The following is a 72,089-nucleotide window of genomic DNA, read 5'->3' on the forward strand; positions in this document are numbered from 1 at the left end:
GCTTGGGAATCAGAGTGATACTGGCTTCATAAAATGAGTCTGGAAGTTTTCCTTCAATTTCTGTTTTTTTGGAATAGCTTGAGAAGAATGGGTATTAACTCTGTTTTAAACGTCTGGTAGAATTCCCCAGGGAAGCCATCAGGTCCAGGGCTCTTATTTGCTGGGAAAGTTTTGATAACTGATTTGATTTCTTCACTAGTTATGGATCTGTTCAGATTTTCTATCTCTCCCAGTGTGAATTTTGGTAGTGAGTGTGTGTTTAGGAATTTGTCTATTTCTTCTAAATTGTCCAATATGTTGGCATATAAGTTTTCATAGTATTCCCTGATAATTGCTTGTATTTCTGTGGGGTTGGTTGTAATAAGTCCATTATCATTCATGATTTGGTCTATTTGGGTGCTCTCTCTTTTCTTTTTGAGAAACCTGGCTAGAGGTTTGTGAATTTTGATTATTTTTTCAAAATCCAACTCTCAGTTTCATTGATCTGTTTAATTGTTTCTTTGGTCTCTATGTTGTTTATTTTTGCTCTTATTTTTACTATTTCTCTTCTTCTACTGGGTTTGGGGTGCTCTTGTTACTCTGCCTCTAGTTCCTGTAGGCGAGCTTTTAGATTTTTCACTTGTGCTTTTTCTAATTTCTTGAAATAGGCCTGGAGTGCAATGTACTTTCCTCTTAAGACTGCCTTTGCCATATCCCATAGAGTTTCAATTGTTATATTTTCATTTTCATTTTCATTTGTTTCCATATATTTTTTAATTTCTTCTCTAATTGCCTGATTGGCCCATTCATTCTTTAGTAGGGTGTTCTTTAACCCCCATGTTTTTGGAGGGTTTCCAGACTTCTTCCTGTGATTGATTTCAAGTTTTGTAGCATCGTGATCTGAAAGTGTGCATGGTATGATCTCAATTCTTTTATATTTATTGAGGGCTGCTTTATGTCCCAGTATGTGATCTATCTTGGAGAATATGCCATGCGCACTTGAGAAGAAAGTAAATTCCCTGGCCTCAGGATGTAAAGTTCTAAATATATCCGTCAGGTCCATCTGGTCCAATGTGTCTTTCAAGTCCATTATTTCTTTAGTGATTTTCTGTCTGGTTGACCTATCCATCACTGTAAGCAGAGTATTAAAGTCCCCTGCTATTAGCCCATTCTTATCTATAAGCTTGTTTCTGTTTGTGATTAATTGTTTTAAATATTTAGGTGTTCCCATATTTGGTGTGTAGACATTTATAATTGTTAGGTTTTCCTGATGGATAGACCCTGTAATTATTATATAATGCCCTTCTCCATCTCTTGTTATTGCCTTTGATTTAAAGTCCAGTTTGTCTGATATAAGTATAGCTACTCCAGCTTTCTTTTGATTTCCCGTAACATGATATATATTTCTCCATCCCCTTACTTTTATTTATTTATTTTTTTTTTATGATTCCACTAAAAAAAAATCATTCTTTATGGATCATCTTCATAAAGTTTTCTTTCTTTCTTTTTTTTTTTTTTTACAAATAGTTTATTGTCAAATTAGTTTCCACATAACACCCAGTGCTCATCCCCACAAGTGTCCTCCTCCATGGTGGGGGAAAGGGAGAGAGGCAAACCATGAGAGACTCCTGAATGCTGACAAAAACTGAGGATCCATCCCCTTACTTTTAATCTGAAGGTATCTTCCAGTCTAAAATGCGTTTCTTGTAGACAGCAAATAGATGGATTTTGTTTTCTTTTATCTATTCAGCTACACTATGTCTTTTGATGGGAGCATTCAGCCCATTTATATTCAGTGTTATTGAAATATGTAGGTTTAGAGTTTTTGTGTCCTTGTGGGATTCATGCTTGTGGTGATGTTTCTGGTATCTTCGTTCCTTGCAATACTTCCCTCAGAGCGCCCCCCTCAGGATTTCTTGTAGGGCTGGCTTAGTGGTGACAAATTCTTTCAGTTTTTGTTTATTGGAAAGACTTTTATCTCTCCTTCTATTCTGAATGACAGGCTTGCTGAATAGAGGATTCTTGGCTGCATATTTTTTCTGTTCATCACATTGAAGATCTTCTGCCATTCCTTTCTGTCCTGACAAGTTTCAGTAGATAGGTTTGTCATCACTCTGATAGGTTTCCCTTTGTATGATAGGCCCTTTTCTCCCTAGCTGCTTTCAAAATTCTCTCTTTGTCCTTATATTTTGCAATTTTTACTATGATATGTCATGTGGAAGATCAATTCATATTACTTCTGAGGGGAGTTCTCTGTGCCTCTTGGATTTCAACATTTACTTCCCTCCCCAGGTTGGGGAAGTTCTCTGCTATAATTTGTTCCAGGACTCCTTCAGCACCTTTCCCTCTTTATTCCTCTTCTGGGATTCCTATAATATGGATATTGTTCCGTTTGACTATATCGCTGAGATCTCGAACTCTTCTTTCATGTTACTGGATCAGTTTGTCTCTTTTTTCTCAGTTTCTTCTTTTTCTAAAATAGTGTCTTCTAAATCGCTTATTCTCCTTTCTGCCTCTTCTATCTGTGCATTGTATGCCTCCAGTTTATTATGTACCTCATTTATCACATTTTTAAATTCAACATACTTATTTTTAGGCTCTTTGTTGTTTATAGCTATAGTTTCTTTGATGTCCTCCATGCTTTTTTCAAGCCCAGGGATTAATTTTATGATTATTGTTCTAAAATCTTGTTCAGTTATGTTGCTTATATCTGTTTTGAGCAGTTCTTTAGCTGTCAATTCCTCTTGGAATTTCTTTGGAGGAGAGTTCTTCTGTTTCATCATTTTGGTTAGCTTTGTATCTCTTGTTAGTTTTAAAAACTTGTCATGCTGTCTACACCTGTGAGCGCTGCTGTACCCAAGAAGGCTCTTTGACTGTCTAGGGCCTATCCTTTCAGAAAGTGTTCTTTGAATAGTATCTTTTGGTCTCTCTTGTTGAGGCCTTGGTTATTTTATTTTCCTACTTGTAGTGGTATTTAGGACTCTCCACCATGTGTACTTTGGCTTGTTTCTTGAGGTAGCCCTGGAGAAGGAAACAAACACACAGGGAACAGAGGCACACAAACGCATAGACAAACCGAACAAACACGCAAACCGAAAGGGAAAACGAAAAAGTAACAAGAAAAGAGGGAGGAGGGAAGGCAAATAATAGAAAGTAAAAATACATAAAAAAGTCAAAAAGAAGAAAAGAAAAGGAAAAAAGAAGAAAGCCAATAAACAAAAGTTTAAAGCATATAACCAGATTTCCCAGTTACAATTAAATAGCTGGGTGTATGCAGTGCTGGTTGAAGAGCATAGAGAAAGAGAGAGAAGATAGGGCAGGGATGAGGCAAAATTGGAAATGAAATGAACAGGTAGAAGGGATAAGATGCTTTTTTCAAATAGTGAAAGGGTGGAATATGGTAGAAGAGGTGAGAGAAAGACACTGGTGTTATCCAGAAAAACTATATAGTCTGATTACTCCTGAGAGAAAGAGATGAAAAGGTAGGTACGTATAGAATTTACCTCTAGAGAATGGATTAAATGTGACTGTTTAAGCAAGCCAGTGACCAGAATTAATCAGGTCAGTGCTCTGATTAAAAATAAAGGGGGTGGGGGGGGGAGGAGGGCAGCTCTGTAGCAGTGATGGGCGTGGTTTGATCCAAAGCGTCAGGCGGGGGTTCTGCCTTGGCGGTTGTGGGGAGAAGAGTGGTGGTGCTCCAGTCCCTTCTTGAACCAAGTTTGGCAACTCACTTTTTTGAATGTGTAAACTCCCCGTGCTGGGGGTGCAGCCAAGGTGGGTCGCGCTCTATATCCCAAGCCAGGCCTCGTTTCCAAATCCCAGTCCGCGTGCCCCACTGAAATTGCTGTAGACACAAACTCACAGGCGAGCCCCTCAGGGCAATTCCAAGCCTCTTGCCTACCCCTTGGGGATTGAGCCAGAAGCTGCTGCTCCTGTCTCCTCCAGGTCGGGTTGGCGAGCAAGGACGGAGGTCGCCTAGGATGAGTGTGTCCAGCCCAGGGTCAGCTGGAAAGCAGGAATCCAGGTCCCTCTGTGTCTCGTCGCCCGAAACATGAACTTGCGGGCAATCTTCCAGTTTTAAGCCCTTCACCTCCCCTATAGGGATCCAGCCCAGCCAGAAGCACAAAGGTGCGGTAGCTGCTCAGCCCCTCCAGGTTGAGTTGGTGCACGGGGAGTTAGCGCGCAGGGAGTTGGCGCGCAGGGACTTGTTTTCCAGGAGATTATTTAGGACAAGTGAATCCCACTTAGGGTCAGCTGGAGAGCCGGAGACCGGGTCCCTCTGTGTCCCGAGCGGAGGTTTGTCTGTTCCCCAGCGACAGGGACTGTGTCTTGAGCAGTTTCGGCCTCTCTCTTTCCCCTCACTCCCCACAGAGGGGGATCACGCCAGTCCCTCTGTGTCTCTGGTCCCGGCCCGATTTTATCTTACCCAGTTCACACTCAGGTTAGAAGGTTTTCTCAGTGGACTCTGCCTCTTTTTCTTCCCAAACTCCTGGATTCTGTAAGGGTTCCTATGGCTTCAGGTCTTCTCTGTGCGAGATATGGGGGCGAGTGCAATGTACAGAGTTCCCTACTTCTCGGCCTCCCTAACTGTTTTTAAATGTTTATTTATTTTTGAGAGGGGGGAAGGGGCAGAGAGAGAGGGAGATGCAGAATCTGAAGCAGGCTTCAGGCTCTGAGCTGTCAGCACAGAGCCTGATGCGGAGCTCAAACTCACGAACTGGGAGATCTGACCTGAGTGGAATTGGACACTTAACTGACTGAATCTCCCAGGACTCCCTGCTGCCCCACCTTTTAAAAATTCTATTTCTATCTATTTTCGCTTCTATTCTCCACTCTGGGTATTTTTTACTGCCTTATCTTCCACTTCCCTAATCCTTTGCTCTTATATAATATCAAACCCATCCTTGATTTCTTCAAGTATGTGTTTTTCAGGTTCTAGAGTCTCCGTTCGGGTTTCTTTAAATAGCTTTCAGATTTTGGTGTGATTCTTTATCTTTTCATCAAGTTTGTTTAATCATTTTTAAAAGTTTTTAAATTTATTTTGAAAGAGAGAAAGAGCAGAGCAGAGGTAGAGAGAGAGGGAGAAAGAAAGAATTCGATGCAGGCGCTGCTTGTCAGCATGGAGCCCGAAGTGTGACTTAATACCCATGAACCACAAGATCATTACTTGAGTCTGAAAGCAAGACCCAGATGCTTAACCGGTGGAGCCACTGAGGCATCCCTCAGAATTATTTTAAGTCCCTATCTGATTATTCAATCTGAACCATGCCATTTCTCTTGTGTTTTTTCCTCCTGAATTTTGAGAATTTCTATTATTTTTAACGTATGTTTCATAAATTTTTATTGGATGCCAGATATTATGAAAGAGTGTAGAGGTACAGAATAGTGTTGTTTACCTTCCAAAATTGTTGTTTCCTCTGTCAAGCACATAGTTTACCAGCAAATTCCTGTGGTCCAGTTTAGGTGGGTTAACGCTGTGCTTTATTAGAGCTTGATTGTTATTTTTTTAAGTTTATTAATTTGTTTTGGGGGGGGCAGATTCCAAGCAGGGTCTGAACTGACAACGATGTGCAGCTTAGTCTCACGAACTTAGAGATCATGACCTGAGCCAAAATCAAGAGCTGGATACTTAACCGACTGAGCCTTCCAGGCACCCCTGAGCTGGATTCTTTCAATTTTGAAATGCTTCTTGGGTCATGTTCTTACTTCAAGGGCATTGCTGTAGACTGAGTTGTACATTCACCATGCCAAATTCATATATTGAAGGCTTAACATCTAATCTGATGGTATTTAGCAATGGAGACTTTTGGAAGTAATGAGGTCTAGATAGGTCATGAGGATGGAATCTTCATGGTGTGATGTGTGTCTTTATAAGCTGAGACACCATAGAGCTTGATTTCTTTCCATATGTGCTCAAAGAAGAGGTCATGCAAGCATGCAGTCAAGATGGTGGCCACAACCAATGCAAGAAGAGAGATCTTTACCAGAAACTAACCATGCTGGCATGCTGATCTGACTTCCAACTTCCCGAACAGTGAGAAAATAAATGTGCATTGTTTCAGCTACCTAGTCTATACTATTTTGTTACAGCAGTCTGAGCAGGCTGGCAAGCATAGCCTGACTCCTAGTGACTGTACCTTCTGGGAGATATAAATGGAAAGCCTAGGGTATTTTCTGACGCCCATTCAGTTTGGCAAGACTTGAACTCTAACCTCTATCTCCTTAATAGTTTTAAGCTGCTGAAAATCCTGCTCAGCTCTTCGTCTCTGGTCTTCTCTTGCCTGCTAGGTTTCTTGAAGTCTGTTCCTACATATGTGTGGTTTAGTCATTAGCCAGTCACTGGAGTGTAATATCAATGGATAATGTTGAGGTCAGTTTTTTATAGTTCCCTCCTTTCTGAGACTTTGCTCTCCATGTTCCAAACTCTGATGTCCTCAGTGAGACTGCTACTGTCTGCTTAGGCTCTATTATCCTTTGCACAGAATTAGAAATGCCCTCAGAGAAAAAGGAAGGACAGTAGCTCTCTAATGTCTTAAGTCATTTTATATATTTTGTCCATTTTCAATAATTGTTTTCAAAAGGATTCATTCTGAATGTTCTGTAAAAACCAGAATAGGAAGTTCTGTACTCAAATTTTAAGATTCAACCTAAAATGTGACTTCCTTTGTGAAGTTTTTCCTGATTCTTTTGCTCTAGAATAGAATTATCATCTCAAGTGGAACTTTTTCTGGTTGCCATGGAACCTGGAACACACCTCTATCATTACCCTTACCAGATAATGTTCCCATTTTTATGGAACAATTGTTTCTCTAAGGGACTGCTCTATTAATTTCATTACCTTTTCTGAAAAATTTCTTTAAAGACCTAACTATACTCAGTCTCTCATTTTTCTCATCATCTCCTCTATGCCTTTTCATGGAGCTTTCAAAAAGCCTGATGGCTTTTTTTGTTTGTTTTAGTGCTGAGTAATATTCTATTGTATAGATGGACCAGTGTTTTTGCACATTCACCTACCAAGAAGAACATCTTGGTTGCCTTCAAGATTTGGCAATTAGGAATAAATGTGATATAAATATTCATGTCAGATTTTTGTGTAGATATAAGCATTCAACTTAGCTGGGTAAATACCAAGGCATGGGTTTTCTGGATCATATGGTAAGATTATTTTCAGTTTTCTAATGCTCAACTTTCTTCCTAAGTGGCTGTACCAATTTGTGCTCACAGCAACAATGAACAAGGATTCCTGTTACACGACATCCTCACCAACATGTATTGTCAATGTTTTAGATTTTAGCCATTCCAATAGGTAGGTAGTGATATCTCATTGTTTCAAATTTGCAATTCCCTAATGACCTATAATGTTGATGACCTTTTCATATGTTTATTTGCCATCTGTATGGTGAGGTGTCTGTGCAGATCTTTTGCCCATTTTCTAATGGGATTGCTCCTTTTATTGTTGAGTTTTTAGTACAGTTTGGATAACAATCCTTTATCAGATGTCCTTTGCAAATACTTTCTCCCAATCTGTGGCTTCCCGTTCTCTTTAGGTGTGCATTTGGCCCATGAATGCAGAGATTAGGGGCACCCACCCCTAACCCCACACAGTTGAAAACCACATATAACTCTTGACTCCCCCCAAAACCTTACTAACAACCTACCGTTGACTGGAAGCCTTACTAACAGTTGATTTAACACATAATATATAATATATAATATTTTATGTGTTATATATACTGTATTCTTACAATAAGCTAGGGAAATGGAAATGTTCAAAATATCATGAGGAAGTACATTTACTGTACTCTACTGTATTTATTGAAAAAAATTCCACCTTTAAGTGGTACCCTTACAGTTCAAACCCTTGTTAAACGGTCAACTGGATATCTTTTTACAACATGTAATCACACTATGTATAATTTGCTTTCTAATAGAACACTATAGCACTTCCCATTTTGCGTGGGACGTTAACAATCACCATTCTAAAAGGCTGCAAGATACGTATCACATTTCTTTCACCACAGAGAGGATTTTATTATTTCCACTTCACGCGTGAAGGAAGATAAGAGAACGGTAAATTGCCTAAGGTTGTAGCGCCACCGCCAAAGAACCCGCGGTGCGAGTGAAGTTGGAGGGTTTGGTGTTGTGTTTACCCTTAGGCCAAGCTGCCCCACCCCGGAGGGTTTCTAGGACTAGGTAACATTTCCTCTTTTGGACTCCCACTGACTTTAAAACCCAGTAAAGCCAAGATTCTCAGGGTGACAACTCCAGGATTTAAAATCTGGGTCCAGGGGCAACTGGGTGGCTCAGTTAAGCATCCGAGTTAAGCTCAGGTCACGATCTCAGGGCTTTGAGTTCAAGCCCCAAAACGGGCTCTGGGCTGACAGCTCAGAGCCTGGAGCCTGCTTGGATTCTGTGTCTCCCTCTCTCTGCCTCTCCCCCACTCACGCTCTGTCTCTCTTTCTGCCTCTCAAAAATGAATAAACGTTAAAAAAATAAAAAATAAATAAAATCTGGGTCCAAGGCCCGTTGGCTGCTGGGAGCGCGCTCTCCTCCTACACAGCTCCGGAGCCCGCGGGGGCGGAGCGAGCAGTCCACGCCCTCTCGCTGGTCCCAGGGCACTCACTCGACACGCAGAGGGCGCGGACACCGGACCTAGACTCACGCAGCACGGCGGTCCTGGCGGGCCTCTGTCTCCAGGTGCGCGAGCCCGCTGTCCCGCTGGGGCGAGGGAGCCCGGGCCGCGCGGCACGACACGCGCGGACCAGTGGGGCCTACGGCGCCGGGCGCGACGAGCCACTCCGCGGCCCGGCCTCCCCGAATCTGACGGCTCTGTCTCCGGTAACCTCCCCCCTCGTCAGGCTCGGGCGTCGGCCCCCCGGCCCGCCCCGGCGAGGCTGTCGAGACGTCGAGGTAATTCTGGACTCTCCCACCGTTGCTTCGTCCCTCATCCAGGCCTCGGGAAGTTTGCCGCGGAAACGAAAGTAAACTAAGTCTTGGGTGCGTCTGCGCCGAGGGAGCGACTGCCACATCCAGGTTCGCCCAGGACTGGCTGGCGGGCGGGGGCGGGGCTTCCTGGTTAGGCCTGAGGGCGGTGGGCGGGTTCGGCGTTCACAGGAAGTCGACCTTTGAGTGGGCCTGTCGGGTGGGTGGGCGGAGCTCGCGGCTGTCGAGGAAGTAGAGCTGCTCCAGAGCCTTCCGTATTCCCTGAAATTGGGTGGTGGGCGGGGCCCGCGGAATTTCCTAGGGTCCCGTGCAGAACTGTCATTGGCCGGGCTGCGGACATAAACCTGCCCTCGGGCCAGGATGACGGTGTGGCGATGCTTTGTTTGCTCTCATTCTGTAGCGATAATGGGTTTTCATCGCAGTATCCTTAACATACAGTGGTGCATGCTCTGGTCATAATAGGATCACGTACCTGTCCCGGGGTGGGACTGTTTACCAACCCTTTGAAAGGGCCTTTTACTCTTGCCCTCCGGGCTGCGCTGGTTGCAGAGATAAACAGAAACATTTCCGGATACTCTTAGAAGTGAGAGGTAAATGGAAAAGAAGAGTCAACTGCCATAGCGGCAAAAGGGATGAGTATCCTAACCCTAGGAGACCTCTTAGGTAGTCAGTGGCAAGTTTGCTTTTACGAAGTGCTGCAGAATCTCCTCGGGGTTTTGAAGACGTTAAGCTACAAAACCCCAGGGATAGGAAGAGGGGCGGTTATTTCTTTATTTCTTGCTGATCTTTGGCTCTTCCTTGCCCAGAGCTCCTGTTTGTTTTGGGCAAAGCCTGAGTCTGTTATATTCAACCCACTCTTCTGAAGCCCTTTGGTAAACACCAGATAGGTAACAGAGTAAAGGGGGAAGTTGTGATCAAGCAAAAATGTGTATAGGTGAGCAAGGCTATAAGATTAGGTCTTTGCATGGAATTTTAACAAAGACAGATTATAGTTTACTATCTAGAAGAGTAGCATGTGTTAGTGAATCCATGGTAGAGGTTTGAATGAAGAAACAAAAGTTCAGTTCCAGGGTCTGCCACTTTAGATGACTCTCTTAACTTCAGATTTTAGTTTATTTCTAAATTAGAATGGTAAGAATAAAACAAACTCATAGAGTCATAATGTGCTAATGTACATGATAATACTTGGTTAAACTCTTTCAGTCTTGCCCTTTGCTTTTCATTTGATTTTTCCTTACTGGGGCTCTTGTTTATCTGGGGCAAAGCATTAAGCTGTTGTAATTAAAAGAACCTTAGAGAAGTCCAGGTTGGATACTTGAGTAAAATCAGAGTTCTATTAGCAGGGAATAAAGGGGCAATGATAGGTAGGCAGCTGACATTTTCTGACTCTTTATGTATGGTCATCATTTAAAAATCAAAAAACAATAGTCTACTACTGAAAGATAAATATGAATATGTTTAAGTCTTTTTAAAACTTAAATTTTTTTTAACAGTTTAAATTTATTTTTGAGAGACAGAGCATGAGTGGGAGAGGGACAGAGAGAGAGGGAGATAGAATCCGAAGCAGGCTTCAGACTCTGAGCTGTCAGCACAGATCCCACTGCGGAGCTTGAACTCGTGAATTGCCAGATCATGTCTTGAGCCGAAGTCCTATGCTCAACCAACTGAGCCACCCAAGCGCCCCTTTTTAAAATATTTTTATTGAAGTATAACATCATCAAATGTGAAGTGAACATTTCATAACTGAACAGCTCTGTGAAGTATCACAAAGTGAACATTACCCAGGTTAAGAAATAGAACATTGCCATCATTCTGAAATAAGACATTCATTATCTCCTATGTTCTGTCAGAGTAACCACTATCCTGTGGTTATCCTGTCTGTTAATACTGTAAATTAATTCTGCCTTTGTTTTTGGCATTATTATTTATTTGTTTTCCCCCAGTGAGGTGTAACTGACAAACACAATTAAATATAGATATGAGTATTTTGATATGTATATAGACTTATATTGCTTTAGAAGACATTTTAGAAATTTGTGAAATTCCTTGAAATTTTCAGTTAATTTCAGTGGACAAAATTTGCATTCCTGAGTTCCTGAATTAACATCTGTTTATGAAAAAACAGTAAGAAATTCTATTAAAATGAACATAATTACATTATTAGTTGAAATTAGATATAAGAGGGCAGTGTACTTTCATTAATTGCTCTGTACCATAGTTTTCTACCTGCTTACATTCAGTGTTTTTGTGACTTAGGTATCTAAATTACTCACAAGACCTTCCTAAGATATTCAGTGCTTAGAAAGTTGAATTGTTCCATGGAAAAAAGGGAGAAAAAAACCACAGTAAAAAAAGAAGAAATCACTGGAAACTATGCAAGAGGTGCACAGGATTAAGTAAGATCAGACCAAACTAGCAAACTGCAGGACTGGAAGGAGAACTGACTTGGGTCAAGGGCCAGCCTCACAGAGGGCCATGGAATCACCTGGAGGCCTCCTTCCCTTGAGGTTCATCAGGATTGCAGGAGGCTCTGCAAATCCTAGTTGGTCCTGGTCAATTTGAGGAGACAAGATCTTGCCTGAGGGAGAAAGAGTTAGTAGAATTCCTCAAAAAAAGTTGAAACCTTACACCCAAATGGCATATTTCAGCGTTAATAATTCCTTCCTGTTTCTTTACTCTGTCTGTAAGCCTTTTTTTTTAAGGTTATTAAATATTCATATACAACATTGTTTTTGAAAACTGCTAGATGTATTTCAGAGTATGGATGATATAATTTATTCTCTCTTCGGTGTATGTAAAATTTTTATATGCTTTTGCCGTTCTCTGTAATGTTCCCAGGAATACCCTTGTAAATAATCTATCTCAGCAGCTCTGATTAAATTGAAGAAATACTGAGTGAAGGAATTATTCTCTTTAAGAAATACATTTTATTTGGGTGCCTGGGTGGCTCAGTTGGTTGAGTGTCTGACTTCTGCTCAGGTCATGATTTTATAGCTTGTGAGTTTGAGTCCCAAGTTGGGCTCTGTGCTGACAGCTCAAATCCTGAAGCCTGCTTCAGATCTGTGTGTGTCCCTCTCTCCCTGCTCCTCCCCTGCTCGTGCTCTGTCTCTCTCTCAAAAATAAACATTAAACAAAATGAAAAGAAATACATTTTATTATAAATGTAATTCATGTTTATTGTAGGAAATTTGGAAAATGTAAAAATGTGCAGGAAAAAGTAAAGATCACCCTTCTATCCAAATATAATCCTTGCTAACAAGTTGGTGTCTTTTGTTGTCTTTTTTCCTGTTTGTGTATCTATATGTATATCTAGACATCTACCTGTATATATAAAATTTTTTTATTTTTACCTGTAATTTTGAATGACTATATAACATTCCATCTTATGAATGTCCTGTAAATCATTTAACTGTATGTTTTATTTTTGGACAATTAAATAGTTCTTTTTAAAAAAATAATCATCCATTTAATGATCAACTGCCATATGTCAGGTTTTGTCCTAGACATTGTAGACAGTGTGCAAGATAGTTTCCTGCCTTCTGTGCAATTAATTAGAAATAATTCTCAAAGTAGAGCTATCTTAACTGTTTCAAGGGAGAAGTAAAGGGTGCTGTGAAGATGTCTAATGGGAAGACCTAGGATGGCTTCCTTGAGGAAATGACATTTCATTGAGACCCAAAGAATGAACAGGATGAACTAGGAGAAGAATGCGCCCTAAGATACTTACCTGGCAGGGAAGATACCATGATCAAGAATGAGCCCTAAGAGGGTTATAGGGGAGAGTGGGACAAATTATTCTATCTCCTCCCACTCTACCATTCTTACAAGGATGGATCAGTAGAGGACTGCTGAGCAGAGGATCTCAGCTACACACAAGCATTCTCAAAGCCCAGTGAAATCGGTTAAATGTGGATAAATGTGGGCAGCTGAGCCAATCATAGCCAGAACCATAAAGTAGGCAACAAATGTGTTTTGCTTTCAGAAATGAGGAAATTGAGGCTTATGTAAGTTACCCAAGTCATGGGACTAACGAATTTTAGAGCTAGAGTTATTACTCACAAGAGAAAGGCCTGTGTGTGCTCTTTCCACGGGATTTATGGCTCTGCTACCTCTCCTTCAATGCCTGCCTCAGCACCACCACCACCCTTGGCCCCTGATCTTCATGTCCTTTATTTAAGTAGGCTCCCGTACTCCCTGTCTACCTGGTAGATGTGCTTCTTTCCAGAGGGTGCTTCATCTTTTGGGTGATGTCTCATGTTACAGAAAGATGGTTCATAGTGTTGTCTACTGTGCTGCTATGGGAGCTTTCTTGGGGTGGCATGGTCTACCCACTAGACTGCCATCAGCCTGGGCATTTTCAGAAACACCTCAGGTAATTTTTTTAAATTCTCTGCCTTATAATATTTTATTATAAAAAATTTCAAAGTGTAAAGTTAAAAAGATTTTACACTCACGGCTAATAACATCATACTCAATGGTGAAAAGCCAAAAGCTTTTTCTCTAAGATTAGGAATAGGACAAGGATGCCCACTCTTGCCACTTTTTTTCAACATGATATTGAAAGCACTAGCCACAGCAATTAGACAAGAAAAAGAAATAAAAGGCATCCAAATTGGAAAGGAAAAATCAAAGCTGTCACTATTTGCAGAAGATGTGATATTATCTATAGGAAACCATGAAGACTCCATAAAAAACTTTTAGAACTAATAAATGATTTCAGTAATGTTGTAGGATATAAAATCAATATGCAAAAATCTGTTGCATTTCTATACACTAATGAACTATCAAAGAGAAATTAAGAAAACAGTTCTGTTTACAATTGCATCAGAAAAAATATCTAGGAATAAATTTAACTGAGGAGGTGAAAAATCTGTGTACTGAAAACTGTAAGATATTTTGGAAATAAAATGAAGAAGATACAAATAAGTGGAGAGATGCTCCATGCTTATGGGTTGGAAGAATGAATATCATTAAAATGTCTGTACTACCCAAAGTAATATACAGATTTAATTCAATCTCTATTAAAATTCCAATGGCATTTTTCATAGAAATAGAGCAGACAATCCTAAATGTATATTGAACCACAAAAGACCCTGAATCAGCAAAGCAATCTCAGGAAAGAATAAAGCTGGAGGCATCACACTTCCTGATTTCAGACTCTATTACAAAGCTATAGTAATTAAAATATTGTGGCATTGGCATGAAAAGAGACACATAGATCAATGGAACAGAATAGAGAACTCAGAAATAAACTCGCACATGTGTGGCCAATTAATTTACAACAAATGAGCCAAGAATATAAAATGGAAAAAGGACAATCTCTTCAAGAAATCATGCTGGGAAACTTGTATAGCCACATAAAAAAGAATGAAATTGGACCACTATCTTATACCATACAAAAATATTAACTCAAAATGAATTAAAGATTTGAACATAACGTCTGAAATCATAAAACTTACAGAAGAAACCATAGGCAATAAGCTCCTTGACACAGGTCCTGGCAATGATTTTTTTTAATCTGACACTGAAAGTAAAAGCAACAAAAGCAAAAATAAACAACTGGAACTACATCAAACTAAAAACTTTCTTCACAGCAAAGGAAACCATCAGCAAAATGAAAAGGCAACCTACAGAATGGAAGAAAATATTTGCAGATCATATATCTTAAGAGCTTAATATCCAGAATATATAAAGAATTCATAGCAACTTCATAGCAAAAATAAAAAAAATCAACTAAAACCTGGGCAGAAGAACTGAATAGACATGTTTCCAAAGAAGACATACAGACAGACAACAGGTGAATGAAAAGATACTCAGCATCATTCATTATCCGGGAAATGCAAATTAAAACCACAATGGGATATCACTCATACCTGTTAGAACTGCTGTTACCATACAGACAGGATAACAAGTGTTGACAAGGATGTGGAGAAAAGGGAACCATCGCGCACTGTTGGTAAGAATGTGAATTGTTGTAGCCATTATGGAAAACAATATGGAGCTTCCTCAAAAAATTAAAAATAGAACTACCATTCGATCCAGTAATTCCACTTCTGGGTATTTACTCAAAGAAAACAAAAACAAGGGCACCAGGGTGGCTCAGTTGGTTAAACGTTTGACTTTGGCTCAACTCATGATCTCACGGTTTGTGGGTTTGAGCCCAGTGTTGGGTTCTATGCTGACAGACCCTGGAGCCTGCTTTGGATTCTGTGTCCACCTTTCTGCTCCTTCCCCACTCGTACTTTGTCTCTCTCATTCTCTCTCAAAAATAAACATTAAAATTTTTTTTAAAAATACAAGAAAACAAAAACACTAACTCAAAAAGACATATGTACTCCCATGTTCATAGCAGCATCAATTGCAATAGCCAAGATATGGAAATAGTCTAAAAGTCCATCAATACATGAGTGAATAAATAGGATGTGACATATATAATACATATACTTATTATTATCATTATTGTTATTCTGTCATAAAAAAGGAAATCCTGCCATTTGTGACAAAATGGATGGACCTTGAGGGCATTATGCTAAATGAAATGTCAGCAACACCAATACCATATGATCTCACTTATATGTGGAATCTTAAGGAAAAGATACTCATAGAGAGAGAAAATAGATGGGGATTGCTGGAGACAGGGCATGGGAGAAATGGGTGAAGGGGGTCAAAAGATTTTTAAAAATTAAAAAATCAAGAGCTACAAAAGGCAATGTGGTATTCTGGATTGGATCCTGGTACACAGAAAGGGCATTAGTTAAAAAAAAAAAATTGGGTGAAATCAGAATCAAGTAGGGTGTTTAGTTAATAGTAATGTACAAAGTTGGTTTCTTAGTTTTGACATATATACTATTAGAAGCTGGGTGAGGAATATATGGGAAAATTTAATAAAAATAGAAATGTAGAAACAAATTTAAAAAATTTTACAGTGAACTTTCATGTGTCTATCATGGATATTATTTTATTCTGCCTACTCTATCACAGACCATCTATTTACCACTCTTTCTACCCACCAGTCTGTCTACAAAGTAAATTGCAGATATCAGTACACCTTTCTCAGCATGCAGTTCATTAACTAGACAGACTTCAGTATGTTTACAGATTTTTCTTTTGTTGTAAGATTTACCTACTGTATATTTAGTGAGTATTGACAAATGCTTATGTGTGTGTAACTCTAGTCCCCACTGAGATGACAGAACATTACTGTCACCCCAGAAAATTTCCTAATGCCCCACACCATTCAGTACTCACCCTGTCTGTGGGCATCCAGTGTTCTTTTTCCAACATAGAATACTTTTTGCAGAACTTAATATAGATGGAATTATACAGTATGTATTCTTTTGTTCAAGGTTCCTTTTACTTACCATGTTTTGTGACCTGTACACATTGTTGTTTGTATTAGTAGTTCATTGCTTTTTATTACTGAGTAGTAATCCATGGTATGTATTTACAATCCTTTAAAAAATTTTTTTTATCTTTATTTATCTTTGAGAAAGAGAATATGAGCAGGGGAAGGGCAGAGAGAGAGGGAGACACAGAATCCAAAGCAGGCTCCAGGCTCTGAACTGTCAGCATAGAGTCTGGTGTGGGGCTCGAACTCACAAACTGTGAGATCATGACCTGAGCCAAAGTCAGATGCTTAACCGACTGAGCCACCCAGCTGCCCCACCACCTTTTTTTTTTTTTTTTTTTAAAGTTCTTAGTTTGGGCAATTTTAGCCATAGGACGAGTATAAATTCAAAGCCCAAATCTATTTGAAGACAGTCTCAAGGTTATGAATTCACTTGGAGGTTCTTTTATACCCCGTGTCTAATCTATAACAAATGAGTTTCTCTGCTAGTGCACTGCTTTTTTCCTGGCTATCCTTTCATTGAGGGATAGGTAGCCCATTGAGGAATGCCGTGTTAAGGGGGAAGTCTCTGTTTCAACCCTCTTTTATTTATTGCTTGACTGTCTGTCCCTGGCTGGATTTTAAGCCTTGACCTTTGGATGTCAAGAGTGGCCGTGCACCACAGAGCCACGGTCTTAGTTCACCTGCTATAACAAATTCTTGACTGGTGGCTTAAACGATGGACATTTATTTCTCACAGTTTTGGAGGGTGGAAGTCCAGCATCAAGGTGCCAGTAGATTCAGTGTCTGGTGAGGGCTTGCTTCCTGGTTTGCAGATGGCTGTCCTCCTGTTGTATCTTATGTAGTGGAGAGAGAGAATGAACACTCTCATATCTTTTATAAGGACCCTGACCTCATTCATGAGGCCTCTTCTTTCATGACCCAATTACCTCCCAAAGACCCCACCTCCTAATATTATCACAGTGGAGTTAGAGCTTCAACAAATGAAGTTTGGGGCAGACGCAAGCATTCAGTCTATAGCAGCCACCAAGTGGGTCATTGCCCTGTGGCCAGTGCCCTGTTCCTTTTTTAGTCCCTGGAGTTATTTTCCTTTCCATTGGTCCTACCTGTGCTATGCATTTGAATGGATGTTTGTGTTATGTTATCCAACACATAGAGGTCTTTTGTGGCAGGAAGGTTTTAAAATTTTTCTAGTCCTCCATGTTGCCAGAAATGGAAGTCTAAAAGACTAAAAATGGTGGTTTTCACATGAAAAGATGCTCAATATCACTCATCCTCAGGGAAATGCAAATCAAACCACAATGAGATACCACCTCACACCTGTCAGAATGGCTAAATTAACAACTCAGGAAACAGATGTTGGCAGGGATGTGTTGAAAGGGGAACACTTGTGCATTGTTGGTGGGGATGCAAACTGGTGCAGCCATGCTGGAAAAGAGTATAGAGGTTCCTCAAAAAGTTAAAAATAGAACTACCCTATGACCCAGCAATTGCACTACTAGGTATTTATCCAAAGAATAAAAAAATATATAAATTCAAAGAGCAACATGCATCCCAGTGTTTTTAGCAGCATTATCAACAATAGCCAAATTATGGAAAGAGCCTAAATGTCCATGGACCGATGAATGGATAAAGAAGATGTGAGACACACACAATGGTATATTACTTGGCAATCAAAAAGAATGAAATTTTGCCATTTACAACAACATGGATGGAACTATAGAGTGTATTATGCCAAGTGAAGTAAGTCCATCAGAGACAGACAAATAGATGATTTCATTCATATCTAGAATTTTTTTTTTTAATTTTTATTTATTTCTAGGAGAGAGAGAGATAGACAGCGTGAGCAGGGGAGGGTCAGAGAGAGAAGGAGTCACAGACTGAAACAGGCTCCAGGCTCTGAGCTGGCAGTCAGCACAGAGCCCGACGCGGGGCTGGAACCCACGAACCGCGAGATCATGACCTAAGCGAAAGTCGGACGCTTAACCGACTAAGCCACCCAGGCGCCCCCATATCTAGAATTTAAGAAACAAAACAGATGAACATAGGGGAAGGTAAGGAAAATAAAATAAGATAAAAACAGAGAGGGAGGCAAACCATAAGAGATTTGTTTTCCCCATATTTTTAATGTTTATTCATTTTTTTGAGAGACAGAACAGAAGTGGGGGATGGGCAGAGAGAGGGAAACAGAACTGAAGCAGGCTCCAGTCTCTGAGCTGTCAGCACAGAGCCCAACTTGGGGCTCAAACCCATGTACCTTGAGATCACGACCTGAACTGAAGTAGGACACTTAGCCAACTGAGCCACCCAGGCACCCCAAGAGACTCTAAAATATAGACAACAAACTGAGGAGCTAGAGGGAAGGTGTTTGGGGGGGGGGGAGGGTGGGCTAAATGGGTGATGGGCATTAAAGAGGGCACTTGTTGGGATGAGCACTGGGTGTTATATGTAAATTTTCCTGAAACCAATACTAAACTATATATTAACCAGAATAAAAAAAAGTAAAGCTGGAAAATTAGGAATATCAGTAAGAGCTTTGAATGCAAGGGTGAGAATTCTATGGTTAATTTTGTAGACAGGGTTCAGTTATACAGGGCCACACAAACCTTGTAGGTATAGAGTTTTTTGAATGAAGAAATTATATGACTAAGTATGAACTCTCAGAAGATTATCTGGCATCCTATATGTTGGATGTCTAGGAGGCAAGGAGACTTGTTAGAAGGTTTCTGTAAAAGTCCAGACAAGAAGCAGTAAAAGTCTTTATTAGAAGAATGTCAGTGGGCATGGAAAGGAGTGGGTGAATCCAAAAATACAGTCTGACTTGGTAAATGACTAGTTTTAGGTTGGAAAAATCAAAGAGGTTGCCAAAGGTGAAGTGGAAAACATTACATTTGTACAGTAGCTAAAGATTTAAGGTTTGTTAACAAAGTTTCTTTCAATTCTGGGTGCTTTTTGGAGTGTTTATCATTTCAGAAAGGGCTTATTAATGTTTAAAATAAATCGGGGGTCCATTTAATCCATGTATTTATGAGTATGACCTTGTTCAGTTCAAACATGCTTATTGAGCATCTGTTATATCCTAAGCAGCCTTCAAGGCACTGAGGCTAAAATGCTGAAGGAAAACAGGCATGATTCCTGCTCCTAAAATCTGTAGTCTTTTGAAATAGGTAATAATAAATTAGTTATTAATTCAATATGATAAATATAAATATAAAGATGCATATTGTGTATTTAATGAGTGTGTACCTATTCGAGACTTGTTAAGTTCTGAAAATACAACAATGAGCAAAACAGAAAAATTTCTACCTTCATGGGAGTTACTGACCCCTCGAAGATAAACATATAAACAAGAGTATTTCAGATGATGATAATTGCTATAAAAATGGAACTAGGCTAAAAATACATATATATTGACAGGCTTACTTTAGGCAGGGAGGCCAGTGAAGGACTTTTTGAAGAGGGAGCAAATTGTGAAAAATATCCAAGGAAGAGCACTCCAGCCAGAGGGAAGAACACGTCCCAAGGTCCTCAGAAGAGAAAGAACATGTCAAGTTCAAGAGACAGAAAAAAAGCCAGCGTGGCAGGAGTCGAATAGGCAAGAGGGGAGAGGTGGCAGGGGCAGGCACGTGGGGGTTCTGTAGGTCATGGGAAGAAGTTTGGTCTTACCCTGAGTGTGTGGAGAGTTTTAGAAGTAACACAGTTTAGTTTACACTTGCAAAAGGATCGCTCTGGCTGCCGTGCTGAGTAGACTCTCGAGGAATAGGGAGAGAAGCGGGGAGGCTCCATTAGGAGGCTGTGGATACACATGTCTGCCCGTATGTATATCTCTTGCCTTTTTATGGCAAAACACAATGTTTCTCCCTTTAGAAAAAGAGAACCTATAACATAAAGACTTTCTCATCACTCATCGTTTTTTGTTCCAATATGGGTCAATAAAACGATCTTTTATTTTTTATTTTATTTTATTTTTCTTAAATAGTTTATTGTCAAGTTGGTTTCCATATAACACCCAGTGCTCATCCCAAGTGCCCTTCCCCTTGCCCATCACCCCCCTTCCCCTCCTCCACCCCCATCAGCCCTAGTTTGTTCTCAGCATTCAAGAGTCTCTCATGGTTTGCCTCCCTCCCTCTCCCCCACTATTTTTCCCCTTCTTCTCCCTCATGGTCCTCCATTAGCTTCCTCCTAATCAAGGGATGCAGGAGTGCTGATGCACAGGGGCACATGGACCCCAATGTTCATAGCAGCACTCTCAACAATAGCCCAAACATGGAAAGAACCTAAGTGTCCATCAACAGACAAATGGATCAAGAAGATGTGGTTCATCTATACGATGGAATACTACATGGCAATGAGAAAAAATGAAATCTGGCCATATGTAGCAACGTGGATGGAACTAGAGGGTGTTATGCTGAGCGAAATAAGTCAGGCAGAGAAGGACAGAGACCATATGTTTGCACATATAGGTGGATTAGGATAAAATGACCTTTTAAAGTAAAAGAAAAAAAATGTGGTTTTCTGTGATTCCACCAAACACATGGTAGAACTTCACATGTTTTTGGAATAATGATTTTTTGCACTAAGATGTTCTCTTATTTTTCTTACAGGGCACAGCTCTGAAGGGGGAAGAAGTGCATTTTTGGACATTCTGAGGATTCACAAGGAAAGCAGACATGTCCTTGGATGACATTAAGATGAAATCTAGCGACTTTTTGGAGCAGGGGCATCTCGACAGCGGGGGCTTCGGGAAGGTGTCTTTGTGTTTACACAGATCCCATGGACTTGTAATCCTGAAAAAGGTGTATACGGGCCCCAAGCGCACCGAGTGAGTTGGGAGCAGAGGTGGGTGGGCCAGATTATGGGCTGGCCGTGGGAAGAGTTACTGTGGAGGAGAAGGGCGAGGCAGCTGATACGCATGACCCAGGCTTTAGAATGAGCCAGACCGTGGTGTGTCAGCTCACGGGCTTTATGTCAGAGAACACTGTGAGCTGGTTATTAATATCCCTGTCTCGCTGATGAGGATTCTGAGGCTGGTTAGCAGAAAGCTCACAGTCAATAAATAATGAAAGACAAAGGGAAGGAAATAAAGAAGGTGAAGGAGATCAAGGGTGATGAGGGAGGCAATGAGAAGAAAATGGGGAGGGGTCAGTGAGATAGACTTAAGTACTTGCTTCACAGTTTTCATGAGGACCATCCCTAAGTCTAGGGAGGGGGGAAAGTAGCCTAGTAGTTAGAAGTTCCAGAAGCCCTCTCTTTAAAGCAGCTGGTGGATTTGTTTCATCTCCCTCTCTTCCTGCTAGAGTGGTTACCAAGAGAGGCTGCTTTTTTTTAAAAAAACTTTTAATGTTTATTTTTGAGAGAGAGAGAGAGAGAAAACGAATGGGGGAAGGGCAGAGAGAGAGATGGAGACACAATCTGAAGCAGGTTTCAGGTTCTGAGATGTCAGCACAGAGCTGATGCAGGGCTCAAACTCATGAACCACAAGATCATGACCTGAGCCCAAGTCAGACGCTTAACTGACTGAGCTAGCCAGGCACCCCAAGAGAGGCAACATTTTTAATTACCCCTTCCAATGCAGCCCTTTTCTCAGGCTACTGTTCCTTGCTGCTCTTCATTTACTTGGTGTTCATTCGGTATCCACCTACCGTTTTTTGAGCACTCACTGCCTGTTACTGGAAAGGAGGAATATGGAGATGACCAGGAAACGCCTCTGCCTCCGCAAGCTTGTAGCCTGGACCCGGAAGGGATCAGTATGTGCACAAGTACCAACACAAGCACATGCCATGTGATGCATTGGAGCCATATACACTGCGTTTCTGGGGGTCACAAGGGACAAGGGCGCTAACCGTGCCCATCTTAACAGCACCTTTCTCTCCCACAGATACAACGAGTCCCTCCTTGAGGAGGGCAGGATGATGCATAGGCTGAGACATAGTCGTGTGGTGAAGCTCCTAGGCGTCATCTTAGAAGAAGGAAACTATTCCCTGGTGATGGAGTACATGGAAAAGGGCAACCTGATGCACGTTCTGAAAGCAGAAGTAAGGAAGGCTTTGCTGCATGCTGCACAGGCACGGCGCTGAGGGGCTGCCTGTCTGTGATGGCTGTCTTCACTGTGTTCTTTTGTAGCTTGTTGGTATCACATTACCCCTGTGTGGGTTGCTAGGTAGTTTGGATTTTCTGAAGTCAGTCCCCTTGTTAAAACATCCTGGACTTGCCCTTCCCAGAAGGTGGTCTTGCCTTCCCATCAGTCCTTGCAGACAGCTGTCTGTACCCCTCACCTGGGGAGGTCCCCCTCATGTCTTAGTCTTGTAGTAGGCTTTTGTCAGCCACCCTGGCATCCACTGATCAGGGACAGGCACTGTCTTCATGAAGCACATGGTCTGATGTGAAGTATATGCCTAATGGGTAACAGCAAACACTGGCTGATTGGTTAAAGGATGTACGCTCGAAAAGACTATATGTGGAGATGGACTATTGATGATGCTCTTTGATACCATTTAAGAAACTTGCAAGCTAAATATAGAACATTGGAGACAACAACACTGGATAAGTAAGACTTAAAATAGGAAAATAAAAATTGATTTATGAAAACCAAATCACTTTGATAAAGCATTTTCTAGACTTTATCTGTTAAAATTTTTTTTAATGTTTCTTTATTTTTGAGAGGGAGACAGAGCATGTGCAGAGGAGGGACAGAGAGAGAGGGAGACACAGAATCCAAAGCAGGCTCCATCCACACTCAGCACAGAGCTGATGCGGGGCCCAGGCCCACAAACCATGATATCATGACCTGAGCTGAAGTCCTATGGTTAACAGACTGAGCCATCCAGGCACCCCATAGAGTAATTTTTAAAGTTTTGTTTTGTTTTGCTTTGTTTTTGTTTGTTTGTTTTTGAGAGAGAGCTCAGGGGAAAGGGGCAGTGGGAGACAGAGAGAGAGAGAGAGAGAGAGAGAGGGAGAGAGAGGGAGAGAAAGAGAGAATCCCAAGCTTCATACTGAGCTTGATCTCATGACTGTCAGATCATGACCTGAGCAGAAATCAAGAGTGGAATGCTTAACTGACTGAGACACCCAGGTGCCCCGAGTTTATCTGCCTATTAGGAGCAAAGCCTTGTGCTAGTTGCTCAGGAGGCAATAGCAAATATGAAACAGACACGAAAGAGGGACAGATAAGGAAGTGAATGGTATAGTGTCATGGTGTTTTGATAGACATCCTCCTAGGGTGCTGTGGGAACACAGAGGGGAGGTAGTCACTTCAGGGTGGGATAAATAGGACAGGATTCCAGAAGGAGCCAAAGCCCAAATGACAAGCAGAGAATTAGGGAATGAATAAGGGTTCCAGGCAGGGACAATGGCATGTGCAAAGGAATGAAGAGTGTGCCAAATTGGGAAACTACAAGTTACTGGATTTGGCCAAAGCATAGATTGCATGAGACAGCAGTGGGATGTGGCTATCTTTGGGCAGATATTTCCCCTTTCCCATTTTCTCTACCCGCCCCCCCCACATCTGCCTGCAGTTATGTCTGTTCTTAAATTCTTTTAAGTCCCAGACATCTCTCACAGATACCTGTGTGAAGGGTAAGAGATGTTCAGTTATACACACTGTGTTGTAATTTGATCAGATTTGTTCTCCCCAAAACTAGGTAAGACCAGCTGCCGCATGGAGTAAATAGCCGTTTTGATTGGGAGGTAAATCTTAAGGGACAAGGCAGCATTCTCCCAGATCAGGCAAAGATAAGGTAGATAAGTTTGGGCTCCAGAAGGAACTCAGAGGAAATGAGGGAGAAAATCGGGAAATGGAATGATAAGGGTCTTTCCTTTGCTTGCTCAGAACTTTTTCCTAAGTCCAAAGGTATATCAAGGAAGAAAGGAAAATCTCCGGCTATTTTTTGTATGCTGGTTATCAGGCTTCTAATTCATCTACATTATGGGTTTTAAATATGGTTTGGGGGGTTGACTTGGGAATCTAACTTCCGTCATTTAAATTTTTTTACTGTTTACCAATAACCAACATATACCTAAACTTTTAGGAAAAAGCCTGTTTGTAAACTAGAGACTGTGCACACATACATGTACACACACATACAAACACAGTTCATGTTTTTCATTGTTAAGCAAAACTAATGTCCTTTTTTATGTTTTATTTATTTTTGAGAAAGAGACAGAGTGTGAGTGAGGGAGGGGCAGAGAGAGAGGGAGACACAGAATCTGAAGCAGGCTCTAGGCTGGGCTGTCAGCAGAGCCCGACGCGGGGCCTGAACCCACAGACTGTGAGATCATGACCTGAACTGAAGTTGGATGCTCAATCTACTGAGCCATCCAGGTGCCCCAAGCAAAACTAATGTTTAACTGCTATGATAGAAATTGGAGTTCTCTGTATTAATGTTGATATTTATACAACTAGAATATAGTCGTAAATAAGAGGGACTTGAGAATTACAAAGACCTGAAATAGCTGATACCAAATCACCAAATAAATATTAAACTCACTTTAGCATTGTTTTAACATCATGTTATCCCATAGATTAGTCTTTACATGTTTGTAATCTGTGTGAACACGTTCTCTTGTATTCTTTTTTCTCAATGTTCATCTACACATTTCTGTGACACTGTTCACCTATTCAATATGTAGTTGCATGTATTAATGTACTATAGAAAAATACTTGTTTTTTTGTTTATTTATTCATCACTCAACAAACATTCCAGGCACCATGCTAGGTAGTCAGGATGCATTCTATAATGATGATGATGATTTGCTCTCAAGGAGCTTAATTTTATAGCATTTTAGTAAATTGCCATATTGGCATGAGAGTTTTATTTTACACGACAGAACACAACATTAATACACTTTGCACCTGGGATGAACTCTTTCTTTAAAAGGAGGTTTCTTTTAAAATGGCAGCAGTGCTGAAGAGCATAATAGAAGGGATCCTGGTAACTGCAGATCATACCCAACTTAACGATAGTTTGACTTATAGATTTTTTGACTTTATGACAGTCAAGAGCAGTAGGCATTCATTGGAAACCATACTTTGAATTTTGAATTGATCTTTTTCTGGGCTAGTGATGCAGTACGATCCTCTCTTATGATGCTGGGCAGTGGCTGCCAGCCGCACCTCCCAGTCAGCTATGTGATCACAAGGTAAACAGCTGATACACTCACAACCATTCAGTCACACAGGCATTTTGTTTCTCACTTGCCGTTTCATATTCAGTCAGTTACATGAGACATCCAACGTTTTATTATAAGATAGGCTTTGTGTTCAAGATTTTTCCCAACGAGGTCTAATACAAGTGTTCTAAGCACATTTAAGATAGGCTAGGCTAACGTATAGGAGGATTAGGAGGAATTTATGGGAGAAGAAGGGGAAAAATAGTGGGGGAGAGGGAGAGAGGCAAACCATGAGAGACTCTTGAATGCTGAGAACAAACTGAGGGCAGATGGGGTGGGGGAGAGGGAAAGGGGGGTGATAGGCATGGAGGAGGGCACTTGTGGGGATGAGCACTGGGTGTTATATGGAAACCAACTTGACAATAAACTATTTAAAAAAAAAAGATAGGCTAGGCTAAGCTATGATGTTCACTAGGTTAAGTTAAATACGTTTTCAGTTTAACAGTATTTTTAACTTATCATGGGTGTGGGACATAACCCCATTGGATGTTGAGGAACACCTGTCTGTCCTAATGTTCAGACCCCAGTACTCTTGAATAAAACAGTTGGTTTGGCCTGTTTGCTTGCCTTTCTGTTTCATAGACTTAATATCACTGTTTTAGATCAGTATCCCCCTTTCTGTAAAAGGAAGGATAATTCTGGAAACCATTGAAGGAATGTGCTACTTACATCGAGAAGGAGTAATACACAAGGACCTAAAGCCTGAAAATATTCTCGTTGATGATGACTTTCACATTAAGGTAAATCATAATCTAAAGGCGTCTACAAGATTGGGGTGATTTTAGTTTTAATTCTCCACTATAAACCCATTTTTGTACATGGTAGACCTTAAAGGAAAACCTCACTAAGCTTATAACTGGTGGCAGTGGTGCTGGAAGGTTTTAATCTATATTTTGTATCAGTTTGGTGTAGTAAAGGGAACAAGGGGAAAGGATTTTCCTTTTGTTCACTCAAGAGCAAGAGTTAACTAGATGGAACATTACATCTAATTGGCTTTGGCAGCAGGAATCCAAGTGCGAGAATCTGAAAGGGGAAGCAGCATTTGGGGGAGAACTCAGGAACTGCTTACACAGGCATCCTTCTACTACAAGATTGTGCTTCTAACACTTCCTTCTAATCTTGGACAGATTTTTAATCCTACGACTTTAAAGGACAGTTCCTTCTTTACATTAATAACTTACTTCTAATGTATATCTTATGTTAGAATCTCTGGATTTTAGATAATCATGGGCCGGAATTCATACCTATAAGCTTGGATTCCTAGAGGCAAAAGTGAAACTGTCACCTTTGATTTCTTCTCCGCATATGGTTCTATAATTTTGTCCTCCCATCTCCCTCTTTGTTCTGTGTCTCACCTTTGTATTTTTCTCTTTGCTTTCTTGTCTGCTTCTCCTCCTTCCCATCCTGTCTTCTCTTGGGTTCAGGCCACCAACTCAAAACAAGTAACACTACCATCCTTTTCCTCAATGTGTCTTTGGAAACCTTAGAATCTCGCATCCGTGGGCTTCGGGACACCATTTGGGAAAATTGAAGGTGCAGTACCTAGTTACCATCTGCTCTACAAATCTGCTGAGAAGAAAATACCTTGTATTCCTAGCCCTAGAAGTAGTTGGAAAAACATATACAGAGTAAATGAGGAATTAAAATAAACATGTTTTACTGTAGTTCATGTCAGAAATGACTTCTGCTTTTCCTCTTCCCTCCCCCTCCCCCAACCCTACTAGTAAATTCACTGGGTTTATTGCATAAGAATTGAGATACCAGAATTTCACATGGACATTTCTTAGGGGAGATTTTCTAGATGGCTGAAGAGACACACCGTTTCTATGAGTCTGTTCAGAATCTAGTGCAACCATTTCAGGAAATTCACTATACCTTGCATCTATTAGATAAGCCCCAAAGTTAAAGACAAGTCTGATTTGCTTATAGCTTTCACAGAACAATCCCCTTGACTTAATCTCTTGCAGATAGCTGACCTTGGCGTGGCTTCTTTTAAGACGTGGAGTAAACTGACTAAAGAAGAAATTAATGAGCAGAGGAAAATGAATAATAGTGCCCCTAAGAAAAATGGTGGAACCCTCTGCTACATGGCCCCTGAGCATCTGAATGACATCAACGCAAAGCCCTCGGAGAAGTCAGATGTGTACAGCTTTGGCATAGTACTTTGGGCAATATTTGCGAATAAGGAGCCATATGAAAGTAAGACATTTATAGAGCAGTGGAATCTGTATGTTAATCAAAACTGCTGAGAGAAATAGTGGCCTTCAATGAAGTCAGTTAAGATTTATAATGTCTTTTTACCCACTAGACTGTAAGCTAGTCCCACAAGGGCTGGGACCATCTCTAATTGATTCAGTGCTATTTCCCCAGTCTCTATATACACAGAGTCTGAAAACACAGTAAGTGTTCAATACATTTTTGTTGAATGAATGTTTAATCTCAGTTTAGGAATCAGAGATCACAGGAAAAGTAGGAGCCTTGATGATGTACCTTGGGAGGTATTGTAGAATTCCAGGATTCTTCCTGGATGGGAAAGCTTCCTTGCTTCTGCTTAGGAGACATCCTTTCATTCATTCACTTGCTCCTTCACTCAAGAATTCCTTTTTTGGGGGGTACCTGAGTGGTTCAGTTGTTAAGCTTCTGACTCTGGAGACTCTAGATCTCAGGTCATGATCTCATGGTTCGTGAGATCTAGCTCTGTGTCAGGGCTCTGTGCTGTTAGGGATCCCTCCCTGGGATTCTCTCTCCCTCTCTCTCTGCTTACACATATCAGAGGAACCCCAAAGCAACATGCCCTCAAACAGATTGATCTTCTACTTGTTCTCTGTGTAGTCCTCTTGACTCTGCTCTTCTCATGTTCAGAAAATGGCATCACCCTCCCCCCACCCCTGCACCCTACCTAGTTGCCAAGCCAGAAACCTTCCATGTCTAAGTCTTAGCTTTGCCTCTTGTCTCCTACATGCAATCAGACATTTAAGCCCATGAACTCAAGGTATATATGTGATTTAGGCTACATCTTGAATCCATCTGCTTCTCTGTATCCCCACCAGACTCTATGTAGTTCAGACTCTCCATATTTCCGCTGACAGCTGCTCATGCCATTCCCTGTTCACACTGCAGCCATGTTGGTCATCCTAAAAGGCAAGTATGACCATCTCACTCATCTTTTTGAAATCTTTCCAAGGCTTACTGGACTTCCAGTCTATTCATATCCCGCTTCCCTGGCCTGGAATCCTCCTTTCTGAGTCCTGCTTCCTGATTCTTTACGTGGGTAAATCCAGCTTATTTTTCTGGACTCGGCAAAGACTTCTCTGACCCTCTAGTCATGGTTGTATTAGCAGAAACTTTTGTACTTACTTTTTGAATAGCAATTACCACTCTGTTTTACGTCACTTTCAATAAACTGAGCTCCTTATGGGTAAGAGCTGTACCTTATTTGTCTTTATGGTAAAATCTGGAGTATGCCATTGGTTTTAGTCACATATTCTATTTGTTCTATCAAGATGCCTCTTTGGTGTGAATTTTATCTTTCATCTGCAGAGGTTAAGATGTCGTTTGATCATCTGGGCAGTGGGCCATGTCAGAGGGTGATTCTGCCTCTCAGGGATGAGGCAGTCCTACTAAAAACACACCACAGGCAGAGAGATATTAGCAGCCTGTCCGAACTCTGCTGTCTTCCTGCCAGAGACACTTAGGACCTGAGAAAAAATCAAGTTAAATCCTCTTTGTTTTATAGATGCTATCTGTGAGCAGCAGTTGATAATCTGCATTAAATCTGGGAACAGACCAAATGTGGAAGACATCATTGAGTACTGCCCAGAGGAGATTATCAGCATCATGAAGCAATGCTGGGAGGCAGATCCAGAAGTTCGGCCAACATTTGCTGGTGAGAGCAGTTTTCAAGGCTAAGTACATCGCCTGAGGCAATTGTCCTAGTGTGACGTCATCAAGAAGTTGCTTTAAGTTTTCAAAAAGCTGAGCTCCACTTGTGATTTCAAATTGCTTTTCTAGATTTCAAACATTTTGTTCACTGAAAAAGATACCATCCCTCTCAAAAGCATGAAGATATATAAGGCCCATTTATTTCTTTATTTTCATAGACCTTTTAAAAAATTGCGTTAAAATATATGTAACACACAATTTAGCATTTTAACCTTCTTTAACTGTACAGCTCAGTGGCATTAAGTACTCTCACATTGTTGTTACAACTATCACCACAGTCCATCTCCAAAACTCTTTCATCTTCCCAAAGCGAAGCTCTGTACTCATTAAATACCAATGTCCCATTCTCCTTCCCCCAGCTCTTGGTAACCAACCATTCTCACTTTCCGTCTCTTGGAATTTGACCTCTCTGGGTACTTCATATAAGTGGAATCGTACAGTATCTTTCTGTGCCTGGCTTCTTTCAGCATAATATCTTTAAGGTTCTTCCATGTTGTAGCATGTGTCAGAATCTCCTTCCTTTTTCTTGCTGAATCGTTGTGTATATACCACATTTTCTTTATCCATTCATCTGTTGGTGGATACCTGGGTTGCTCCTACTGGCCTTGTTATTTTGTAGATTTTTTTTCTTTCTTCTTCCTCTCCTTGTGTAGCTGACATCTTTGGAGATGTATGTTGTCATTTAGATTGAGCCTGTAGTAGAGGGAGAGGGCAAGGGACATGGATGGTTGCCACATCCTTGTATCTCCCCCAGACCAGGTTACCTAGGATCTTAGGCAAAGGAAAAATGGAAATCAGAGGAAAGAAAATCAAATGAGGACAAAATAAATAGTAGGAAGTCACTTAGGAGCCAATAAAGCATTTTGCCATCATATTTCTGCTATGAGGAAAAAGAATTAAAGCCCCACCTACCACTACTACCAAGCATTAGAGTGGTACTTTGATTTACTTGATTGTTTTCTTATTCTCTTAGTCAGACTGAATTTTCTCCTGGCTTGATCTCTTCTCTTCTTCCGTGGCTTTTTCATTTTTTTTTTTTAAATTAAATTTCTTGGGGTGTCTGGGTGGCTCATTCTTTTAAGTGTCCGACTCTTGACTTCGGCTCAGGTTGTGATCTCACAGTTTGTGGGTTCGAACTCAGCATTAACAGTGTGGAGCCTGCTTGGGATTCTCTCTCTCTCCCTCTCTCTCTCTCTGCCCCTCCTCCACTCTCTTCAAAATAAATGAATAAACTTTAAAAAATGAAAATTAAATTAAATTTCTTATTTTGAGATCATTGTAGATTTGTATGTAGTTGTAAGAAAAAGACAAAGGGTGCCTGGCTGGCTCAGTTGGTAGAGCGTGCGACTCTTGATCTCAGTTTTGTAAGTTCAAGCCCCATGTTGGATGTAGAGATGACTTAAAAATCTTTTCTTTTTTTAATGTTTATTTTTGAGAGAGACAGAGCAAAAGAGAGAGAGAAAAGAGAGAAAACACAATTGGGGGAGGGGCAGAGAGAGGAGAACAGAGGATCTGAAATGGGCTCTGGTCTTGACAGGAATGAACCTAATGTGGGGCTCAAACTCATGAACTGAACCATGAGATCATGATCTGAGCTGAAGTTGGATGCTCAACCTAATGAGCCACCCAGGTGCCCCTACTTAACAATCTTAGAAAGAAGGAAAGAAAGAAAGAAAGAAAGAAAGAAAGAAAGAAAGAAAGAAAGAAAGAAAGAAAGAAAGAAAGAAAGAAAGAGGAAGGAAAGGAAAGGAAAGGAAAGGAAAGGAAAGGAAAGGAAAGGAAAGGAAAGGAAAGGAAGAAGAACGGAAGGAAGAACGGAAGGAAGGAAGGAAGGAAGGAAAGAGAAAGAAAGAAGAAAGAAAGAACACAGAAATATCTCTTGTATCTTTTACCTAGTTTACCAAGTGATGGCATCTGGCCAAACTATATATAGTATAGTATCGCAACTGGGATACTGACATTGGTACAATCAGATATGAAACATCTCCATCACCATAAGGGCCCCTTATGTTGCCCCCTTATAGCCATCCCCACTCTCTTCTCCATGCCCACCCTCCTCCTTCACCCTCTGGTGATCACAAATCTGTTCTCTGTTTCTTTTCTTTTTTTTTTTTTTGTCATTTCACAAATGTTATGTGAATAGAATCATAAACTACTTTTTGGGAACCCTTTGGGATTGGCATTTTGCCACTCAGTATAATTCCCTACTGCATCCAGGTGGTTGTGTGAATCAATGATTTGTTCCCTTTAGTTGCTGAGTAGTATTCTACGGTGTGGATATACCACAGTTTGTTTATTGGCTCCTCAAAGGAAATCTGGTTTGCTCCCAGTTTTTGGCTGTTATAACTAACACTGCTATAAATATTCATGTTACAAATTTTTATGTGGACATAAGTTTTTATTTCTCTGCAATAAATACCCAGGAGTTAGACAGTTAAGTTGTATGGTAGTTTCATGATTGCCTTTTTGTGGGTTCTTAAATGGCTAAGGATATTGAATATCTTTTGATGTGTTTGTTTGCATCCGTGTACCTGCTTTGGTGAAATGTTGCTTTATATCTTTTGCCCATTTTCTAATTTGATTGCTTTGTTTTTTACTGTTGAATTTTTTTTTTAATTTTATTTATTTAAAAAAATTTTTTTAATGCTTTATTTATTTCTAGGAGAGAGAGAGAGAGACAATGTGAGCAGGGGAGGGTCAGAGAGAGAGGGAGTCACAGACTGAAACAGGCTCCAGGCTCTGAGCTGGCAGTCAGCACAGAGCCCGACGCGGGGCTCAAACCCACGAACCGGGAGATCATGACCTAAGCGAAAGTCGGACGCTTAACCGACTAAGCCACCCAGGCGCCCCTTTTACTGTTGAATTTTGAGTGTTCTTTGTTATATATAGTATTTCTTCACTGGATACATGGTTTGCAAATATTTTCTTCCAATATATAAGGTTTTTTTTTATCGTCTTAGCAGTGTCTTTCATAGAATAAAAGTTATTGAAGTCTATTTTAATAATTTTTCCTTTTTTTTTTTTAAATATTTTTATTTATTTCTAAGAGAGAGAGAGAGAGACAGCGTGAGCAGGGGAGGGTCAGAGAGAGAGGGAGATACAGACTTTGAAATAGGCTCCAGGCTCTGAGCTGGCAGTCAGCACAGAGCCCGATGCGGGGCTCGAACCCACGAACCGCGAGATCATGACCTAAGCGAAAGTCGGACGCTTAACCCGCTACGCCACCCAGGCGCCCCTAATAATTTTTCCTTTTATGGATTATACTTTTGATGTCAAGCCTAAGAACACTGTTAGTGTTACATCTCAAAGATTTTCTCATATGTTTTGTTCTAAAATTCTACATTTTTACATTTGAGCTAAGTATATTTTGATTCTATAATTGTCAAGGAAAATTTTTAATTGCTAACCAAAGAACAGTAGCACAGAACTAAATATTTGGTTGTCCTTGCCAGTTTTCAGTTTATAGTTTATTGGAAAAATACCACAGTCTGTTTTTAGTTAATTTTTGTATAAGGTACATGGTTTAGGTTGGAGGTTTGTTTTTTGCTTATGAATATCCACTTGTTCAAGCACCACTTGTTTGAAAGTCTGTCTTTCCTCCATTGAATGGCTGTTTCTTCTTTGGCAGAAATCAATTGGGATATTTGTATGGGTCTATTTTGGGTTTCTCTGTTCTGACCTATCTACCCCTCTGCCAATACTCACAGTCTTAATTAATATAGTGATATGTCTTAAAATTGAGTAGATTGATTCCTACCACTTTTTTTCTTTATTTAAAAAATTCTTTTAGCTCCTGTAGTTTCTTTGGCTTCCTGTATAAAATTTAGAAAAATCTTGTCTGTACCGACCAAAAAAAAAATCTAACTGGGATTTTGATACAAATTGTGTTAAATCAGTATATCCGTTTAGGGAGAATGGAGGTCTTTACTATATCAAGTCTTCTAATCCACAAACATAATATGTCTCTTCATTTATTTATATCTTCTTAGATTTATTTTATCAGGGCTGTATAGTTTTCAGCAAACAAGTTCTATATATTTCTCTTTTTTGGGCAATTGTAAGTAGTTTGTATTTTAAAGTTAGATGTCCATTTGTTCATTGCTAGAATATAGAAATATAGTTGAGTTTTTTGGTATGTCAATCTTGTATCTTATGACTTTATTGAGCTCACTTATTAATTCTAGGAATTTTTTAGATCTTTTAAAGATTTTATGTCATCTCCAAATAGGGACAGTTTTATTTCTTTCTTTCTGATCAGTATGACTTTTATCTCTTTTTCTTACTTTATCATATTGTTTAGAATTTCTAGTGTTATCTTAAATAAGAGCAGTGAGAGCAGACATCCTCATCTTTTCTCAGTATTAGGGGAAAGCATTGAGACTTTCACTATGAAGTATAATGTAGGTATTTGGTAGATACTCTTTATCACTTGAGGAAGTTCACCATATTCTTATTTTTCTGAGAATTTATCATGAATGGGTTTTGAATTTTGTCAACTGCTTTTTCTAAATTGATTCATAGGGTCATAATTTCCCTTCTTTAAACTGTTAGTATGGGGAATTACACTGATTGATTTTTGAGTACTGAACTGGCTTTGCATCCCAGGAATAAAACCTATTTAGTAACAATGTATGATTCTTTGTATTTATTACCAAATTCCATTTGTAATATTTTGTTAAGATTTTTGCATGTGTATTCTTAAAGATATTGGTCTATAGCTTTCTGGTTTTTGTATTATCTTTGTTTAAAAAACTTTTTTAAAATTTATTTATTTTGAGAGAGAGCACAAGTAGAGGAGGGGCAGAGAGAAGGAGAGACAGATTCCCAAGTAGGCTCCACACCATCAATGCAGAACCCCATATGGTTCTTGGTCTCATGAACTATGAGATCATGACCTGAGCTGAGAACAAGAGTTTGATGCTTACCTGACTGTGCCACCTAAGTGCCTCTCTTTGTCTGGCTTTGATATCAAGGTCAATATTGGCTTCATAAAATAAGTTGAGAAGTTTTTCCTCCTGTTTTTTGGAAGAGAATGGATGTAGTTGATGTTAATTCTTTAAAAGTTTGGTAGAAGTTTCCTATGAAACCATCTGGGCCTGGAAATTTGTATTTTGGGAGTTAAACATGTTTTTTTCAATGTTTATTCCTTTTTTCAGACACACACACACACACACACACACACACACACACACACACACACACACACAGAGTATGAGTGGGAGCGGGACAGAGAGAGAGAGAGAGACACAGAATCCCAAGCAGGCACAGAGCCTGAAGCAGGGCTCAAACCCACAAACCGTGAGATTATGACCTGAGCCGAAGTTGGATGCTCAACCACCAAAGCCACTGAGGTGCCCCTCTTTTTCGGGATTTTTAAATTGTGGAGTGAATTTCTTTAATAGTATAGGAGCTATCCACCTGATCTGTTTTACATCAGAGTAGTTTGTTTTATATCAGAGTAGTATACCAATTAGCTTGGTAGTTCTGGTTTAATAGTTTATATTTTTTGAGGAAATTATATATTTCATTTAAGTTGTCAAATTTATATATGTAAAGTTGTTTGTAGTATCCCTTATTAGTTTAGATATCTGTAATGTTTGTAGTGATATGCCCCATTTTATTCCTGGCACTGGTTATTTATGTCCTCTGTTTTCCTTTGTCAGTCTTCCTAAGTGGTTTATCAATTTATTGATCTTTTCAAATAAACAGCTTTTTGTTTCATTGATTTTCTCTATTGTTGTTATGTTTTCTAATAGATTCCTGTTGTTTATTATTTATTTTCTTCTACTTTTTGTTTGTTTTGTTCTTCTTTTTCTAGATTCTTGAGATGGGAACTTAGATTATTGATTTGGATTTGAGACCTTTTCTTTTTTCTAGTATGTGTGTAATACCATAAATTTCCTTCTCAACACTGCTTTAGTTATGTCTCACAAATTTTGATAGGTTCTTTTTTATTTTCATTTATTTAATTGCATTTTAAATTTCTCCTTGACAAATTCTCTTTGATCTATGCATTATTTAGAAGTATGTTGTTTAGTTTCCAAGAGTTTGGAGATTTTCCTGTTGTCTTTCTGTTATTGATCTCTGGCTTGATTTCATTGTAGTCAGAGAATCCATTTTATGTGTTTCAACCTTTAAAATTTGTTGAGGCTTATTTAGTGTCCCAGGATATGGTGTATCTTGGCATATGTTCTGTGGACACTTGAAAGGAATGGGTTATTCTGCTGTTGTTGGGTAGGGTGTTCTGTAAATCTCGATTAGATCCTGTTGACGATGTTGAGTTCTTTTATACCTTGGCTGATATTTTGTCTAGTTCTTTAAATTTTTGAGAGAGAAATGTTCAAATCTCCAATGAGAATTATGAATTTGTCTATTTCTGCTTTTTGTTTTTATCCTCTTTTGCTTTATAGATTTCACATTTCTGTTGTTTGGCACATCTATATTTAGGATTGCTTTGTCTTGATGGATTGATCCTTTATCATTATGTAATTGTCCCTTTTTTCTCCAGTTATCATCTGTGCTCTAAACTCTACTTTATTGGATATTAATATAGCCACCCTTCTTTCCTTTTATTAATGTTAACATGATATATCCTTTTCCATCTTTTTTACTTTCAACTACCTATAACCAATCATATGTCAAGTGAGTTTTTTGTGACAGCATCTACTTGGGTCATGTCCATAATCTATTCTGCTAATGTCTATCTTTCGATTGGTGTTTTTAGACCATATACATTTAATGTAATTATTGTTATGTTAGAGCTCATGTTTGCCCTTTTATCTTGTTTTCTGTTCTTTCTGTTTTTTATTTTTCTGTTTTCTTTTTTCTGCCTTCCTGTGCATTCTTAAACATTTTTAGAATCCCATTTGAATTTACCAACAGTATTTTTGAGCATAGTTTTCCTAATAGATACTCTAGGTGTTACACCATCCATACATAATTTATTGTAGTCTATTGATGTTATTTTACCAGTTTGAGTGAAGTATAAAGACTTAACTTTCTTTACTTCTCTTTACATTCCTCTGTATATAATTGCCTTAAATATTTCCTCTACATATATTTATAATACTTTGGGATTATTACAGTTCTGCTTCAACTGTCAGTCACAGTCTGGAAGACTCAAAAGGAAAAGGAAAACCTATTGTATTTACCCATATTTTTGATAACTGTGTTGTGGGGTGGTTTTTGTAATACTACTTCTGACACCAAATGTGTCACAACTGGGTGCTCTAGAATTCAATTAAATTCTGACACTAACTACCTGGAGCTATTGTCATATTCCATAGGTTTAAGGGCTTAGTCCTACTGTAAGATTGTTCCCACTCTATATACCAGATGCAGATAGGGTGCCCAGGCTACCCACATTTCTGTCCCACCAAACACAAATTTGAAGGTCCTTATACTATCCCATGAGGTTCAGTAATTCACTAGAACAACTCCTAGAACTGAGGGAAATATTTTGCTTATATTTACTGGGTTATAATAAAGGATACAACTCAGGAACAGCCAAAGGAAGAGATTTCATTAAGCAAGTTATTGGTGGTGGAAGTGGTGTGCCACAGAGCTCTCATACCCTCTTTGGGCATGCCACTTTCCCAACAATGTACCCACTCAATGTATTCACTAACCTGGAAGCTGTCTAATCTAAACCTTGTTGTTTAGAGGTTTTCATGGAGGCTTTGTTAGGTGGGCATGATTGATTAAATCATTGGTAATTGGTGACAGGGCTCAGTCTCCAGTCCCTGTCCTCTCACTATAGGTCAGGGAGCTGTAGTGAAGGCTCCAGCCCTGTAGTCATAGTTAGGTCTTTCTGGTGACCAGCTCCCATCCTGAACCTACCTAGCTTCTCTTCCCCATCCCTACAGCCTGAAGCCATCTCATTAACATACAGTTTTTGTTTTAACTTTTTTGATGTTTATTTATGTTTGAGAGAGAGAGAGAGAGAGAGGCAGAAAGAGAAGGAGACACAGAATCCGAAGGCTCTGAGCTGTCCACACAGAGCCTGACATGGGGCTTAAACTCATGGACTGCAAGATCATGACCTAAGCTGAAGTCGGATGCTCAACCTACTGAGCCACCCAGGTACCCCAACATACAATTCTTAATGCTTAGAAGATCCTAGGGATTTGGGGAGCTCCCTGCCATTGAAACGGCTGAAGCTGGGAAAAAGAACACATATTTATTTTTTATTTTTTTTACAAATAGTTTATTGTCAAATTAGTTTCCACATAACATTCAGTGCTCTTCCCCACAAGTGTCACATATTTATTTTTTAGTTATATCACATGTGTTCTTTCTTCCTCCCTGATATACCAAATATCTTTTTTTTTTTTTTTTTTTAAATCATTTCCTTCTTGTTTAGGAAATTTCTTTAGCAGCCATTCTTTTAGAGTGTTTCTGCTAGGGACAAATTATAGTTTTTCTTCATTTGAGAATGTCTTGATCTTCCCTTCATTTCTGAAGGATATTTTTGCTGGGTATAGGTTCTGGGTGGACAGCTCTTCTCTTTCAGGACCTGATAAATATTGTGCAACTTCCTCTGGCCTCCATGGTTTCAGTTAAGAAATCCTTTTTTTTTTTTTTTTAACTTACAGGTAAGGTATTTTCTCTGGCTGCTTTCATGATTTTTTCATCCTTCAGAGATTATTATTCATCTTGGTATGAATTTCTTTGGGTTTATTCTGTTTGAGTTTTGTTTTGATTTTTGAATCTGTTGGGTATATGTCCCTTGCCAAATTGGAGAAGCTTTCAGCTGATATCTCTTAAGAGTACTTTTTTCAGCCATGCTATCTTTTTCCTTTCTTTCTGAGATTGTGTTAATAGAAATACTAGATCTTCTGTTAGAGTTCCACTTGTCACTGAGGCTTTGTATACTTTTTCCTCAGTTTATTTTCTCTCTCTATCAGATTAGTCTGTTTCTATCATTCTTGTCTTTCAGTTCACAGACTTTCCTCTGCCCCTCTTATTCTGCTGTTGAATTTACCCATTTTGGTTTATTATATTTTTCAGTTCAAAAATTTCATTGAAATTTCTTTTATATCTTCTGTTTCTTTTTTGAGGCTGTTTTTTCATTTGTTTTAAGCTTGTTTGTAATTGCCTATTGAAGCATTTTTATCATAGCTGTTTTAAAATCTTTAAGTAGGTAATTCTAACATCTCTAGTATCTTGATGTTGGCATCTATTGATTATCTTTTTTCTTTCAGGTTGAAATATCCCGGTTTTTAGTATGATGAGTAATTTTTCTATTGAAACTTACACATTTCCTTACAATGTTATGAGATTCTGGATCTTTAAACCTTCTGTTTTAGCAAGTCTTTTCTGACATGGCTTTGGGAGTGAAAGGATGGGAAGCCCAGGTTTTCTACTGAGCCCTGTTGACACACGGGACAAGGGGGTCCTTCTTTTTTACTGCTCAGGGTGGAAGTTCCAATGGAGTCCATCTGGTCTCCCTGGACACTGCAATGGAGGTGAAAGTTCAGACTCCCACTAGCCATTTTCTGACACTTTTCCATTGGAATGGATAGGGGTAACTTAGTACTGCAAAGTAAGAGTACAAGTCCAGTCTTCCCAGTAGTCCATTGACACCATGGAGTGGAGGGCTCATTACCATCTGGCAGGAAGGAAAGTCCTGGCTTCCTTTTTGGCCTTCTCTGACATCACCCTGGTAGGGGTGTTGGAATACCATGTTACTGTCTCACGAGGTTGGAAGCTAACTCCCTACCTGGCCTTTGCTGGTGAGGTTGGGAATGGAGCTACAGTATTTTCTGTGATGTTTGGCTAGAGAGTGGTTATTGACTAAAGATCTTTTGTCTTGCTAGGATACTCTTTGTTTAGTCCTTTGGCTTGAAGGAGCAGGCTTTAATTAGGATTTTTTTTTCCCATTGGTGTTGCCAGCTTCTTTGAGTCTAAGTCTGGGAACTAAGAGGCAAAAAGAAATCCTAAATGAACTCATTATCATGTCTTTCCTCAGATCCCAAAGTCCCTAGTTTGTCAGCCTTTGTCTTTCCTTCTTTCAGACTCTTTTTATGTTTGTTTTATGTTTGTTTTATATGTGATATCTAGGGATTCTTGTGCTTAAAGGGAGAAATAAGGAAAAGTATGCCTACTCCATCTTCCTGGAAGTGAAAGTTGCCTTTTTTTTTTTTTTTTAAGGCTAACAGCTTTAACTTTTTATATCAAATCACTACTCTGAGTATTCTATCCTCATTATAGGATATTTAAGTTTATTTATTTTGAGAGAGAGAATGTGAGCAGGGGAGTGGCAGAGACAGAGGAAGAGAATCCCAGGTAGGCTCCATGCTGTCAGTGTGGAGCCCAATGTGGGACTCGGATCCATGAACCATGAGATCATGACCTGAGCTGAAATCATGAGTCAAATGCTTAACTGATTGAGCCAACAGGTGCCCCTATCCTATAATTCTGATACCAGGGAGACAGAAACAAGGATTCTAACCATCCTTGTTTGCTTGGAGATTAATTCATATTAGATAGGGCTTTGTGCTGCAGCCAGAGAAACATGCTATTAGGCAATAGCCCTTGGTTTCTAGTGTTACCCTGTTCCTTCTTCTGTCTACTTAGTATTAGTCTTGCTAGTCTCTTTGTGTAAGTTGGAGATTTGGCATTTAAAATTTTATTTTACTGCTCTGTCCACAGATTAAGGTAAGTAATTTAAAGATAAATTACTAACACTTAAATTTTACCTTAGAAAATACTTAAGAAATTTATAGTATTATTTTTTTATAGGTATTGAAGAAAAATTTAGGCCTTTTTATATAGATCAATTAGAAGAAAATGTAGACGAGGATGTGACAAGTTTAAAGGTAGGTAACAGCAGGTGCTCAAAACATTAACATATCAAAGCATATATATTACCATCTTGAAAACCAAACCAATATAACTTGTTACTAAGATTTGAGGTAGGCTAGCTTGATAATCACATGAAACAAAATTAGCAGTTTTATACAGATATCATCAAGTTGGCATAATGGACCCATTCCTCCATCGAAACTAATGAAATGAAGAAATTATATATAGCAATATGAAAACAAAAGCACAACATCACTGGAATAGAATGGAAAGTACCACAGGTGGATCAATCATTTTGAGGAAATCTTGAAAGATAGCCAACAGAATTAAATTTGCTAAGACATATAACAGGAAAAAAAAATGCTACCACTAAACATTATGCTGAAGAAGTACTAGAGGAACAAGCCTTGTGTCAATGTGTAGAAGAAACAGCATGGTCACTGGGGACGTCGATGATAGGACTGTCATTAGGGAACCATGGTTGTTGCAGTTACAAAAGTTGGTTCCTCCCCCTGATAACTTTGTGCTAAGCAACTGATGGGAGCAGCATCCGCCTCAACCTGAAACAGTGAATTTGGGGTCTGGGGCCTAAGGGGTATGACAAGGATTGTTACTGACTAAGTAACTAAGGGAAACAAAGGCCTTCCCTACACACACACACACACACACTCAGGAAATAAGCTGCTAGCATAAGTCTTACAGCAACATACTATAATCATGAAGGCAAGACTACATAAATAAAACAGGCAGGCATAAGAAGGTTTTAAGATAAAGATAAAAAATCAGAGAATCAAGAATTACCAGACTCTTGAGGGATACCTACACTATAAAAGGAGAGGTATCCAATGGAAACCATTCTTGGACATTAAAAGGACATCAGGAAGGGTAATCACTAAGGCAAAACATTACCACAACAATCAGGAAGATTTCCTAATGATAAAAAGTTCAGTTCACCAGGAAGATAATAACAGCTTTAAATATGTTTTTGCCCTTAATAACATGGCCTCAAAACATACAAAGTAAAACTTGGCAAAACTCCAAAGAGAAATAGACAAATTCACAATAGTTGGAGATTTTAATACAAATTTCTCTTTAATGGATAGAAAAAATGAACAAAAAAATCAATAAGGATATAGAAAATTTGAAGAACATGATTAATAGTTGACTGAACAGAAATATATAAGACACTGCATCTAATAACTGCAAAACACTTACCTTTAAATGCTTTTTGAGAACATATAGAACATACTTCAAAACTGACTGTGTCCTGGAAAATAAAATAATTCTCAACCAATTTAAAAGGATTTAATCATATAAAGAATTTTCTCTGGTTATATTTCAGCTATGCTAGAAATTAATCTTAAAAGAAAATCTCATGTGGTTAGAAGTTAAGAAATATATTTTTGAATACCGGTTGAATCAAACAAATCACAATGGAATTTAGAAAAATAAAAACTGACACCTAACAGAAACACTGCATATTAAAACAAAAGGCAAATATGATTAAGAAAAAAACCTAAAGGAAATACCAAACTGTTAATTTTTTCCTTGAATTGCAGGCACTATGTGTAGGTTTCTTTTTAAATATAGTTCTCTACATTTTCTATATTTTCTATAATGAATATTATTACTTTTATAGTGAAAAAGTTTCTTTTTCCTCTTTTGTTATTGTGGTAAAATATACACAACATAAAATTTACCATCTTACCCATTTTTAAGTGTACAATTTAGTGGCATTAAGTACATTCACAATATTGTACAACCGTCTCTAGTATCCATTTCCATTTTTTTTTTAAATCCCAAACAGAAACTCTGTACCCATTATACAAGAGCTCCCCATTCCTCCCTCTCCCCAGCCCCCTGGTAACTTTTAATTCCACCTGCTGTCTCCATGAATTTGCCTCTTCTAGGTACCTCATAGACCGGGGATCAGACAATATTTGTCTCTTTGGATCTAGCATATTTCACTTACATATAGTTTTCAAGGTTCATTCATTTTGTAGCATGTATTAAATGAACTTCATTCCTAAGGCTGAATAATACTCCTTTTCATGTGTATATCACATTTTGATTATTGATTCATCTGTGATGGATACTGACTTGTTTCCACTTTTAATCTGTGAATAATGCTGCTATGAACTTTGGTCTACAATTTTTTTTAGCGCTTCTTTCAATTCTTTTGAGTATATACATGTAAGAGAGGAATTGCTACATTGTATAATACTATGTTTAATTTTTGAGGAACCATCATATTGTTTTCCATAATGGCCATACCATTTTCACATTGCCACCAGCAATGCACGAGGGTTCCAATTTCTGTACCTTCTCACGAACACTTTTCATGTTTTAAAAATAATAGACATTCTAATGCGTGTGAAGTTATATATATCTCACAGTAGTTTTTTTTTTTTACGTTTATTTTTGAGAGAGAGACAGAGCGTGAGTGGGGGAAGGGCAGAGAGAAAGGGAAGTACAGAATCCAAAGCAGGGTTCAGGCTCCAAGCTGTCAGCGCAGAGCCTGATGTGGGGCTTGAACCCAAAGACTGTGAGATCATGACCTGAGTCAAAGTTGGAGACTTAACTGACTAAGCTTCCCAGGCACACCCATGGTGGTTTTGATGGATAGTTTCCTAAAGATTAATGATGTTGAGCATCTTTTCATGTGCCATTTATATATCTTCTTTAGAAAAATGTTTATTAAAGCCCTTTGGCCATTTTTTAATTGAGTTGTTTGTGTTTTATTGTTGAATTATAAGAATTCTTTATATAATTTGTATATTCATCTCTTATCAGAGATATATGATTTGTAAATATTTTTCTTCCTATTCTGTGGGTTATCTTTTTACTCTCTTGGTAGTGTCCTTTGATGCACAGAGGTTTTAATTTTGATGTAGTCCAATTTATTTTGTTGCTTATGTTATTAGTGTCATATATGCAAAATTATTGTCAAAGCCAAGGTCATGAATATTTTCCTTCATGTGTTCTTCTAATGCTTACACAGTTTTAGCACTTAACCTTCAGTCTTTGATCCATTTGGAATTAATTTTTGTATGTATTAAAGAGAAGGGTCCAAATTCATTCTTTCAGATGTGGATATCCAATGTTTCCCCATTGAATGGTCTTGGCACCTTTGTTGAAAATCAGTTGGTCATACAAAGGTTTACTTCCGGGTTCTCTATTATATTCCATTGGTGTGTGCTTATCCTTAGGGTAATGCCATATTGGTTTTTTTATTTAAAAAAATTTTAATGTTTATTTTTGAGAGAGAGACAGAGAGTGAGCAGGGAGGGGCAGAGAGAGAGTGAGACACAGAACCGGAAGCAGGCTCCAGGCTCTGGGCTATTAGCACAGAGCCTGACTCCAAACCCATGGACCATAAGATCATGACCTGAGCTGAAGTCAGATGCTTAACCAACTGAGCCAGGTGCCCTGAATACCACATTGTTTTGATTCTTGTAGTCTTATACTGAGTTTTGAAATGAGGAAGTGTGAACCTTCCAAATTCATTCTTCCTTTTTTTTAAGATTGTTTTGGCTATTTGGAAAAAAAAAGATTATTTTAAAAAATATTTATTCCCTTGCTGATGAATAGAAGAAGCACATGTACCCCAATGTTCATAGCAGCACTCTCAACAATAGCCAAAACATGGAAAGAGCCTAAGTGTCCATCAACAGACGAATGGATCAAGAAGATGTGGTTTATCTATATGATGGAATACTACATGGCAATGAGAAAGAATGAAATCCGGCCATGAGTAGCAACATGGATGGACCTTGAGGGTGTTATGCTGAGCGAAATAAGTCAGGCAGAGAAAGACAAATATCATATATTTGCACATATAGGAGGATTAGGAGGAACTTAACAGAGGACCATGAGGGAGAAGAAGGGGGGAAATAGGAGAAGGAGGGAGGCAAACCATGAGAGACTCGAATGCTGAGAACAAACTGAAATTGAGGACTGATGGTGTGGGGGGAACGGGGGAGATGGGCATGGAGGAGGGCACTTGTGGGGATGAGCACTGGGTGTTATATGGAAACCAACTTGACAGTAAACTATTTGTAAAAAAAAAAATACTTATTCCTTGTAAGAGCTATATGAAATTTCTACCTTTTGAAAAGACTCCTATTTCTTATAATAATTTTCTGGAACTGTTTTCAACTGTTTACTAAAGAGTGCATTTATGCTCTTAATTACAGAAAAAGTATCCAGACCAAAATTCATTAGTGAAGAGAATGCATTCTCTCCAGATTGACTGTATAGCAATACCTCCAAGCAGGTCAAATTCAGGTAACATACTATGATTGAAAGTACTTTATTCATTGTTCATTCATTCACTCTGTTTTCTAAAATAACTCTTCATGACCATAAAAAAAAAAAAAGATGCTATAATATTTAACCCCTGTCATAAGGGAATTTATAATATATTTGGGAGGGAAGATACATATATTTAAAATGGTAAGCAACCTTGTGTTCACCAAAATCATAAAGCATCTTGACAATATAGGGAGAAAGTGACAGATCAGGAAAAAGAGAGGACATATGTGAAAGCAAAGTCCTTAAGAAGGTCAGGGATGATAGATTCAGAAAACAAGCAGAGAGGTTGGTCTCAGATTCAAGGAGGGTACTTTTTTTCATTATAACAAAAGGGAAAACAAACTATATGATATTGAAAGCACTTATTCGCTATCTGTTCTGGGGCAAATTAACCTCTTATAAATCTCATCTATCAAATCATGATAATAATCGCTTCTATTCTTATGGGCTTTTAAAGAATAAAAGAATCCATGGAAAGTGCTTAGCACCAAGCTGCTATTACTTTTGTCCAGCCCTACATCACACCAAGGAGACATCCACCTTCTCTGTTGCAGTACAGGTCCCTTTCTTCCTTGGTCATTCCTGTGACATGCACATTTCTGTTGCTTCTTAAAATTTCGCTAGTGCTCTCTGCCTGCCATGCAGGGGCTTCTAGATATTACCTAAATAACTTGTAGGAAGAGGACCATCAATTAAATGCTTTTTGATTTATTCTCAAAGTTTTCAGTATGTTCTGAGGTACATATTTATGTTGATGCATAGGTTTTGGTTTTTGTTTTTACTTCTTATTGCTTTATGAAACTCTTTCCACTGTTGATCATTTCTTCTCAGCCCCAGAACAGCCCAGTTCACTGCACAGTTCACAAGGACTTGGGATGGGCCCCGTGGAGGAATCCTGGTTTGCTCCCTCCGTAGAGTACCAGCAGGAGGAGAATGAGCTCAGCTTAAGGAGTAAACTCCAGGAGGAAGCCAACTATCATCTTTTTGGCAGCCGCATGGACAGGCAGACAAAACCAGTCAGACAGAATGTGGCTTATAATAGAGAGGAGGAAAGGAGACGAAGGGTCTCCCATGACCCTTTTGCACAGCAGAAACCTTATGAGAATGTTCAGAACCCAGGAGGAAAAGGTGTTCCTTATTCCAGTGCAACCAGTCATGGTAATGCAGTACACCAACCAACAGGGCTAACCAGCCAACCACAAGTAGTATACTGGAACAATGGATTGTATAATCTATATGGTTTTGGAACAACACCGTTGGATCTGGGAACACCAAGTCCAAGAGTTTGGTATGGGCCAAATCCAAGCCATATGCCAAGCGTGCATAAAACTCCAGTGCCTGAGACCAACCTACTGGGAAACACACCCACCATCCCATTCAGCTCCATGCCATCAAGAGGTAAACAGTTTTTTCAGTTACAATCTAAACAATAAAAATTTGTGAAAATAAAGCAGCCATTAGCTCTGTTGTAGACTATCAGGTAACACAGGTGAGTTGTTTGCATTTTCCAGCTGCCAGATGCAGTTTGCAACCATGGAATAGTCTCCATCAGACCACTTGGCTTCAGTCTGGGTAGGATTCATTGCATTTGCCCATAGGTGTTGGGTTATAGGTCCTGATAACCGGTAGGCATCTTCTGCTCTAACCTGCATCACAGTAGTCCCATTGCCCTAATCTCTGATGGGAGTGAAGGTCACTGCTGTGTTCTTTTACTTGCTTGCTGTTTTCTGAAGGTAAGAAAGAAGTCTTAGATATTTTTATTTCTTAGCTTTTATAGGCCAAAGACGACCATTTGTGGTGAAAACCATAGTGTTGGTCTACCATCACCACCATTTTATCTCCACAACTCTTTTCATCTTCCCAAACTGCAACTCTAAACTCACCAGGCACTAACTCTCCATTCTCCACCCCCTCAGCCCATGACAACTACCATTCTACTTTAAGTCTATATGAATTTACCCACTCTAGGTACTTCATGTTAGGGAAATCATACAGTATTTGTCCTTTTGTGACTGCTTTACTTAGCACAATGTCCTAAAGGTTCATCCATGTTGTAGCCTGTAGAACTTCTTCCTTTTTAAGGCTGATAATATTCCATTGCCTGTATATAACACATTTTGTTTATTTGTTCATCTGTTGGCAGACACTTGAGTGGCTGCTCTAAACATGAGTGTGTAAATATCTGTTTGAGGCCCTGCTTTCGATTCCATTGGGTATATACCCAGAAGTGGATTTGCTGGATCATAGAGTAATTCTATTTTTAATTTTTGAGGAACCTCCATACTGTTTACCACAGTGGCTGCACCATTTTATATTCCTGCCAGCAGTACACCAGGGTTTCAGTTCATCCACATCCTTGCAAACACTGTTTTTGTGTGTGTGTTTTATTTTTAATAGTAGCCATCCTGATGGATGTGAGGTTGGTTCAGCTACATATTAAAGACAAAAATTTCAAAGAGTGGCATAGGATAAATAATTTAACTTATACATCTGGAATAAAGCCCTGCCCTCTTACCATGTTGTATTTATTTCTCTTGCTTTTTTTTTTTTTTCATGTTTATTTGTTTTTGAGACAGGGAGAGAGGGAGGGAGGGAGAGAGAGAGAGAGAGACAGAGGGTGCGTGTGCAAGCAGGGGAGGGGCAGAGAAAGAGGTGGGGCAGAAGATCTGAAGTGGGCTCTGACAGTAGAGAGCCTGATGCTGGGCTCGAACTCATGAACTGTGAGATTATGACGGGAGCTGAAATTGGACACTTAACCAACTGAACCACTCAGGTGCCACTCTCTTGCTTTCAGTCTAGATATACTTACCTATGTATTTCTCTCTATTCAGAGGAGTCTATAAAATGTAACATATACAATAGCGCTGGCATTCAGGTTGGAGACCATAATTATATGGAGATTGGTGGAATGAGTTCAGCAGTACTGGAAGGCACCCACATGAACTTGAAAGAAGAGCCAGCTTCTAAATACCAAGATATCTTTGGTAAGATGCCCTTAAGGACCCATTGTCTAGCAAACTTGAACTTTCTTACTTGTTTAGAGGGATCTAATGGAATCCTGAAATTTCTCTTATTATTCTCTCTGAAAATTGTGTTTTCTCTGTAATTTCCATATAAATTTTTTTAATGTTTTATTTATTTCTGAGAGAGAGAGAGACAGTGTGAGAAGGGGAGGGTCAGAGAGAGAGGGAGATACAGAATCTGAAACAGGCTCCAGGCTCTGACCTAGCTGTCAGCACAGAGCCTGACATGGGGCTCGAACCCATGAACCGTGAGATCATGACCTGAGCCGAAGTCAGACGCTTAACCTACTGAGCCACCCAGGCGCCCCTGCAATTTCCATATAATTCCTTTGTGATTTACTTATGTTTAATATGGGGATAATTACAATATCTAATTCATGGATTTATTATGAAAATTAAATGAGTCAGTATGGGTAAATAGATTAGAACACTGCCTGGCACATAGTTAGGTCTATGAAAGTGTTAAATACATCATCATCAATATTACTACTCAGACCTAGGAGAGGGAGCTCCCTCAGGTCTCCGTCAAGAGGGATTCTGTAAAAGATAGAAGACTATGGCCTCAACAGCACGTCTGTAATAAAAATAATAGGGCTTTCTCTTACAGGGCTCCACTATGCAGGCTCATAATATTAATCCTAAAACACACCTGGGAAAAGCAGTCACGAGGCTAAAACAATGGGATTTAAGAACCTAGCTTTACAATTAACTCTAGGAATGGCAAAACTTTTCTATAAGGGATAGATAGTAAATATTTTAGGCTTCACTGGTCCCGAGGTCTCTGTTGCAACTACTCAAATGACATTGTAGTATAATAGCAGCCAGAGATAATATGTACACGATCAGATATGGCTGTGTTCTAATAAAACTTTGTTTACCAAACCAAGCAGTGGGCCAAATTTGGCCCACAGGCCATAGTTTGCCAATCCCTGACCTAATCCATTTGAAGAATAGTCTATAGCATTCTAAGAGTGGAGGTTCCTAAATTTTAGGCTGACAGAGGTACCTTTGAGAATCTGATGAAACCCAGGGTCCCTCTCCCAGAGAGGTACTGACAAAATTTGACAAATATCTTGGGAGGTTTTGGACTGCTGATGTCCAGGGCTGATAACAGAAGCTGCATTGTGGGGAACTGAGGAAAGAGTGGGAGTTGAGGGTAAAAAATGAGATGTCTTTTTCCTTTTGTTCAGCTTTTTGAGGTAGGATGCGCATTAAGGAAAATGTGTGTGGTGGTGATTTTATACTTTAGCTTCCTTTTGTTATTTTTATGAAGAACAAAGGAGAAAGAACTAGTAGAAAGAGAGGTTGTAGCTATAGAAGAGAAGACAGACTTAGGGTAGAGGAGAAATGAGTCCCAAAATAGAACTTGAAAAGTAGATCCCTCATTCCTTAAAAGACCAGGGAACTCACCGTAATTGAATGAGTTCACACTTGATGGTCTCAGTTTCCTTAAGAGAAAAGTGACCTGTTGGGTGCAGGGAATTAGGAGTTAAATGACCTTAATTCTGGCCAAATGTAAGTGGAAAATGCCAAAAGGAACCAAAGTGGTGTTTTCCCTCTTTACATCAGGAAGATCTGATATTAATACGGCCACTGGCTAAATTTGTATAGAACAGCCTAGGAGCCAAGCAGGGGTTTCATTCCCAAAGCCATCGGCTGTGGCTCATATATACCTGTGCTAGGCGGAAGGGGTTCTCTATTGTATTCATATCAAGACTCCAAATGGGCTTCCAGACATGGAAAGTATCACCCAGCGAGTCAATAACTATATAATTAAGAAGTTATCTTTTTTTTTTTTTTTTTTTTTTTTACTGTCTTCTCATACTCTTTCTGTAGGTTTTTGAAGCTAGAATGTTCCAAATGGGCTAAAGCATTATGTCTTCTTCTCTTTTCTGTTTGGCAGATAATACCACTAGTCTGACTGATAAACATCTGGACCCAGTCAGGGAAAATCTGGGAAGGCAATGGAAAAACTGTGCGCGTAAGCTGGGCTTCACCGAATCTCAGATTGATGAAATTGACCATGACTATGAGCGAGATGGACTAAAAGAAAAGGTGTACCAGATGCTCCAAAAGTGGCTGATGAGGGAAGGCAATAAGGGAGCCACAGTGGGAAAGCTGGCCTATGCACTCTACCAGTGTGCAAGAATAGACCTTCTGAACTATTTGATACACATCAGCCAGAGCTAATTCCAGAATGGGCTTTGGCAGCATGAGGTAATCTTCTCACTTAGTAACACACTGGAAGTGTGCTGCCTCAGAACATTCAGAATTCTTTCCTCCCTGATTGAGGTTCTGTGTCTGCATAAAAATCTCCTGCATCCCATAGCTGGAGCATGGGAAAGAAATCTACAACAAACAACCCACTAACCAGGAAGAACTATTAATGGCTGAGGTCCACTCCAAAAAAAAAAAAAAAAAGAAACCAAAAGAGCCTAATTGGGTTTTGAAAGGGAAAGAAGAGATATTTGAGGAAGATATTTTCTTTCAGTACATTCCATAACCTTCAATGATGGTATTCATTTAATTTCCTGGACTATTGTTTGAACAAGAAAAACAAATTCAGAGAAATGTAAACTAAGTCAACTTTCTTATCTAATGCTCTCTTCCCTCCATGTAGGATGTTATTATAACCAGAATACAGTGAAATTGTGAGTTCTCTTCAAATAGGGTTGGGTTTTGTTTGTGTGTTTGTTTGTTTTTTATATTAAAACTATAGCTCATTCCAAAGCTACAAGCTCTGTTAACTTCAGTACCAACTGTTGTCATCAGTCACTACAGGCTTTAAGAATTACACTCATCAGGAGGATGCAGCATGGTGAATCTGGCTGTCAGAACAGATTCTAGGAACTGGTGACTGATAACAGTATTGTGGCTCTGGTTCTAATTCCCCTCCAGCGCCAACTGATACACATACATACACACCCCTGAGGTGGGGCTGTTAAACAGGATTTCTCAACTTCTGCATTATTGGCATCTTGGGCCAGAATTATCATGGGGGCTGCCTTGTGCTTTGTGGGATTTGGATGTTTGAAAGCGCCCTCTGCCCGCTAGATGCCAATAGTGCTGTCTTCCCCTCCTCTATCCTTGGTTGTGACAAGACACTGCCACATGTTCCCTGGTAGTGCAAAACTGGATCCAGCTGAGAAGAACAGTGCCATAAAGTAATGAACCTCAGCCGCGTATCCACACATATCCAGGCTTAGTATTAGTCGCCACATAGCACTTGATCACACAGACCAAAAGGAAAATTGGAAGGGGAAAGACTCCCAGGCTTTGCTGGGGTGGGGGTGGGGGTGGATCATTGCTTGTCTAAATGTATCCCTTGTACTTTTGTCCTAACAGTGTTTAAATTTTACAGTGTTTAAATTTTCTAAATTCTCAAGAGATTGAATGATCAATGTTTTACAAAGCAAAAATGAAAGTATTTTTAATGGACTTTTAAAAATAAAATTTTGTACCTCAAATATGAGCAACTGAAATGATGTGTTTGTAAATGAAACTGGGCTTCTCTACATAGGTTGACATTTCCTGGATGAACTCTCCTTTTCACCCTCTTGATATTAGCAGGCAAGAGGAAGTGATGGGATAAAGGAGAAGGTTCTGGAGAGCCTTTTTGGCTCTCAGGATGAAAACTCGCTGCCTTCAGAGGCTGCAGCCCTGCCGCCTTTTAAAGATGATTCAGAAGTCTTTCCTCCAGCCCCTACTCTGTCAAAACTGGGCTGAAAAGAGCCAAATTTGTATCTAAAGTGTTTCGATACAAGAAAATCAACTAAGTGAGATGACACAGACTACATGAGGAGAGAGAAGCCTATCCATACCTTCATTCCAAAAAAGATACTCAGACCCTAGAGTTACTACTGGTAAATAACACTCACTTCCAGCTCTCACAGCCTTGTGAAATCAGCAGATTTTCTACTTATTGCTGTGGTATTTGTTTTGGCTTCATAAAATGAAGGTAGGTCTTCAGGAATAGTTCTTTCTTTCTCAGAAAAAATTTAAAATAGTTATTTTGATGTACATTTTAATGTGTGGTCATAAAAGTTTTTCTTTTATAATAATGTAAATAAAACTAGGCATTTACTAAGATAAATGGCTTAGCCAATTGCAGATAAAAGTGTTTTCCATCAGAAGTGGGCTGTGACACTACAGTGGAAAACAAGCTCAAGATGACTTTATGAATGGTAAAAATTTCCTTGCCAGAATGTGCAATAGTAGCTGATATTAATTCTCATGTCAACGAGATCACTTCTTTTTATCACATCCATTGTAGGATAAAAAATATCTGCTAACTGCCAAAACTGAATGTAATACAAAATCATGGTTGAATTTTAAAGTTTACTTTATTTAACCCATCAGGTTTTAATATTTTAGGAGGAGTAAGAAATGAAATATTGATGGTTTTTGCCCATTGCAATCAGCCAGGGTTACTGTGCAATTTCACTGAAAAGGACTGAAGAGAAACAAAACAAAACACTAGGTATTTATATGGTCAAGACTTTAGAAATATCTGAAAGAATTTTTATTTTTAATTTTACTTTTTGTGTTATTATTTTTAAAGTAATTCAACCTGGGGCTTGAACTCCTGACCCCGAGATCAAGAAACCAAGAGTCTCAGGCTGTACCCACCGAGCTAGCCAGGCATCCCCAAAGAAGCATCTGATTACAAGGAAATTGTTGAAAGCCTAATGCTACTACAGTGAATTCCATAAAACATAACAATCCAAGTACAGGTTTTGAAATCAAGCAGGCTTAAATTCTCTTCTGCCACTCTAGCTGTGTACCCAGGGCCTGCTTCCTAACCTCTCTTAATCTCAGTTTCCTCATCTTATAGAGAGGGCAATAGGGTTGATGTGAGGACTAAAATAATGCATCATAAGGTGCTGGGCACAAGGTTACTTTTTAATTAAAACTGCACAATAGTGTTATACATAAAGGACTAGTTCTCAAGTGTACACTTCAAAACAAATTGTGACCAATAACTTAAAGCCTCAAGGTGCTACCATTTTTGCTAATTTATCAGTGGGATAACATGTTAAAATTGTAGACAACTATTTTTAACTCTCATGATCTGAGGCTCATGAGGGTCAACTTCTCAAGAAAAAATAAGGAAATGTTGACCCACAAAGATATCTGAAAGTCAGATGATAACAGCTGAAATGTATTTCTCTTTCCTTCTATTTAATTTTTTTTAACATTTATATATTATTGAGAGACAGAGCATGACCATTGGAGGAGCAGAGAGACGGGGAGACACAGAATCCCAAGCAGGCTCTAGGCTCTGAGCTGTCAGCACAGATCCCTACCTTCGGGCTGGAACTCAAAAACAGCAAAATCATGACCTGAGCTGAAGCTGGATGCCTAACCAACTAAAATTGGCGCCCCAATTTCTCTTTCCTTCTGTGTGGGGAAATTGATGTGATAGATTTATGTTGAAGAATATTTTTCCTCAAGAAACTCAAATGGGCCAGAGAGGATACTGCAGGTATCAGCACCCCCATGGCTATAACATAATGTTACATAATGTCTCAAAGTTCATATTATGGCATATGTCAGAATTTCCATCCTTTTAAATAAAAAGTTTAAATCATAATAAAAAATAATCGAAAAAAATTTTAATGTTTATTTGAGAGAGAGCGAGGTAGGGGCAGAGAGAGAGGGAGACACAGAGTCTGAAGCAGGCTCCAGGCTCTGGGCTGTCAACAGAGAGCCAGACGTGGGGCTTGAACTCACAAACCATGAGATCATGACCTCAGTCGAAGTTATAGGCTTAACCAACTGAGCCACCCAGGTGCCCCTCCATCCTTTTTAAAGAACAATATTCCATAATATGTATACACAGGTATAAACCTTCATCCCTCCATTGACATTTGGGTTGCTTTCCAATTTTCCATTTTGGCCATTTTTAATAATGCTAGGACCATGGATGTGTAAATATCTTTAAGACACTGTTTTCAATTCTTGAGGGTATATACCCACAAGTGGACTTGCTGGATCATGTGATAATTCTACCTTTAATTGTTTTGAGTACCTGCCATGCTAGTTCCACTACCACTGCACTATTTTATACTCCCACCAGCAGTGTACAGGGTTCCAATTTCTCCACATCCTCGCCAACACTTTTGCTTTCTGGGTTTTTTGGTATGGGTTTGCCATACCAAACAATGGGTATGAGGTAATGTGAAGGAAAAGATTTAATGCCATCATATCTAGAAGCAAATGCATTTCCCTCCACCGACAGCAGCCAGCCTTGAAGCCCCCTCCTGCGCCCACCCGTCCTAACCCCCGTCTCACCACCCACTCCCTGAGAATGGCTGCATCCGGGATGCGGCCCCGCCTCTCTGGAGCTTCGGGTCGCCGGGGCCCTGGGCAGGGCGGAGCCGACTGGGTCGTGCCCCTGGGGAGCCACAGCTGGCACCCAGAGTGGAAACGAACTGTGTTGGAGTACCTGTGGGACTTCGAGCCCCGTCTCTGACAAGGGTCACAAACAGTGCGGCGGGCTACTGGTCATACCATCCCGGCGGCGATACGCTCTGGCCAGAAATTCAGGAGCCTCCGCGTTCTCCCGGGAACTGCGGAGGGGGTGAGGGCTGCCGCCAGGCCTAGACGCTCCCTCGCGTGCTGGCTACGGGCCGCCGCGGGCCGCTCTGGGGCGGGGCTCAGGCTCGTTCTCCCGCGGTGGGGCGGGGCCCGCTCTGGGCGGTCGGCGGACCCGGCGCATGCGTGCTCCGGGGTTCGGCGGGATCTGTGACCATGGCTGAGGAGCTGGGCCGCAGGTCCGTGTCGCGGCTGCGGCTTCTTCTGTCGGTTCTGAAGCCTGGGAACTACGTCCCGCGTGCTGGGCCTGCAGCCGCATTCGGGTAATGCCAGCTTCCCTCCGCGGGCCCCTGAGGCCAGTCGCGCGCGGGTAGCCGCCGGGGCTCAGCGTCGCCTCCCTCTTGCCCCTTACTCCGAGACCCGCGCCTGCCCCACCTGGGTGTACGGGAGGCGGTAGAGCTCACCTCCACCTCTGCTGCTCCCAAGCCCCTAAGCAGGTCCCAAGCCCCTAAGTCGTCGTTGTCATCTTCTTCTTCTTCTCCTCCTTCTCTTTTTTTGCTTAGTTTGAACTTTAACGTGCAAAGGAACCGCCTTGAGAACCTGGGAAAATTCACAATCCTTAGCCTGACCCTTAGAGGTTCTGATGTAGGTGGAGAAGGCCAAGATCTGCCGTTTTTTCTTTTCTTTTCTTTTCTTTTCTTTTCTTTTCTTTTCTTTTCTTTTCTTTTCTTTTCTTTTCTGACACTCCCTATCCTCCACGCGTACTGAGATAAAACAACAAAAACAGCTGGATTAATCTCTGACCTACTGTCTTTTTTTTTTAATGTTTATTTATTTATTTTGAGGGAGAGAGGCAGTCCCAAGCAGGCTTCCCGCTCAGTGCAGAGCCCCACTTAGGGCTGGACCTCACAACCATGAGATCATGACCTGAGCCAAAATCTAGAGTCCCAGGGTTAACCCCCTGAGCCATACAGGCGCCCTCCCCATTTTAAAAATATCTGACCTACTGTCTTAAAAATGAGTGTCCTTGGTCCCAAGAGATGCTAAGCAGAAAATGTAGTTAGAGCAGCATGAAGCTTGCTTTTCTTTATTCTACCTGTGCACAAACGTACAAAGGATATATATGCAATTAACTGTTGATGGATCAGTTCCATTTATGGGAAAAGTCCAATGCAAGATGGGTACCTGGCATTTAGAATTTGAGTTGATCCGAGACATCTGGGTGACCCAGTCGGTTAAGCGTGGAACTTCGGTTCAGGTGGTGATCTCAGGGTTTGTGGGTTCGAACCCAGGGGTGGGCTCTGTGCTGGCAGTTCAGAATCTGGAGCCTGCTTGGGATTCTGTGTCTCTCCGCACCCTCTCTGCCCCCACCCCTGCTTGTGCTCTGTCTCTCAAAAATGAATAAACGTTAAAAAGAAAATTGGAATTTGAATTGATCTAATGTGGAAACTTCTCATTTCAAAATTTAATTTGGAAGGAGGAGAAAACTCTGACCACCTTTAAGTTTTTATGTTGTGATGAACTAATTCTTGAGTTTGCTATTTGATTTAAATTCTTTTTAAATATAATTTCAGAACTTTTAGAAGACTTTTGGGAGACTATTTTAATACAGATGGGAAAAATATGTTAATGTTCACAGCTGTATAAATCTACATTGAAAAATGGCAATTTATCCAGTTTCCTATTTGTAGAAAGAGATTGAAGTAAGGTTACTATGTGCCAATACTCAAGTTAAGATAGGTTATTTCATGGTTGCAGGAAGGCCATATCCATTTAGTATAAATCGTTCTTCCTAAAACATCTCAGAAAAACCGATTTCTCTGGATTTTGAACTGCCATTTTGTAAATGCAGTTGCAAGTTGATACTACATGTAATCAGAGAAAACCAGAAGTGGTATTCGTTAATCCTGAAATGAGGCTGCAGCTCAGTGTAAGCAGGTGAAAGCGCTCCTTTGCCTCAGAACAGCCAGTGCCCAGCCTCCACTTGAGTTATGTTCTAAAAGCTTGTTTTTGCAAGTCTGTTGTTTGGAACTGTCTTTTATTTTGTAGTCTGTAAAGTGGTTTGTTCCAGGACCAGGTAAGAAGACTTTTCTACCTGCAGTTGGATGTTATGTACAGTTTACAGTATTAATAATTGATAGCACCTAACCACCTGTCCAAAGAAAAATGTTTTTTGAGTTCAACCGTGGGATCTCTGCCTGAGAATCAAAGAGCCTCCTTTTCCTGGTGCCTGCCACCATGTTCTTTCTGTCTGGCATTCAGGGTCAGTGTGGCCCCAGGGCCAGAGCCCTGTGGGGACTTTGTTCAGTGACGTTACAGAAAAAAAACAGGCCTCTGGTGTTTACATGGCTGCATTGCTAATTCCTATCTGCACAAATGTAAGCACCTGTGTCCTCAACCTGGCGATTGAGAAGAGGTTTTTGGCAGCCTCGATTAATGCCAGTGGGTGGGGTAATATGAGAGTGGCATGTACCTCTGGTATGGGGACATACCGGATGTTGATGACAAGGCACTAGGGGCATTTTCTTTCTCCTTAGCCCAGCTGCAAGCCCCCTCAACATTTGGCCCCAACCTTTGCTCCCTCTTTGCCCCATACACCTGCCAGGCTGAACACTGCCTTTCCCCCCACATATGTTCCCACCGGGCCTTTGATCATGCTATTTCTTCTAGGAGCACCCTCCCCACATCCTTTTTTCAGAATTTTACTCCTCTTGGAAATTAATTCAAATGCTACGTTTTCACTCCTCTTCAGATACCTTTAACTCAATCCTAATATGGTCTCTGTCTCTCCTGTAAAACCCTCTTCTGCCTTAGTAAACCCTTCTCTGACACTGAGTTTCCATTCTGCCAAATCTAGACTACATGGTTTGTTTTTACATTCATCTTAGGCAACCAAAAGATGAGATAGGGATAATGGGGGGTGGGGGTGAGGGGTGAAATGGGGAATCAAAACACAGGTACAGCAAAATGCAAAGGGAATTTAGAGGTTTTTTGCAGAAGAGACTTCAGGATGATTGTGAAAGCTGAAGGAAAGGAAGCCCCTGAAAGACAGTGCCCTTGCAGGGGCCCTTGAACAGATGTACCCAGTGAGAGTGAGCACACCCAGCCAAGAAAAGCCACTGTCTTGGGTGTTGAGAGATTCTGTGCAGGGTGGGGTTCTTCTCAATGTGCATAACCTCACAGCACAAAATGATTCTTACAAATCATTTACAAACTGATTTGCCCTTGACTGCTGCAAGAAGGGGAGACCCTCAAAGATCCTTAGGGTGTGAGGTGTACTAAAGGTACACATTATCACTAGCATGAGCTATGCAAATCCTAGCCCCCTCTGGCTAGGGAGCTGCCTCATTCCTGTGTGGTGCGTATAGGAAATACTAATAACTTGTTCCAGCCAGTCTCCTTCTGCTCCTTGCCTCAGTCAAAACCTACACCTCCCTGACAGTTTGCAGAGTGAATCTCTTGTCTTTTTTTTTTTTTAATGTTTTTTAATTTATTTTTGAGAGAGAGAGAGAGACAGCGTGAGCAGGAGAGGGTCAGAGAGAGAGGGAGTTACAGAATACGAAGAAAGGCTCCAGGCTCTGAGCTAGCTGTCAGCACAGAGCCTGACGTGGGGCCTGAAAGCACGAACCGTGAGATCATGACCTGAGCCGAAGTCAGACGCTTAACCGACGGAGCCACCCAAGCGCCCCATGAATCTCTTGTCTTTATCTTCTCTCCTGCTAGACTGTGGGCAAAACAGATGTGTCCATAATTGTGGAAATGAATCTTTATTTCTAGAGTATTACTTGCTTTTATCTGGATACCAGAGCCATCTGAACAGTAAAAATGAATGACTCTGAAGAATAGGACATTGATAAGTAATGTTGCAGTGTCAGTATGACCCAGTCTTGTTTCAGCAGCTTTGTTATTGCTCCTCATAATTTTTCTATAGATAATGAGCTTATGGTTATATCTGGCTTTATTACCACCAGTTCTCTCATGTTTGCAGAAATTGTGTTAATACTTGGTGTACCTGCATTCAAGACGCCCGTTTCTGCATGCTCATTTGAAATGGGCGTGGGACGAAACCCAAAGAGGAAAGAGGACCTCATTTTGCAAAAAGTGTTTCATTTCAATAAGCATTTTAACTAACTGCAGAGATAGGGGGTAGAGAGTACAAAAAAGAAAACGGGAGGCAGCAGTTAATTTAAATTCCTTCATATTCTGTGGGGAGAAGAGGGGCGCCTCCTTCCCGCATCTGTCCTGGCATGCCAAAATGTCCCTTCTGCATGTCACTCAGTTATCTGGGAAATTGGTGGGGAGGCTGCTAGGGCCTGATGCAGGAGCCATGTATATGCCCTATTGCTGTGTATCCCTGGTTAGTCATTCTAGAGCTTCTGGGAGAGCAGGAGAGGACAGGTTCTTCAGAGCAGGACCTTTGGTAAGGTACTCACATGAGTCAGAACAGACCCTGGCCTTGGTCCTGGCCCAAGGTGTGGGGCCAAGGAAAGCCCTGGCTCAGGGAGGGCTCTTGGATGGAATATTATGAACCTGGCTGTTTAACAATCAACACAAATATTTAAATATGTTAAAAACTGGTCTGGCCACAGCAGTGCTGACAAGCATTCCTGCTAAGAATGCTCCTGTGGCTGGCTAGAGAACATGAGAGGCCATACTCCTAAAGGGCCACCAGGGGACCCCCGAGACCACCTCCCCCTTAGGAACACTGCCGATGCAGCTGAAGGTCAGGTAGCCCCTTTAGATCTGCTCCAAGGTTTGCACCATTGTTGTTCACCCTCGAGTTCCATTGTGTGGAGCCCCTGCATCAACCTGCACCCTGGCACCCCTGGCTTCCAGCTCACCAGGCACGTGCCCATAGGACTGTGTGGCCACTGGTTGCGGCAACCTCTCAGTACTTTTGTAGGGTAAGCCCTGGGCTGGTAATGTAGGATATTCACAGATGAAGGCTCAGTTCAGATCTGCAGTCTTTAGTAAGATCCCTTTTTAGGCTGGGAAAACTTAAGCACAAATCAAAGTAATCAAGGAAGCTTGAGGAGGGTCCTGGGGCCGACATGGGTAGGTAAAAGGAAAGTTTTGTCATATTAACATTTGTGCTGCTAAGTAATTTTTCTTTGGGGATGGGATTTTTCTCTTTCAGCACCTCAGTAACCTCTGCCAAAGTGGCTGTGAATGATGTCCTCTTGCATTATCAGCAGACTGGAGAGGGAGAGCATGCGGTCCTGCTGCTTCCTGGAATGTTGGGTCTGGAAGTTTCTTTATGGGATTTGCATGCTGTGTAGTCTCAGATGCATTCAAAATAGTAGATGCCAACTACTGATTATTAATTTTAGGGCTTTGCTGAAATGCTTTAAGGGTTATTTATTTATTTTGAGGAGAGGGAGGGAGACACAGAATCCCAAGCAGGCTCCAGGCTCTGAGATCTCAGCACAGAGCCCGACACAGGGTTCGAACCCATGAACCACAAGATCATGACCTGAGCCAAAATCAGATGCTCAACTGACTGAGCCACCCAGGCACCCCTTAAATGCTTTAGTACTTGCTACAAATTTAAGTGATTCAGAAAAGAAAGATAACTTTCTACTTTATATATTCTTTATTCCTTTAAATACCCAGGTTTTTTTTCCTCATACAGATATACTGTGTAGTGGCCTACAGTTTGGGAAGATGACAGAGGTCAAGGAAAGGGGTGTGGAAAGAAGGGATAGTAAAGACAGAAGATGAGCTAGTGACCACCTGTCCCAGTGTGCCTGGAATTGAGGGGCTCCAGGATGCAAGACTTCCAGTGCTAAAAGATGGAAGGATCGCCCTGTTGCAGTTGATTATATGCTCAGTTAAAATAAGAGCTAAGAACAAGACTTAGTTTAAAGCCGTTTTGTAAATCAAAATTAGATTGGTATGAATGGAGCATAGTGAAGCCAGCAGGATCTCATTTTCCAGATCAGTAATTTACATGTAGGCAGTTCAGGGGGATGATTTCCAGTGATCCCAGGACATCGCAAATTTGGTTTTAAGGGTTTTAGTATTGTTTTGATTTAGTTAAATAATCCCAATATATACTATTTCCTTATGACTTTTAAAATAAGGTGCTAAAATTTTTAATTACTTGATGGTTCCACTTGACTGAGCCTCAGCTGATTGTGGTACCATTGTAGCTATTGAAGCATCTTTGTCTAGATAGTATTTAGTATTTTTTTCCTCCTAAGTTTTTGTAACAAAGGAGGACATTTACTCCAGTGACTGGTGTAGATCTAAAGATATCTGTAAAAGCAGTGAACCAGTTGCCGGCTTAGATTTCCATTATTTCAGTATTGTGATTATGGTTCAGGCATAAAACACTTTTGACCACTTAATTTTTTTATGTAAAACATTAACCTGATCTCCAAATCAAAAACCATGAGATTCTCTCTTCTAGTCCCTTTGTCACCTAGCACCTAGTAACTTCCCCACAAGCAGTCAGTATCAGTGTGTTTCCTTCTCAGGTATCATATACTGGTAACTATTCCTTAAAATAGTTTTGTAAAGGTTTTAGTATTCTTTAGTATTTAGTATTTGGTATTCATATGTATACCTGTGGGCCAGAAAGGAAGTGTCTCATTATTTCTGAAATTGGTCTTGAATTCGATTGTTCCCTTTTCCCACCTTCTCACCTCCTGTACCTCCTTCAGGGTGGTTCCCATGTGGAAGTCTCTTCAGTCCAGGGACCATAAGAGATGATTGTGTGTCAGAGCAGTAGACATGCCCTTGAAAGCCATTTATATTTTTGCCTTAGGTTTTCTGGATAATTTATTTACCTGATGTTGAGAAAGGTAGATCTTTCCAGGAAAAATGGTAGTCATTGATTACATTAAATGATCCTGTACCATCTTGAAAGACATTTTCTAATACTAGCTTGTTTATCAAGCAAGATGTTGAGTATCCAAGTGTGGCCTTGAGCTATGAGTCCTTAGAAACTAAGCAGACTTTAAAAATGAAATGCTGACTGGTCCCTGGACAGGGTTCCTTGAGAGTCTGACCTTCCTTCCAGGCCACGTGCAGTAGGTGTGTGCACACAGTGGCTGTGACTTCGTGAGTGGGCTGGGAACTGCCAGTCAGGTCCACTACAGGCTCAAGAACATAGTTCTGCTGGTTAACATTTGCAGCTGTTTTAGTGATATAAGCTAATTTGATTTCCTCCCTCCATACCCTGCCTTCCCCCTCATTTCAGTGTTTTAGTTGAGTTTTCTGGTGTTTATTTATAACCAGAAAATAAAATCTTCAGGGCTGTTCACATTTGCTTAGTAAAAAACACCTGAGAATTTAGAATTCTCCTTTGAATAACTTGTACCAAACCTCTTAAGTTTGTTGGCAGATAATATTGGGATCTCTCCCATTTATAACAGTCATTTTTAAAATAATTTTTTAACATTTATTTATTTTGAGAAACAGAAGCAGAACAGAGCAGAGAGAAAGAGAGGGAGACACAGAATTCAAAGCAAGCTCTAGGCTCTGAGCTGTCAACACAGAACCTGATACAGGGCTTGAACCCAAGAATCATGAGATCATGACCTGAGCTGAAGTAAGATGCTTAACACCTGAGCCACCCAAGCACCTTTTTAAAAAGAAAGGAAAAATAACCCAGAAACATATCATATCAATAAATCAATTTCTATGCAGTTTCATGAATTCCTTTGTTTTCTTTTTTTAAGGAAGATTGTTTGAAGAAGTATCAATAGTGCTGAAATAATACAGGGCCAAATGAATTGGGGCCTCTGTCCTCAAGGTAGCCACTAGGAGGAGACAAAATGCAGGTCTGAACTCCACCAGGAAAGGAAGTCAGCCTTCTAGTAAATGGATTTTACCATCAAAAAACTGCTGACTGCATCCCAGTGTCTTAAGTTTGAGGAGACACTAGTTACTTTGTTTTAAGATTGTATTTGTCTCTGCTTTTACTGTAATGTGTTTGAAATAATGAAATCCTTCACCTGAGGGAAACCACGTGACTATTTTTAGGAAGTGGAGAGACTGATTTTGGACCTCAGATTAAGAACCTCAATAAGAAGCTCTTCACAGTGGTTGCCTGGGATCCTCGAGGATATGGACATTCCAGACCCCCAGATCGAGATTTCCCATTGGACTTTTTTGAAAGGGATGCAAAAGATGCAGTTGATTTGATGAAGGTGGGTCTCTTAGGGAAGAGCCCAGAGGAGGGAGGATGATGGGGCCTGTCTTCATCTATTTCTTGTTTTTTATTTCTACAGGGGTGATACCATGTGATTCTTATAGAAAATTCAAGGAGTTCAATCAGATAGGTATAGTTAGTAGAATAAGGAAGTAGAAATATCCCACAATTCAACTATTTAGAGATATCACAATTATGACTTTGAGACTGCCTTTCCAGCCAATCTTCTGACACATTAAATACACAGTATTATATTGATGGCATCATACTGTATCTAATGTTTTTTCCAACTTAATCTTCGTAGAACAATTTGTCGAGGAGATACTTCCATGTTAATACATACAAATTTACATAAATCTTATAATAGTCACATAGTATTCCATTGTAGAGAGGAACTATCTTATTTCACATCTCTCTCATGATAGATAAATGACTTAATTTTTAAGTTGCTTTTTTTGTGATTATGAGCAGCAGGGCAGTGAACATTGTTCTGTCCGTGGATGTTTTAGTTCTTTTATAAACACTGTTGCTGTGGGCACCCTGGACCTGTCTCCTGATACACATGTGCAAAAGTTCCATACATTTCTAGGGAATGATACCGTGTTATAGAAGATGCAAATGTTCATTTGACAAGATAGTGCCAAATCGTCATCCATGTGACTTGTTGCAATTTATAGTCCCATCAGTATCTTGGACTGAAATTTGTTAAATCTCTAATTTTCCAAGTCATTCTAGTTTTACTTCTGGACAACATCTCTCTGATGTAATCTTTGTTCAATTTCCTTGTCAAACACATTTTCAGAGCCTGGTTGATATTAGAACTAATATAACCTCCCCGGGACAGCATTCTCTTCCAGCCTGTCTCCAGCAGGTTCTTCCCACACTTGCTTTTATCAGATGCAGTGACTTCATTTCATCCAGTAAATATCAAGTTCCCCTCTCTAATCTATATTACTATTCTCAAAGTCTTTGCTCAGGTGTGGGTGTGCATGCCCATGTAATTTATCATTTCCAAGGACAGCTGATCTCCACTGTTTACAGAGATTTTATCCAAACAGAAGATGTAGTTCCCTCATAATTCAAAACAATACTGTGTACTTAGCTTCTTACAATACACATTTACACCAGAACTAAATGAGAAAAAAACATTTCTGTCCTCAAATGCTGGCTAGGACTTTTCGTTAATTACCAAGTGATGCTCCAAATCCCACACTGTATTGATTTGGATGATTGTTAATGATCAGATTCTTCTAGTAGAGAGGAGCAATCACCTGTGCTGTGCATTTCATTGTATTTATCACAGACACTGAAGTTTAAGAAGGTGTCCCTGTTGGGGTGGAGCGATGGTGGTATTACAGCACTCATAGCAGCTGCGAAATATCCATCTTACATCAACAAGATGGTGATCTGGGGAGCCAATGCCTACGTGACTGAGGAAGATGAAACCATTTATCAGGGTAGGTTTCATGAACTGGAGATGTCGTGACAAGTAGCATTTTGCCCTCCTCCTCTCACGTCTTACTGTGACATGTACTGACAAGTCCTGTCTCATCTGCTTCCAGTTCTCAGCTCTGCAGTAGGAAGAGTAACAAATTCTTGGAAGTAAGACAGTCTAACCAGTCTGTGTTTTAAATTTATTTTTAAGTTTATTTATCTTTGAGAAACAGAGACAGAGTGTGAGTGGTGGAGGAACAGAGAGAGAGGGAGACACAGAATCTGAAGCGGGCTCCAGGCTCTGGGCTGTCTGTCACCACAGCCCAATGTGGGGCTTGAACTCGAGAACTGTGAGATCATGACCTGAGCTGAAGTCGGACACTTAACCAACTGAGCCACCCAGGTGCCCCTAACCAATTTGTCTTTTAAAGTTTCTGTTCCAGAGTGACACTTTCATGCCTCACGAAAAGGTTTTATAAAACTCAGTGTTCACATTTCCTGCTCCTGATAGTGAACGTCAGGGAGGGAGGGGTTGATGTAAAGTGTTATTTATAGTCTCATTTACAATAATGTGAGTGTAAAAAGGAACACTGTATTCAAATATGAAGCCTTATATTTTGATAAAGAATTTTCTTTGCAATTCGCATTTTATTAGGTTGTCCTTCAAGCATATCTTTGATGTTTTTAGAGGCAGAACAGGGGCCAGCAAACCTGGCAGCCTGTGGGCCAAATCCAGCCTGACATCTGTTTTCATAAGGCCAGGCGCTGACTGAGAAGGCTAATGTTTTAGGACCTGGAGATCAGCCTGGGATGTCCCCTCCATCCCTGTTTCCTCCTCTGCTCCCAGTGTTGCTGCCCAGGGCCTGTGCTGGTGGCCACTTACACACTGGTGACTCTTGGCAATTACCATGTACTTAGCTGTGGAATTTCAGTCAGGGACTCTGGAGTTGCTTAGCCTCCAGCAAGCTGACCAAATTGAAACTGCTTAACTCTCTGGAGGAGAGAAGGGCACATTAGGATCTGGGGGTGTCAGGGGCAAAAATCAAAAGTGACCTGGCCACCACCACCATCTGCCAGCCTGACCCACCAGGACCCTCTTCTTCAGTCTGGTAGCTTTTTATCCTGAGCATGTTTCCATTGGATCCCAGATGGCTCTTCCCAGGCAGTTAGGGTCAAGCAGGTCAGAGGTTCCTCACCTTTAATCTATCTACCTAATAATTGTGATTTTGCCTCTTAGCTTGTAAAACCAAAAAAGTTACTCTCTTGCCCTTGACAGAAAGCATTTGCAGACACAAGCCCTGGGATATCACAAGTCTGCTTTTATTCATCTGTCTGCAATTCACATGATTTAAGGAAGCTTCTTAATGACAGTGCTCTGTTGTAGACTCTTAGCTCTTTATACTGTTTGGTAAGGAACTATGAAACTTTTTTTTTAATGTTTATTTTTGAGAGAGAGATAGAGAACCAGCAGGGGAGCAGCAGAGAGAGAGAGAGAGAGAGAGAGAGAGAGAGAGGCAAACAGGATCCAAAGCAGGCTCTACGCTGACTGCAGACAGCCTGATGCAAGGCTCTAAAACTCACAAACCTGACCTGAGCCAAAGTCAGACACTTAACCAACTGAGCCACCCAGGTGCCCCAGAACTATGATCTAGTGATCCATCCTAATCAGCACTCTTGCCTGTCCTTATTTTATCCCTCCTGAGTTCAAAGGAATGAAAATATTTTAAACTGAATGAAAATGCATGTGATAATGCCTGCCCTTGTAGTGTTTGTGCGATAATTCCAGTATCTGGGTCATTTTGGGGTCGGCATTTGTTGGTTGTCTTTTTCCTTAACAATGGGTCAGATGTGCCTGGTTTGGGGTTGTAGGTTTGTTTTTGTTTTTTTCATTTATGTATTTTTTTGTTTGGTATGTTGGTTAATTTGGGACTGTTTTTATTGTACTATGTTGTGAGAATCAGTATTCTGTTAGAATTCTGAGGAATACTTGTTTTGCTTTTTTTACCCCCTTGGCATGCAGTCAACCTGGTTAGGTTCATATGGCAAATTCTGTTTAGCCTTCGGTGGGTGTTATTTCCAGCATCAGGTCAGTTCTCAAAGCTTCTTCATGCCTTCCCCACACAAGCCCCACTCACGCGATGCTGGGACTTTGGCAGTGGTTTATATGGTAGTTTAGTTCTTGAAGCTTATGCTGTATGCTTTTTTTTTTTGCATCTTCCCCATGCACGCAGAGCCTAGGGGTGAATGACTTCATCAGTTCATATGCAGACTTAGAGATCCCCTTCAAAGCTCCTATGACCAGAAAGATTTCTCTCAGAAAGACAGGTTTCAGTGCCCACCCCCCTCCCTCCCTTCTGTTGTACAATTCTGTGCATCTGGAGCCATCTTCAGGGCAAAGCAGCCAGAAAAAAGAGATGGAAAAAAATAACAGGGATTTTGCCTACAGTCTTCAGATACCTAGGGCCCCTTTTTCTGGTACCTTTGGTGAGAGCCAACCTTGTCTTGGGGTTTTAGGTAGCTGCCCTGACCCTGTGCTAGTAGTGCAGCCCCTGGCCTGTGTACCTTCACAGCTTGGATTCAGGTGAGAAGAAAGAGATAGAGAAAAAGCAGACTCCCTCATGCAGGGTAACCTGGTCCTGGTCCTCTGTCTACCTCTAAGGATCTTCCTCTCTAGTTTCTGTTTTTAATGCCTGCCATGAACATGTGTGATTCACTCCCTACCCCATATTTCAAAATTGGGAAGAAAAGAGAAATAAGAAACTCATCCCTTTTATGGGTCATTATTCAAGTTTTGTCTCCATTCAGTCTCCTTCTCTTACACCTTGACAGAGTCCTCAGGTAGCTGCTTCTGGTATTCTACCTGGAGTCTAGCTGTAATCAGTGAGAGAGGGGCTCGCTCCAACTGAGCCAGCACCGAAGCCCAAGAGCTCAGGTACTCACTTGAGAAGACGACTTAGAGCTTCTGCTATGACTAGGGGGTGATGTGTTCTAAGCTGCTGTTCAGCCAGACTCCCCGAGCCCTAGAGTCTTATTTCTGTCTACCAGCCGAGCACCTTCCTCTTGATAGCCTGTAAGTTAGTCATAACTAGTGTGCCTACACTGAACTCATTGCCTCATGAGTCTTCCCACACTGCAGCTCACAATCTCTGTCTCATTCAGTGGTCCATGGTCTACCTGGTCATCCCTCAAGGACTCAGCCCTCCTCTCTGTCTTCATTTAGCTGTGAGTGGATTTTGATGATACCACATCCTCAGACCTCTAAGGGTAACCCCTCCTCTCTTCCTGCCCACTCTTTTCCTGCTTCAGACCCTTGGCCTCTTAGGACAATTTGTCTTCCATATAAGAGTTTCCTCGCTAGGCAAGAACCTGGTCATTTAATTCTGCTACTTAAAATCCTTCAATAACCTCACAGTGATCAAGCACCTGAGCTGGCCCTGGCAGCCTGGCCCCAGACAGCCCTTGGAGCCAGCCCTCCTTTCCCCTCAGCCTTCCTGTGCATCCCCCACATTGAATAGCTGCCATTCCTGAAGCAAGCTTCCTCCTTTGTGCCTCTCTGCCTTGGCATCTGCTGACATGCTCGCCTGCACTGGCCTCCCTTCTAGCCCAGTCTCCTCACCAAACTTGTCTTCATCCACCATTCTCAGCTCCCACCGCACTGCCTTCGTCAGGCGTCCCCGAGTCCTTGGGACTAGAACACGTTGCATACACTTTCACGATGGCTGTGTGTCCTAGGTAGTGCCACCTTCACAGCTCACCTCAGTCACTACTGTGTGAACTCACCATGTTCAGCGATTCTTACTTCTCTTCCTTACGCAGACACACCAAAAAATCTCCCTCTCAACCCCACACTCCTCTTTACTCACTGTCTGCTATATCCAGGCTCCACTTCCCAGCCATCAGTCCCACATCCTCATGACCCACTCTCTCCCTAACTTGTGTCAGAGTGGCTTCCAACCCACCACCCACCACTGTGAAAGCAGTGCCTTGGTGCTGCCACCCCATCAGGTGCTTTATTGTGCTTTGGTTTCCAATGCTGCAGCATTTGAAAATACACACATGGAGTGCCTGGGTGGCTCAGGCTCTTGATTTTGGCTTGGGTCATGATCTCCCAATTCGTGGGATCAAGCCCCACTTGGGGCTCCACTCATTGTGGAACCTGCTTGGAATTCTCTCTCTCCCTCTCTCTGCCCCTCCCCTATTCTCTCTGTCAAAAACAAACAAACAAACTTAAATAAATAAATAAACAAACTTAAATTTTAAAAGATTGAAGGGGCTCCTGGGTGGCTCAGTTGGTTAAGCTTTGGACTCTGGATTTCAGCTCAGGACATGTTCTCACGGTTCGTGAATTAAGCCCTCCTGTCGGGCTCTGTACTGACAGTATGGAGCCTGCTTGGGATTCTGTCTCTCTCTGATCTTCCCCCATGTGTACTCTCTCTCAAAACAAATGAGTAAACTTAAAATTTTTTTTAAATTTTAAATTAATAAGTAAACATAAAAAAGAAAATATACACATGACGTGTAAGATCGATCACACCCCTCTTCTTGAAGCTTTCTCTGCCTTGAAGTTTTTGCCACCATGTTCTCAGCTTAGCGTCCTATCAGGGCTTGCTCTCTGGCTTTGACACATCCCTCCTCTGCTGGGCCCTGTGATGTCAGACGCCGTTCTTAGTTCTCCGTTCCTCTTCTCTTTCTTAAACCTGAGGAGCTTCTCCCGTCCCTTGGCTTCACCCACCTCCCAAATTCCAGATATTCGGCTCCTTACGTGGTTGCCCCGCATGCACCTTACATTCACTCTGCCTAAAGTCGAGCTCATAATCTTTACTCTACACCCATTCTTCCTGCTACATTTCTCATTTGATAAGTGATACTCAATTGAATATGCTATTTCTTCCACAAAATAATAATTTGTGATAAGTGAATTGATAATTATGATTTATCAAACGCCTGCTATGAGCTAACACTGACATAGCCATGGTGCTATGTCAACCCAGGGTGCAGAGAAGCAAAGAAACCTGTTGTGGCGTGTGGTGGCCATTCCCCTCTGCAGTCTAGTGATCCCGCCCCCTGCCCCTGCTCTGCCTTTGCTGTGCCCAGAACCCCTCTCACCTTCTCCATGCCTCCCACTAAGCTTCCATCTGTCCCCACTTAGGTTGACCAGCACTTTCCCACCTGCCCTCTGTCTCAACCTCCTTTCAGTGTGCTTTCCAAACTGCTTGGTTTGGAGTTTGCTAAGATGTAAATCTCATCATGTCTTACTTTGAAGCCCTTCAGGATCTCCCATAGCTTTCTAGGTAAGTAGAATTCAAACTGCTCTGCTTTGCCGACAAAGTTTGGGGAAACCAGGTCCTGCCACTTTTGTGTCCTCTACCCTCACACTCCCATCATTTTCTTCAGCCACCTGAAAACCCCTGCTGAAGTTCCAGCAGCAGGGGGCGCAGCTCTCTGCCTCTGCCAGTGCACATGCTCCCACACTTGCTTTCAGAAGGACTCAGATCCTACAGTGCCTCCTACAGGAAGCCCCCCACCACTGCCACTCCCTTCCATTACCCCTGTGAGCTCTTTGACGCCACCCTGTGTCTTCCCCTAGCTTCTCAGGTGACTTTTCTGTTCCATTCCTCTATAGAGGTCAGAGGTCCTTTACAAGTCACTAGACCATCAGGCCCTTGAGGGCAGAGACCTTATCTCATTCAAGTTTGTATCTGCTGTGACTAACACTCAGCAGCCTTCAAATAATGTTTATCAGAATAATTTACTAATTAGTAGCAAGTGAATGAGTTCTCTTCTGGTGCTTAGCACAAATTATATGCTCAGAAAGAGAAATGTATCAGTTTTGGGGGGAATACAAATTATATGTGTTTTGCATCAGCAAACAGTTTGATTCAAATGGTTTTTTTTTTAGGAACTAAAACATAATTGGTGCTCTTTAAATTTTTTTTTGGTGGAAATTATGCTTTGGGGTAAAACTGGCTTCCTCTTGGAAAAAACTTAACAGAAGTAAGTAAATACACAGAATATTTTTGAATGTTTGTTATATGGTGGGTACTATTGTTAGTACATTCCATGTTTGATTTATTTACTCTTTATCTTGGAGTGTTGTTAGAATTCTCAGTTTTCAGATGAGGAAACTGGAACGGACGTTAAGGAACTTGCTCAGGGTCACACAGCTAGCAGGTGCAAGTGCTGGCATTCAGACCCAGCCAGCATGACTTCTGAGCCTGGGCGTTTAACTGCAGTGCTTGATGTGAACATCTGGCTTGCCCCAGCTCAGCTGGATAGCCCTGCCCCTCAAGATTTAAGTAGAATTTCCTATGAGAGTCTAAAGCCTTGCCCCAGATTTTACATGCTAATAGAGGCCACTCCAAATGCCTGGTTTTACTGAGTTAATTCACTTTGAGAATCTCTCACTATCCCAAGAGGAGGAATTTACGTTTTAGCAAGAAAAATGTCTACTCATTGAATATTAGCCAACTTGATTCTTAAAAGATCTTGGCCTTCCTGTCGCAGAGGAATTTTTTAAAATTTTATAATAATATATATAAAACATATATATATTTTAAAACATTACACTTAGATTACATATTAATAACCTATTAATATAGTAACAATAAAATATTAATTTATTACATCTTTAAATTGAATATTATATTTATATCTTATAAATATGTAAGATAAATGAGTGATATATATTATACAAGGTATATAATGTATTTAAATTTAATTCTGTAATTATATATTTAAATTTATTTTATAATTCCGTTTTATTTAATTGTATAGTATTTGATACATATAATGCAACACATGTGACACTGAATTATAGACACCCATGAGCCCACAGAAACATAAGACTGATCACTGTTTATACTCTCACTGTATCCATGTGCTTCCTCCCCAGGCCTCCCCTACCCCTGGCCTGAGTCCTAGATCATCCCTATGCCTATTTGTAAACACTTCTGTCACACATGTTTATATTCCTAAACAATGTATAATTTAGTTCTGTTTGTTTTTGAGCTATACAAAGTGACTTCATACTATATACATCATCTTCTATGACTCACTTTTTTCAGTGAACATTGAATTTCTAAGATTCATTCATGATATTGCTGTATCGTATTCCATTGGGCAAATGTATTTTACGTTTCCTATCTTATCAGTAGATTAAGTCTGTTTTCACTGTTGCCGTGAACATTCTTGTACATGTCTTCTGGGACATCTGAGCAACAGTGTCTGGCGTATATGCCCATATGTGAAAATTGTTAAATATTATGGTATGCAAATACACCATATGTCAAGTGACCAATTATTTTCCAACTAAATAAATTTGCATTTCCACCACCAGTGTATAAGATTCCTTAACTTGCATCCTCCACAAAAACTTGAAATCATCAGACTTCTTAATCCTCAGCCAGTCAAATGGGCATGAAATGGTATCTTATTGGGGGACTTAATTTGCATTTTTCCTATTACTAATAAGATTGAGAATCTTTTTTAGATCTTTATGCATCGTTGGGGTATCTTCTTCTGTATTGCACCTGTTCATGTCTTCATTTATTTTTGTTTTAAAACTTTTATGTAATATTTGATAAATATAAAACGTTATGTTTAACAGGGATACCTTATGAAGTCTAGCAACAAAACCAACACCCAAGGACTCTCCACCTGCTCAACACTAGAACATTTCAATGTTATGATGCCATTATTGATTTGCAGGATTTTTGTTGTTTAATAATCTGATGATTGGCCGCTTGTGGTTGGTAATTGCGTCAGTCATTGTGGTACACAGCTTGTCGCTTGTTCTTTTGCTTTCTTTATGACAGAACTAATTTTAATGTAAGAAAATGTTACAGTGTTTTATGTCCTCACTTGGCAGAACCTGGAAGTTCTTTAGGGCAGATCTGTTAAGAGCCAACTCAGTTTTTATTTCACTTTCATTCTTGAAAGATTGTTTGGCTAAGTACAGAAATATAAATGGGAAATTCTTTTCTCCACTGCACCACTGTCTGCCTTCCTTAACCATTGCTGGTAAGTTTTACCAGCTAGCTTCCCTCCCTTTGGCATGATGTGTCTTACATCTGGCTGCTTTTCAGGATTTTTCTTTCCCTTTGATACACTACTATTTTACTCTTCTGGTTCTAGATGGGAAATCCTTTTTATTTATCCAGTTCACGTTACACTTGATTTTTGTCTGTGTACTCTTCTCTTTGATCAGTTCTGAAAACCCTTCTTACCAGTTTCCTTCTTCCTGTATTACTTCTCCTCCTCTCCTTCTTCTGGGACTGACTGGACTTTGAGGGCCTTGTCTTTCCATCTTCCCTGTCTCTTGTTCATCTTATTGTCTGAATCATCTCTTAAACTTTCTCTTCCAGTGTTCTAGCTTTTTCATTAGCTTTATAAGGATTCTGGTTGGTTTGTGATTTTTGATTAGGAGCAAATATTTGCT

At 40.4% G+C, this 72,089-nt stretch overlaps 2 protein-coding genes across 2 annotated transcripts in view; both read left to right on the plus strand.

The window, feature by feature from the left end:
* The first annotated feature begins 8,618 nt into the window (after window positions 1–8,618).
* RIPK1 (receptor interacting serine/threonine kinase 1) lies at window positions 8,619–49,944 on the plus strand. The gene is made up of 11 exons (XM_039246540.1): window positions 8,619–9,012; window positions 20,876–21,092; window positions 22,149–22,305; window positions 26,041–26,178; window positions 27,406–27,637; window positions 29,175–29,324; window positions 40,124–40,200; window positions 44,383–44,473; window positions 45,332–45,898; window positions 47,332–47,484; window positions 49,427–49,944. Exons 2-11 carry the CDS (start codon window positions 20,941–20,943, stop codon window positions 49,711–49,713), a joined length of 2,004 nt encoding a protein of 667 aa, XP_039102471.1. The 5' UTR covers window positions 8,619–9,012; window positions 20,876–20,940; the 3' UTR covers window positions 49,714–49,944.
* A 4,323-nt stretch (window positions 49,945–54,267) lies between these two features.
* BPHL (biphenyl hydrolase like) overlaps window positions 54,268–72,089 on the plus strand; it is a 34,505-nt gene continuing 16,683 nt past the window's right edge. Inside the window, exons 1-4 of the mRNA XM_039246523.1 lie at window positions 54,268–54,383; window positions 59,198–59,301; window positions 62,050–62,216; window positions 63,522–63,675. Of these exons, the coding sequence (XP_039102454.1) occupies window positions 54,277–54,383; window positions 59,198–59,301; window positions 62,050–62,216; window positions 63,522–63,675 (532 nt within the window). The 5' untranslated portion in view covers window positions 54,268–54,276. The remainder of the gene's footprint in view (window positions 54,384–59,197; window positions 59,302–62,049; window positions 62,217–63,521; window positions 63,676–72,089) is intronic.

Source organism: Hyaena hyaena, unplaced genomic scaffold, assembly GCF_003009895.1.
Source record: "Hyaena hyaena isolate Hyena2069 unplaced genomic scaffold, ASM300989v1 scaffold_282, whole genome shotgun sequence".
Classification (NCBI taxonomy): Eukaryota; Metazoa; Chordata; class Mammalia; order Carnivora; family Hyaenidae; genus Hyaena; species Hyaena hyaena.

Excerpts from the sequence above, each read along its gene's own strand:
- RIPK1 (XM_039246540.1), top strand. The coding sequence starts at position 20,941 with ATGTCCTTGGATGACATTAAGATGAAATCTAGCGACTTTTTGGAGCAG. Across the intron at positions 22,306-26,040 it reads TGCACGTTCTGAAAGCAGAA|ATCAGTATCCCCCTTTCTGT; the intron begins GTAAGGAAGGCT and ends TCACTGTTTTAG. Across the intron at positions 44,474-45,331 it reads TCCAAGCAGGTCAAATTCAG|CCCCAGAACAGCCCAGTTCA; the intron begins GTAACATACTAT and ends ATTTCTTCTCAG.